The sequence below is a fragment of the Lissotriton vulgaris genome, chromosome 9 (genome assembly GCF_964263255.1).
Source record: "Lissotriton vulgaris chromosome 9, aLisVul1.2, whole genome shotgun sequence".
NCBI classification, from domain to species: Eukaryota; Metazoa; Chordata; class Amphibia; order Caudata; family Salamandridae; genus Lissotriton; species Lissotriton vulgaris.
The window spans coordinates 297,924,711-297,996,799 of record NC_141697.1 but is presented as its reverse complement, the minus strand read 5'-3'; positions in this window follow the sequence as shown (position 1 = coordinate 297,996,799).

The window sequence follows — 72,089 nt, the reverse complement described above, 5'->3', positions numbered from 1 at the left end:
AAAATGGCTGGTTGACCCCATCCACATGGCCAGGACCTGCAGGACCATGCCTCAAAATGGCCCCCCACCAACATAGCCAGCCCCCAACACCACCCCAAAAAGTCGAAAAACACACACAAAAATCACCACAAACAAACAACATCAACTTATCAACTTACTTGTGAAATCAAATTTTGAATCCAAAAGTAATCCAAAAGGCCTCAAATCCAAACATCCAGCAGCATCCACAAAAAGTAATCCTTCCCAGTCAAGATCGAATTCAAAGTGGCCAGGAAATGGACTAAGCAATGGGAGGAGCTTGCTGGACAGGAACAGGAAGTTGGAGACTGGGGCACTTCCTTCACCCCACCCCAATGGGAGGAGCTTGCTGGACAGGAACAGGAAGATGGAGACTGGGCCACTTCCTTCACCCCTCCCCAATTGTAATTTTTGTAATTTCGCGAGTGCGAGATTGTTGCTGCCCGCGCCGCGGGCCGCGAGCAGTGCGAACACAAGCAAAAAATCCGCAGCGCGCGGATTTTCGGTAAATCCGCGAGAGTTTGCGGATTGCGGATTTACCGAAAATCCGCAAAATCCGCGAGCGTAACGGATTTTCCACCCATGCTTATGTAACAATCATTATGCGTTTACCCTGCGCGAGAGCTGTCTCTTTTGCTCTCTTTTGCTACTGTAGTTTGAACCGCTGTCAGAATATTTTCTGTTGAAGTGAATTTCATTTCAGCTTGTGTGTACAAGTGTGATTTGTAAGCTATTGGTACCTTTTCATCTTCATTAAAGGTTAGGTATGTGAATCCGCATCTCCCTGGGATGATTCGAATCACAAGATTTCGCAAGTTGTCCCGTGTCTGTAATTGTGTTTTTGCTAACATGTCTGTTTGCACTGAATGCTAAATTTCTGTGTGTTCTTGAGTCCAATTAGTTGGTTTGAAATCAGGTTTGATTAGTTCGAAGAGAGGTTTAACCCTTTCTGCGTAATTTAGAACATAAGTCCTACCACAATTCAGGAAACCTAGAATTGACTATAGGTTTTTCAGCATTTTTGGAGGTTGGAGCAGCGCACATTTCTCTAGAAAGTTGGCTGCCAGGCTTTTGCCTTCACTTGATAACTCGTAGCCTAAGAATAGGACGTTGAGGTGGGCAATTCGTGATTTCTTAAAATTGAATTTGTACACTTCAGAAGCGAACCCAAGTATTATGGTGTTCACTCTTTTCAAGTGCACGTCCAAATCATCATCTGTAAGATAGATGTCATCGATATAAGATAATGCCTCATCATCATACGTTTGTAGTAACTCTGTTACTCTTGCTGAAAATAACCCTGTACTATTCTTGAATCCCTTGGGGAGACGGCAAAATTGTCGCTGTGTCCCCATAATTGAGAAAGCGGTCAAGTACCTGCTTTCTGGTGCAATGTTTGACAGAAAAAATTAGAAATATCTAATGTGCTTTTATAATTTTTGCGCGCAATGTTATTCATCAGTGCTGCACTGTGTGCATTTTGTACTGCAAAAGTTTTGCAACAAGAGTTTAAGTGTCTGTAGTCCAAAACTAGACAATATGTATTGTCTAGTTTGGAGACAGGAAACAAAGGATTGTTCATAGATGAGGTGCATGTTTCAATCACCCCTTGGTATTCAAGTTGATTTAAAATCTCCCTGACCTGTTTTTTAGCTTCCTGTTTTACAGGATATTGCCTTTGCATTGTTGGTTGAGTTTTTAACTGGATTTTATTGTGAGGAGAATCCTCATCCCATCCTACATGATTTTTGTATAATGCCGGAGCCTGGGCTACAGCCCATTTTCTGGAATGTGATTAGAGAAGGCTGGCATAATTATCTCTTTGCCATGTGGGCACTCACTGACAAATTCTGGTGGCCAGTCTTGTTCAGCTAGAAGAATGTCATAACCCTTAGATAGCTTCTCCCAAAAGAGTGCTTTTATTTGTCTAGTTATGTTCCCCTCCATCCGGAGTGTTACTTCATATAACTTATGGGGTACACTAACCCTGGTGTCGTCAGTTTCAACTTGAATGCATTCATTCAAGTCCACTGTCTCCCGATGATCCTTCAGGATCTTGCGAGCTATGGTGACCTCTGCTGCACTGTCTAGCATTGTCTGGGCCCACTCCCCGTTCTTGAGTTGTGTCCTCAAGATACTCGGCATGTCTAATCTTTAGACTTGCTACCTTCTTCTTGGTGAATTGAGTTTTCTTATTTTTAGGAACGTGCTGTTCGTCTTTGGACTTCACGTGTTCTTCTTTTTGTTCTGATCGTCCTCTTCTTTCGGATTTCTGCGAGGAAGTCTGAAAGGTATGAGAGGACCATGTATCAGTATCTTGATATCTATCAGGTTTTCTCAAATTATCCCTATTTCTGAGGTTGTACCTCTTTTCAGAGGGCTCCTGTTGGGGGGACCTACCTCTGGACTGAGAACGCTTCTCTTTAGGAAGTGTCTGTTTAGTGTTTTCCCACTTCTTTTTAGGAGTAGTGAGATTATTTTTAATACAAAGTTTTTCAGGATTTTCAGTTAGTTGGGGTTTTACTGGTTTCCCACCCAAACTATCTCTACCTAGCTCTTCATGGGATTTTTCAAAAAATTCTTGCAAGTTCATATGGTTGCTATGTTATATCAGTTTCTTTTAATTTTTGGCGGATTGCCATGGACGCTGCTTCACCTTTTATGTTAACTAATAGTATAGCCGAGACCTGTTTGAAATCTTTTAGTAATTTCATACCAAGATTTAAAGCAGGTTCAGGTCCATATTCATTTTGAATCTGTCTTACGACGTCTGGTATAACCGCCATAGACGGAACACCATGTGTTTTTGTGTAGATTGAAGCAAAGACTGTGCCGCAATGGTCGCAGTCCTCCACGTGTGGTGCAATCCCCATTGGTAAACAGATTGTCAGAATCCTGTGTTTCTCATGAGGTGTACTATCAGGAAATACTGCCTCTATTTGAGTGCTTTTTTGAGCTAACCAGAACTGAATTTGTTCCCTTTTTGCAGGCAATTTACCAATGACTGATTGTATAGTCTGTGGTGTGATTTTGTTTGTGTTCCCCTGGTGAGGGGTGTGCTGTGGAATCCTTACAGTAGGTTGGACTGTTAAGGTCCGCATGAGATATTGAACCAAATTGTCTATATATTTTAATTAACTGTTTTAGCTGGCTAACAGTTCTGGACCTGTCATGTTTTCAATGTCAGGATGTGGTGTATAGCTGGCTGGTACCGGCCATGTTGCTCCTGGTCTACCTAGTGGACCGAGCCTGGTAATGTGATTTTGATGTTGTAGGGCGCCTTTAAACCAGAGCTGATGCTCTTGGTAAGTTAGTGGAATTTCAATGTCCTTGTAAGGAATGTATTCCACTTTAGGTTCTTCTACATTGTAGTAGTGGAACTCATGTGTTACTGCATTTGCTGCAGGACACTGTATCCATGAATAGAATACTTCTGTCTGCCAATATTCATGTGTCTCTATGACAAAGATTACTTTACCACCTCTCGATGATACTCCATTATTTATTAGTTTGTAAGTTATTCTTTTTCTTACATTTGCCGGGATGATTATAGCATCATCCTCGTTTTGTTGGAGACTTGTGTCATCTAAAACTGCTTGAGCAGCTCTAGCTAATTCTTCGTCACTATTCATTATTTTGTTGACTGAAAGTTTGCAGAACCAGTTTCAAGGGAACAAAGAATAGGTGCACAATATTTTGGAACACTGTATCCTTCAACGTTGCACAAACCAAAAACTAATACATAGGATTTTTCGTCCTACTCAGTTATGGCGGATATTATATCCTTTTACTCAATCCAGACGTCTACTGGAGTATTTTACGGGAAAAAGGGGTCTGTGTGAAAAGCACGACTGAGTTACTCTAGTATTTCTTATTTTATTAGTAAACTGTGCGATTACTTAAAATCTTTACAGTGTAAGATACAATGAACTACAATAAAATGCAATAAAATACCCCCCCCCCTTCTCGGCAAACACCAGGTAAAACCATTAGTGCAACTATATAGTTACGAGACTGACTGTGTGAACTACTATTGTCCAATCAGGGTTCTATTAAAAGAATAAGAGTTTTAATTTCTCCATGAGACCACGCCTATTGGAGTCTGAGAGACGTATGGAAGTTCGACATCCTCACTCACGCTGTGGAGCCAGATGACAGATGATGGATTCTACATCAGACCCTTTGCCGACCCAGGTTAAGTACCTCAGTCCGATGGTTCCAATTACTTTTCGGCGTCTCCCTGGGTTAACTACAGGCTGACAACTTTGGGGCGACGGGGAAAGCGCTAAGCCCACTGTTGGGGCCCATCGGATCTGTAGCCTTTAGTTGAGTTACTCTAGTAGCTAGCGTTAAATTATTGCCTTACCAAACGTTGGGTGCCATGTAGTGTAGTGCCTATATTCCCAATAGGCTGTGCGCATTGGAATAGTATATCCTACAGATTTGACGTAGGACTGAGGTCTACTAGGTCTCTATCAAATATACTAGACTTAATTGTGAGTGTCAGCTAGCTCAGAGATCACTAGAAACTTTCTTGAATACACAAGAAGGGATTAGTTTCTGATAACCGCATAAACATGACAACTTTGTTACCCAAGAATAAGAAATCTATCTCCAGAGGCACGGAAACAATAGATAGTTATTTCACTCAGTCAATCGTGCATGCTTCATTTCACCAGAGGTGCAGAGAAATAGAGAGACAGGCGTTTTCAATAAAAGGGTATTTACTGAACAGTCTTTTTATTCATGCAAAAGAAGTGAACTGCTACAATCGCAATACTTAGCATGAAGTAAAGTGCGTACAGTAAAACGAATATTACAAAATAATATTGTAATAGCATGGTATGGTTTCTAAGCCATAACATATAACATAAAATACATACATTAATAAATAATGACTAAAAGTACTCAACTGGTGCTTCTAAAATACGCCTACCGCGGTGTACCTAACTTAAGTCTAGTACGAGGGAAGAAGTAAGTGAGGTAACTGAGGTTTAGCTTAAGTTTAGTATTCTTTGCCAAGAATCTCTCCAAGAATTATCTACGGGTCTAATCAGCTCCGTACCTTTGTTTGGAATGAGGGAGGAGCAAGATGGCGCCAGGCTAACGGCTGAGGAGAGCGTTCCCGATGCCGGGGGATAACAAGGACAAGAATCGTGCTATTGGAAGATATTAAGGAATTGTAATACCTTATGGCAATAGTGGTATCCCAGAGCAGTCTTGCGGAGCTCCTGGCTGCTGTAACGGCGGCATTCACGGAGGCAGCAGTACGGAGGGAGCGGCAAGCTAGCGGAACACCAGCGAGGGGTGGGAGCAGCCGAGCTGGAGGAGAGGTTGTCAGCGTGTTCGGCGTGCTCGGCAGGGAACACAGAGAGCACAGAAGCGGAAGCAGGCTGATTAACGGAGCTTGGGGAACTCGATGCAAGGAAACGGATGGTGCTGGAAGGTGGAAAGAAAGCTGGAGCCAGAGTCAGAGCTGTAATTGCTTTACTGGCACAGGCACAGACAAGCGCGGTAAGCACGTGAAGAGCTGGGTCAGACGCCATATAAAGATAAATCACTTTGGTAGACGGGCCGAATCACGAGCAAAGCAGAATCTCATGTGGGTTCGGAAAGACATTGGGGCTGGTGGAGCTCGTGGGATTCGAGAGGCCCTTGGAAATTGCGATGTAAGCTTAATTGACTGTGCCCTGAGAACTGGATGTAGAGGAGGGAGTAGTAGTGGACTAATCAGAGATCTATCTGAGAATAAGTACAGTGGAAAGCTTGGTGTCTGCATACAAGTATCTATTCAAGTACTCATAATGGCTCCAAAAGTCACTCACGGAGGAAAGGGGAGGCTGGTAGACACTGTGCAAAATGGACAAGCTGAGCAAGGTGCGGGTATACACAGCACAGTCAAGAATCCGGCACCCCCGAAGGAGTCCGTGAAGGGCAAGGACATGAGCAGTGCCCCCGTTGAGAGCAGGGGGGTAGGCACTAAGACAATAACAGCGGAAGTGGCTGGAGCATGGAACAATACCAGAGGGAAGAAACAAAGGGCAGTAAATGCTGACAGGGTGACAGGGTCTAAAAGCATTTCAGGCTACTTCTCCCCTATTCAACAGCCTAATATGGTCAAAAAGAACGCAGAGCAAAAAGCAGGCATGCCGAACAGCAAAGATAACATGCAAGAAGCTGAACGAACTCCCCAGTGGGGGGAGATTATGGATGCACAGGATCAGCTGGGTAACTTCTCTGAGCCAGGAAGAATTGCCGCCGAAGAGGGGGTGGAGTTGGAGGCTGAGATGCTGGTGACTGAGTTATTGGTGCAGGAAATCACCGAGAGTAGCAGCCCTAGCGGCCCAGAAGACAATCTAGATGCAGCTGATAATTTCTTCTCAGTTACAGATGGGTCGGAAGGTTCAATGGAGGCCCTATCGGACATTGAAGTGAGTGGAGGGGAGAACCCCACAGACACTAGCCTAGCTCTGATCTCAGAAGGGAACAGTAGAGCTTCCTCAAAAGAAAAGGACCCCGCAACTAGGAGAAAGAGGCTGTCAAGGAGGTAGAGAGACTCTCAATCTCAGGAGAAGATCGCCAGCGGACAAAGGCGGCCGAGCGGAACTAGCACGGAAGTAGCCCTGAGATGGGACTACTCAGCCACAAGGATGACTTATCCTGAGAGCACAGGACAGGGGGCTGCAGGGGCAGAAACCCCAACACTTCAGCTGATCTTAGACTCTATAAAACAACTACAGGATGAGACAAAAATCAAAGGGAAAAAGAATTGATTAGCAACAAAGAACTTGCAATGTGCAATAAAAAAAGTCGCAAAGATCTGTACGGACACATATACAAGAGTATCCCTTCTGGAGGACCGCACAAGTACCTTGGAAGACCAGCAAGCGAAGGACTCAGTTAAGCTAAATAGCTATGAAAAACAGATGGTAGATGTCCAATGGAAATTGGAAGAGTTAGAGAATCGCCAGAGGCGAAACAACCTTCAAATTCTGGGTATTGAGGAAGGGGCCGACGTAAGGGCCTACATCCTAAAATTGATGAAAGGTGCATTTCCAGAATTGAGCCATTGGGACCGGAAAAAAGCCGTCCAGAGAGTACACAGATTCCCGTTAATTTCGAAGAAGAGAGCCCAGGACGGGACACAGAGGCCAAGAGCTATACTGATGTACCTGGGCAATTATTTATTGAGAGGGGAAATATACGCCAAAGCCCGACCTAATGCCAAATGATCATATGTCAATCAAGTCTTTTTCACAACTCCGGACTATTGTCATACCACAGTCGAAAGGAGATGGAGGCTGAGAGAATTATTGGACCCATGCCATCAGATGGGATTACAGGCATACCTAATGAACCCAGCTAGGCTGAAGATAATTCATAAAAATACCACCAGAGTCTTCACGTTTGAAGTTCAGGCAAAGGCATATATGAACACGATAAGCCCAAGAGAACCAGCTAGAGAAGACCCATGAAGACCCATGAAGATGTATGAAGACCCTATGATATGGCTATATAGAGACGGAGGGACAGAAATATGAAAAATAATGGACTAATGGACAGAGGACATGGGGGTTAATGGTGATATAGGTGGCAAGGGGGTTAATCGTGGTTTTTTCCGGGGCAATTTGATGGAAATGGCACGACAGTAAATTAAACCAAGATTAAAGCGGTAGGCAAAAAAAAAAAGATTTTTTAAAAAGCACGAGATAAGGCAGAAAAAAATCTGGCTGAGGGAGGCCGTTGGCCGGACTCCATCACAGAGACCCTAGGTCTGCTTGCTCCTACAGGCGGGGGTGGAGGGGGGGCAAGAGGGGGGAGGGTATCACTAGGAGGAGAGCACAGAGGGGTCAAGGGGGGCACAGGGGGAGAAAAGGGGACAAAAACATCATCATCATTGAGACAAAGAAAGATCAGAGGGATAAACGCAGGAAGAGGAGAAGCAAAGGGAAAAGGGGAAAAAAAACTATGCGGATAGTAACTTTAAACATTTGTGGGCTGAACGATGCGAAAAAGTGAATGATTTGAAAGAATACTTAAGGACGATGCATGCCGATCTTGTATGCTTACAAGAAACTCATATAGAGGTTACTCAAAAGGATTTATTGGGATAATTAGGTTATCAATTAGTAGCATAAACAACACAAGGGACAAGGACACGGGGGTGGCAGTATTGGCTCGGGGTAGGGTTATCGAAGTGAGAAGGCAGAAGGTAGATGTATATGGCCGATGGATTATGATGGAATGTCAGGGGCAGGGATTTTAAGTTCACTCTTTGCTCGGTTTATGCCCCAACGGTAGATGACCCTGAGGTTTTCGACCATATTCATGTACAAATGGCAAACTGGCCAATGCCAATAATAATGTGTGGCAATTTGAACATAAATGGCCTGAATGGCCTCTGGAAAAAGGCACAGCTGATGCAAGACAATGGGTTAATAGACATATGGGAGCATCAAAATGGTAGTGGAGGGGGCAGCACCTATTATTTCACCCGCATAAAGCTTTAGAAAGGCTATATTACTTTCTAATATCACCTTCGATAGCATCTATTGCTAAAGTCAAAAAATTGCCGCGGGTGATGTCGGATCATAATCCTCTGCTTTTAGATCTAATGGTCCCAAAATTTTCAAAGACAGGGCTCGAACTGGACATTTGAGAGAGCTCTGCTACAAGATATCAAATATGTTACTCAGATGGAAGGTTGGCTTAAAGACTTTTTTATGTTAAATAGAGGGACCGCCTCTCCGGCGGTAGTCTGGGATACTATGAAGGCTGATGTGAGGGGCGAGACTTTGAGTTATTCTATCAAATGGAATAAGAGGGAAAAGAAGGAGATAGAAGGGAAGATGAAGACAGTGGCTCGCATCAAAAGAGAACTGAGCGAGGCGATTAGAACTAGTCAGGACATTATGGGAATAACATATAATTTAGCTATCGCAAAAGCAGCTGCAGGAGAGGTATTTGCCTCTAAAGCAGCAGGAAAGTTTCTGACTTGGAAGCAAGACCAATATGAGTATAGCGAACAAACTGGTTGGATATTAGCTACTCGAACACTGCAGGCAGCTACTAAAGGGGAGATATCAGAAATTAAGGCAAGAACAGGGGCGGTAGTAAAAACACCAGGGGAGATATGTTCCGTATTTCAGGAGTTTTATCAGAATCTGTATGACCCAGATAATAGCTGGGATGACAGTGAGATAGAGAGATATTTAGAAAGCGCGGCATTAGAACAGTTAACAACAGAGGATAGTAAAGCTCTGGAATCTAGTTTCACATTAGAGGAAATACAGAGAGCAATAAAAGAACTACTGCCAGGGAAGGCAGTAGGTTCAGATTTAATACCATTGGAATTCTATAAGAATTTGTTTTACTGCTTAGAAGAAGATATTTATAACCTTATGATTAATATACAAAAGGGGGTAGCTAGCACCTCCGGAGTCATGGGGAGAGGCCATAATGGTTGTATTCCTTAAAAAATATAAACCCCCAACCGACCCAGGGTCCTATAGACCTATAAGCTTAATGAATAGTGATGCAAAGATATACTCAAAGGTCCTGGCTAGCAGATTAAGCATGGCGATCGGCAAAATCGTCTCGCCTCGACAACATGGGTTTATCCCCGGTAGGGGGACAGCAGAACATATAAGAAGGGTATGTACATTATTTGACGGAGTGGAAGCCTCACAAGACCCTATGGCGTTAATACTGTTGGATGCTGAAAAAGCGTTCAATAGGGTCTCGTGGGGTTTTCTTTGGGCGGTGCTAAAAAAAGTAAAGCTGGGGGATGGCTGTGTAGGGGCCTTGAAGGCTTTATATAAAAATCCAAGGATCAGTCTAAGAATTATGGGAGAGGTAAGCAGGGTAATAAAAATCGGATGTGGAACAAAGCAAGGGTGCCCCTGCTCTCCGTTACTTTTCGCTCTATACATAGACGCATTTATAAGAAGGATCGAGCTCAATGGAAGTATCATGCCAGTTATATTGAATGGGTATGGAACTAAAATTCTGGGGTATGCAGACGATTTGGCCATAACATCTATCGATCCAGTTCTGGCAATAGTGGAAATAGAGAGGGAAGCAGTTGTGTTTGGTAGTCTGTCAGGCTATAAATTAAATCAGAGTAAAACACAAATTGTAATAAATAAGAAAGTTGAGATGGTGGACCAGAGAATAACAGAGTCAGCAGTATATCTAGGTATAACACTAACATCTGATTTGTCAAAGATAGTGGAAAAGAACATGGGCCCGATGCTTATAAAAACTAAAAAAGAATTAGATAGGCTAAACAAGTTGCATTTACCCACAATATGGAGGTGTAATATAATTAAGATGCTGTTCTTGCCAAAAGTGCTATATTTATTTAGGACCATCCCCTTAAAATGTAATAACAATTGGTTTAGGGAACTAGAGGGAGTCATGAATCGATTCTTATGGGCAAAAGGCAAAACACGACGGGACTGAAATATCTGTATTTATCTAGAGACCATGGCGGACTGGCGGCGCCTGACCTCAAAATGTAATATTGCGCCACTGTGCTACAATACATCAGGGGGCTACTGGGTGGTAATGTGAAGGATAGGTGGAGGGGAGATGAGTGTGCCCCGTATGTATATGAGTAGTTAAAAATTCTTATGAGTGGCTGCTAGCATTTAAAGTAGTTATTATAAAAAAGTAAGGTTCAAGACTCTTGGTGCTGCAATATCAGTATGGTCCACAATTCGAAAGAAAATAAAATTAGGGAGGAAGAACTACTATACCCCTTTATTTAAAAATCCATCATTACCTGGGATCTTCCATGATCATGTAATGAAGAGATGGGATATGGCAGGGGTCAAAACTATAGGGGACCTGGTAGGCTCAACAGGTTTAATAACATTTGAACAGGCGCAGCAGTTATATAATTTAGAGCTAAGAGATTTGTTTAAATATTTGCAGGTCAGGTCGGTTTTGTTGAAAAATTGGGGAGGGGGAGCGAGAGGAAGTAATGGAATATCTTAGAAGCAAGGAAGGTTGTTCTATATCTCAACTATATGGGGAGATTGACAAGTATAAAGAGGATGATCGTGTTAAGATGTGTGAAAAATGGAAAACTAAGCTAAATTTGTTAGGGACAGAGGCTGAAAAATCTCTTAAATTATCGCTCTCTGTGCTAAGTACTGCTGAGTAACGAATCTTCAAACGCAACAATATAAAATGATACATGAGCTCTATTATACACTGCACAGAATTGCGCGCTGGGGTGGAACGACCGGGATAGTTTTCCCAAGGTGCCAATCGGCGCAAGCTGACACTACATATATGTTCGCCTCATGCCCCGCCTTAGATAGTTTTAAAAGATCAATAGAACAGTTTTTAGAGAAGTCGTTAGGGATCGATATGAAGCTAACAGATGAGGTTATGGTCCTCGGGGTAGCAAGGGATGATGTCGAAGTCCCCCATGATGAGTTTGTATATTTAGCAATGACACTCAGTCTGCTATGTATAGCAACTTTGTGGAAGGATGTAAATCCACCAACGTTTCAACAGTGGATGGCACGACTGCTGGCTATATTCACATTAGAGAAAGTGCTTTATGAAAGAAGGGGGTGGAAGACTAATCAAGTAGGGAAAAGGATTTGGACCCCAATCATAAAATGGAAACAGAGCCTGGAAGAAGAAGGGTAACAATGAGGAAGTGTTGTGGATAGAAATTATCTTTAAGCTAGTATATGTTAATGGTAATGACTTTTGGTACAAACGGGTATCTTTTTTTTTTTTTGATAGAATCTTTCTTTCCGTTCTTTTCCTGCTTCAAATGCTAAGATACCTCTCTACTGTGTATGTTTTGGGGAAACAATATAATTTTGAAGTTGATAATGAATTGTTATCTTGATGATGATGAATAAAAAAATAAAAAAATAAAAAAATAGAATGAAGGAGGTCTTGATTCTCTCTCTCAGGACTCGATTTCCCAGCAACCCGCAAGGGTAGCCTGGAAGCACTGGAGCTGGATTTCTTGGCAAGAGAAAAGACAGCGTCTCTCTCAGTGTGTCTGCTGGAGGGTTGGCTTCCTTCGGCACTTGCTTCGGCGAGCTGTGTCGGGCAAGTGGATAGTCGAACTGCTCCAAACCACCGTGTGTTTGCCTGGGCAAATGTGGGCATATTTATACCTTAAAGGTGCCGAGATTGACGTAAGGTTGGACATAATAACGTCATCAAAGACTCAGTTCTTTGAAAACTCCTTGATTTCTTGGATAAATCAATATTCAAGCAAGGGATAGTCCCCGACTGCTGAAGGCGGGTTTTCCCAAGAAATCGTTGTGGATTCATGGAACTAGTGGAAGTAGCCATGCCGTATTTGGACTGCATAGGATAAGTCTAAATATGGTTAGGATTTCTATGCCTATATAAGGATAGGGTGATTTATACCTATATATGGGCATGAATCGGGAAAATTACACTAGGGTCCTAGATTCATATACAACAAGCCATTCCAACGCTATTCATTGCTAATCAGTCGGGGGTGGTGACAAATCCACAAGTTGAGCAGAGCATTAGTAGAAGGGAGGAGCCCTGTGAATTCTGTGGAGCTGGTTTACACCAGCGAAGGGGAACGCCGAGGTGCAGTCAGGCGTCGGGTAGGAGTGACCCAACCTAGAGCTAACCCAGATCAAAAACAGCACACATCTATCTTAGGTCATACAATCTTAAACTAAAAGCACAAAGAGATGCGTTCGGGGAGAACTAGAAGAGCGCAGGAGGTATTCGGCGGGGACTGAAACAGCAAGCCAGGGCTGCTTCTAACATAGGGGACAATGAAGATAAGACAGTCAACGTGGCAAAGGGGCCTTGTATGGAGGAATCAGGTATGGAGGACCCTCCCCTGGTGGTACAAGGGGATGGGTCAACAATCGGCCCTGTTAGATCCCCAAATGATAACCTGAACAAAAGGGTGAGGAAAACAAACTTTTTGAAGAACCCAATGGATGTACTGCTTACCAGCGACGGCTCGTGGAGGGAGTTACGGTGGGGCAGGAGGGTGGGGAGGGGGAGGGGCAGGGTGGAGGTTGCTAAAAACCGGCATATGGATAATTGCAGGTAAGTAAACAATTTAATTAATAAAACGAATTTCGTAGTGCGCCTTGCATCGCTAAATGCAATGCAGTGCGAGCTACGAAATTCGTTTTATTAATTAAATTGTTTACTTACCTGCAATTATCCATATGCCGGTTTTTAGCAACCTCCACCCTGCCCCTCCCCCTCCCCACCCTCCTGCCCCACCGTAACTCGCTCCACGAGCCGTCGCTGCTGCTTACGTATCATAAGGATATGCACATGAAGGATCTGCAAAGCCCGACACATCCGCAATCAACATATAAGCCATCTGAGACTGCTGAGTATTCCAATTTGACTTCCAGTGCGGCCAGGAGTAACAAGGAGAAGTTGAAATGTGCTTCCCCCTCGGGAGGTCTGAATACAAAGAAAACCATCTTTAACTGGGAAACCTGGGCCTTAAACAGCGAACGGCAAAGAGGGAAAGAAAGTATTGTGTCAGTGACCGTGCAAAAGGAGGAGCCAGTCACAAAGGAACCAGGCGATAACAGTTCCCCACAATGGAAACCAGAATCTCCATCTAGGATTAGGACGCTTACGGGGTTAACGGATTCACAGACGACAATGAGGCCAACTATCTTGTGGAAAGAAATCCAGACTCAAGCTCAGGTGCAACAACAAATAGAGGACAACTTGGTAAACCCGGTCAAGTAGGATGATCAAGATAATCTCTAGAAGGAATAGACCCTTAAAGGAAACTAAATCTAACTCAGGGATTGGACCTTGCGGGCGTCCTTGGGGATAAAACTTCCCCTGTCCCTTGGGGATAAAACTTCCCCTGTAGAGAGAGAATCCCACGTAGGAAATGCATTTGACCAATTTCATGAAACACAGCAGATAGAGCACAAAGCAGAGGGTGTAAAGCTGTGGGGGGGCTCATCCAACTGGTTCCCATATAAAGGCCTTCCCTGGTATTTCCATTCAAGTCGACTCCCCAAACAATCAACTAATGGAAGATCAAGGCCGGAATAGTAATACTTGGGACATCCTATTCAATTCATTTCAAGTGGTCATCAATGCCTTGACATGTCAATCAAAAAAGCTGGACATCCAGGTGGATCTATTAAATACAGTGGCATTATACATCATGGCTATTGATACAACAATAAGAGTATTGAACCAGTGGGTACAAAGGGTGCAGGCAGAAGCGCAGGTCGAGATAGTGCCCACTAGCACTTGTGCCTGTAGCACTGTTTTGTGTCCACTCTTCATACAATGCTGGATCAGGTTCTTGTAGAGATAAAGGGTCAAATGCAATCTGCTAAAGAAGCATGAAGCCTGATAGATCATTTATACACCAACAGGTGGGAGACAGACGAAACAAAATTGGCACAAATAAGCAAACAGGAAGAGAGGTGCCTTTGGTGAGAAAATACCAGTGCAGAGAAGTTACAGCAGAGGAACAAAGTTGATCCTACTCGGCAAAGTAACCGGAAAAAAAAACGTAGCCAAAAGGAAAAAGCTCACAAATGACCAGTCATCCAGTACACCAGGAAGGAATGGGGCAGAGAAGGATGGAGCATTAGGTCCAGACTCACAAGAGGAAGCGGTCAAGATAAATAAGCTTTCTAAGAGACAACGCAACAGACTCAGGAAAAGCCATAACAAAAAGAGGTGGAGAGCACTTCAGCACATCAAGGGAAGGTGTACTGAATTTTCTGTTTAAACATAGGTAATCAAGTGGCATCTCAAGAAAAAAAGAATGAAGCCTGGGTAGGGGATAATAAAGTACAAAAGGAGATCGAGAGGAAATCTGCTCGAGTGGAAGTAAAATCGATGACAGAGGAAATAGAAGGACAATCTGTCGAGGCTCAGCAGGGTTAGACCAGATCAGAACAGGAAAATATGAGCTAGCAAGTCAAAGTAAAATAGTAAAATCAGTGGGGGACTGGGAAAAAACCCAATAAGCTCTGGAAGCAGAGAAAGGCATGGAAGACAAAGACAAAAAGGAGATTAGAATGCCAATAAGAGATGAAACATTAAGGATTGATAAGGCCCTACAAGGTGAACAGATGCAACGTCAGTCAGGAGGCTCTCAACTTGGATATAAGGACCCATAAGAAGAATTGCAGGTTAAGATCATACAGCAGGACTTAGTCTGTACTATAAAGCAGGGTCATAGAGAGTGGTCGATTTGCCCCAGTCTGCCTAGTAGTCATTGCAAATTGATTTTTTTCCCAAAGTACAAATCCAGGGGGCATTTTGATAGAATAAATAGAGGTTCTATGATTCGAATGACAAAATAAATACCAGAGTTATATCATATAGCGTCGACGGACATATACTCAGTCACATTCGTAAATATTACAACTTGGGTAGGGGAGGAACGGACTATGATTGCATGGGCTACTCCTGAGGTAGCGGACCGTGGGGCCTATTATCAAGAACCAGCGTTAAAATTATCGCCGCTTTAGCAGCAGACAACTGCAGCTAAAGCAGTGATAATGGGCTTGATAATATGCCCTTGTGAATTCCCATAGAACCCAATGTTCTGGTGTGAATATGGGCTTCTATAGGAATTCTCAACGGCATATTATCAAGACCATTATCGCCGTTTTAGCTGCAGTTTCCTGCTGCTAAAGCGGCGATAATTTTAACGCTCTTCTTTATAATATGCCCCCAAGTTTGGGCGGACAAGGAGAAATTTGAAAAATGGGGAATTGAGATAACTAGGGAAAGGGAGGAACACTACCCACAGTTTGTAGATCCTGATGGTTGTGGCACTCGTAGAAAAAGGGTAGGAGAGGAGTGGGATAGGGGACGTCAAAGTCAAAGAAAAATTCCATTATTGTGTAAGGTGCAATTAGGCCTAACAACGATCCTAAAGGGGGCAAGGAGTAGTTCAATTACACCTTTAAAGGACAACACAGTTATTCAGACAGGTAACTATATAGACATCATGACGAGCAAAGCCATCAGCCTGAATCTGATTAGTTTTGGCTTCCGAGTGTGCTAAATGCCAGTTCAGACAAGCATCTAAGACCCTGACAGAACAAAGTTGGCAACGACGGCCGTATTATGAACAAAGTGCTCATGGAATATTGAGGAACTGGTAGCAAAGGCAGACGATGAGGATTTTTTATCCTATATTATTAGGTTCCGGATAGTCCTCTTTTAAGAAACATGGGCTCAAGAGGAAATTAAGCTTCCGGGATATCTATGTTACAGTAATCCAGCGATCAAAATGAAACTGAAGGGGTGAGCAGAAGGAGGTCTGGCTTTATATGTTACAGTGGACCTAAGAATAAAAATTGAAGTAGTAATTGACCATACGAACATATAAGCTATTACGGTGTGGCCTCATAGTACTGCTAATAGGATCCCCTTGATGATAATAAATATGTATGTATACACATTCCCTTGGAAGCAGAAAAAAGAAACTATTGACAAGATTCTGAGTTTATTGACATCACAAAGCATAATTAAACCAGTTCCGATGATCCTCTTGATGGGTGATTCTAATATGAATCTCTTCCAGGTGACTACTAGGGATCAAATACTGGACGTTATGGGCCAAATCTGGCATATTCTGGTGAGGGAAGAACCCAGACAACGATCTTATAGATTGGGCAAGGAAGCAATAAGAAATTTGGAGCACAATGGTCTCCGAGTATTGAATGGCCGGACATATCCGGACATACCAGCTCAAGCGACTCATTACTCAGTAAAATCGAAAGCCGTTATAGATTACTCACTAGTATTACTCCCACTATATTAGATGGTAACAAGTTATATGTTGGGCAATAAGCTGGAAAGTGGCCATCAACCACAAATGATTAGACTTAACTATTCCTCTACATGACCAAACTGCCCCAGAGTTAGGTCAGACCATTAGCCTTAATTATATGAGATTGCACTGGTCAGTAAATTGAATACAAACTATCGAACAGCAAGCAAGAGCCCAGTGGGAAGCTTTCGTACTAGGGAGAGAGAGGTACTATTTTCCTCTACACAATTTTCGGGCTGCAACACTTGTTCAAGTTGTCAGATTGCCAAGATATATGTTCTGGTTTTTGCAGTATCAGATGTTCACCTTTTCTTAACAGTTCTCGCTATTTATGTTACATTGATCCCTGTTCAATGACTTGGCCTTGGAAGGATGATTGTTTCTTCTGGTCTGGACTGTTGAAAATATCCTGTGGTTTGCCTGTTTTCTTTCCCTAGGCGAGCATTTTCTCTATTTTGGCCGCAATAAACTTTAGCATTAAGGTGCGGAGCCTTCTTTCAGATATTCTGTTGTTCGGAAGCAAAGGCATCTCTTGCACAACCATCATCCTTCCTTTCCTTTCTCAATTGTGAGCTAGTCACGAGGGAACAGGTTTGATTCATTCTCTCTGATGTTCCCCCCAAAGTGCTAGTGGTGAACCACTTCTGTGGCGTTGCTCATATTTCCACTTGGTCTTTATATCTTCTTCTTGTTCTGTTTTGTCAGGCTTCTATGAGTTGATTGAAAGTAGAGCTTTCTGGTAGCATGGTTTATCGAGAGACTCAATGCTCATTTTCAGTTTACTCTCTAAATTTAATCTCCTCAGTTGCATGTCTCTCCATTCGTTCTGAGTGCATTAGAGAAGGTTAATTTGGAGGAATATGCGATTCCCCCGTAGGGGCTTGTTTGGCTGTTCTCTCATTTCTTTGTTCTGCTCCATTTCTAGCAGCCTCAATTGGAGCCTTTTTCTTCGAATTCTGCCATCATCAACGTTTCTTCATTATTTGGGCCTACCTTCAGCTCACATTTGGAGGGAGCTGGATTTTCACAGTCTTCATGTTCTGCCTGTATGGCTTCTTGGGGTTCTTAAAGTCGAAAGGGGTTTGCTAGTCTCTTTACAGGTTTTTAGCCTTGCTTTTGGCCAGCTGATACTGATTTATTATGTCCTCAAATAATATGTGCCCTGTCAAGGAATAAGGGGGATATAAAAATGGTTTACATTTTTAATGATTTTCTGTCTCTATATCTCTGTAACTTTGATTTTGACTTCCGTGCAGAGGTATTATATTAGAATATTCTTTATTTTGTCACGATGGTGCGACTTTGATGTAAGTAAGACAAACCCATGAGCATCTTGCATGGGTAACAGGGGTAACAGCTGCTATCTGTAGCTTAATATTTAGTACCTCTTCCACTGTGTGGGCCTCTGAAGTTGTAAGGCGCAGCGCTGACCACGCTGCACAGGACAAAAGGAACCCGGGACACTCGTTAGTCATTCCGCGTGGTCCGGACCAACTCCATGACCACGCCTCCTTTATTTATACCACGCGCGGATGTGACGTATCACGTCCGTGCTAGCGCACGTCTGCGTGCGCAACAACTAGACTGCAAGTATGCAGTCCCTAAACATTACACTCCTTTCAACCTTTATTAAAACAAAAGAAAACACACCAGATTGTCTATTAGAGATTACTAATGCTTCATCTGGATAGGTAAAGAAAACCAAAAATGGCCGGCAGGCCTGTTACCAGTCTGATGATCAGGCATCACAGTCTCAGCCTACAGCAAAGTCCGCCAGCTGCGAAGAGGGGGCTGGGTTTCTCCTCAGCCCGTAGCCTGCAGCCTCTCCTCGAAACAGTATTCTCCGTGGAATGTCTTGTCTGGCTGGGGTGGGTGACAGCTTACCCCCCGGAGGGGTGGGGACTCTCAGTGATGGGCCTCTCAGAATCCGGCGGGCCCACCATGGATCGTTCCTCGGTGTTTCCGTGCACACTCGTCGGGGAACTGGTGTTGGGTGTTGTAGGACTTGGCGTCGCTCTGTCCGGTTCCTGACTGGACTGATCTTCGGATGGGACGGAGGCCCGCTTGAAAAAGGACACATTGCGTGTGACGGTTTCTCCGTCACGTTGCGCTGTTAACATTGTACCTGACCGGCGTGTGACTGTCCAGGGTCTGGGTTCGAAAGGGGAGCCTGAACTTGCTCCCTGGGTATCGGTCTCTCACATAGACTCGATCTCTTTCCCAGATGGATGATTCCTTGGCTCGGCGTCTGAAACTGGCGTATTCATTTGAGCGTTTTCTGTTGAGCATGGTTTGCCGGGAGTTTGCTTCGGTTGGGGTCCAGGTGTGATGATGGGGAATGGTGTCTCGGACTCTTCTACCCATTGCTGATGGCCCCGGGGCGGCTGTGGTTGTGCAATGGGGCGTGAGCCGGTATTCCCTCAGGAACGTATATATGGCCCTCTCCAGTGGTGCTTCTTCAGCGTGGGCAATCCGGATGACTTTGTTGAGGGTCCGCATAAACCTCTCTACCTCTCCCTTGGCTTGAGGCCATCTGGGGGTGATTTTCCTGTGCTGGATCCCCCACTCCTGGAGATAGTCGGCAAACTCTTGACTTTGGAATGGTGGTCCGTTGTCGGTCTTGACCTGTTCGAAAATGCTGTGGGTGGCAATGATTTTCTCGAATTTTGCAGTTACTTCTTTGGCAGCAAGTGATGTTATTATTTCCACTTCTGGATACTTGGTCAGGTCGTTGATGACAACGAGCATGTAGCAGCCATCCGGGAGGTGTCCGAAATCGGCACTCACTCGCTCCCAGGGCTTTTTCGGGTTATCTTCGGTGATCACCGGGGGTGGTGGTTCAGGTGGACCTGCCGCTTGGCACCAGCGGCACCCCTTGACCAACTGCTCGACTCTAGTGTCCATTTCCGGAATCCACACTTTTGCTCTGAGTCTGCTTTTCGTTTTCACCATTCCCTGGTGGCCACGGTGAGCTAGTTCAATTGTCTGTTTTGTTAGACTTGTTGGCATTACGATTCTTGGTTCTCTGAGGAGGCATCCTTGACTGTCCACTGACAGTTCATCCTTTACCTTGAGGATGGTTTCCAGAGCATGCTTTGCTTTAGGAGTCCTCTGGCTTAGTGATGCTTGGAGTGTTCTCCAGTCGTTTTGTCGCATGGCAGTTATCACTAGCTGGAGAACTTCATCACTGCAGGTCGCCTCTACGATCATGTTGATGCCCATGGGTAGTGGTCGTGACCGTTCGAGGATAATTCTCACATATTCCTCCGTTTCTTCGGCATCTTCTTTTTCCTGGGTGGTTGCCGCTCTCGGATGCCTAGAGAGGTAGTCGGCCGGATTGGTTGCACTGGGCTTGAACTCCAGTTTGTAATCATACTCTTGAAGTTGCAGGATCCACTTCTCGATTCTGGGTGGAGGTTAGGATACTGATCCTCTGAATAGGGGAAGTAGAGGCTTATGGTCGGTGGAGACAGTGAATTGATGTCCATAGACGTACACATGGAAATGCCTGCCGGCCCAGTGGATTGCGATGGCCTCTCTCTCAATCTGGGAATAGCGTTGTTCGGTCTCGGTTAGCGATTGGCTTGCATAGGCTATGGGCGCCCAGTCTTCACCACCTTGGCTCTGTGTTAGCACCGCTCCTAGTCCATACGGGCTGGCGTCTACGGCTATATTGGTTGCTTTGGTAGGGTCGAAGTAGAAGAGGGTCGTGTTAGCTGACAGAGCCGCCTTGGTGTTCTGAAATGCTAGCTCCTGCTCTTCTCCCCACTGCCAGGGGGTGGTGGACTTGGTGAGCTCCCGTAGTGGTCTGGTGAGATAGGACAGGTCTGGGATGAACCGCTCGCAGAAATTCACCATCCCCAGGAAGCTCCGAACCTCCGATGTGTTGGTCGGCGCTGGGGCTGCTTGCACGTCTCTCACTTTTTCAGGGTCTGGGGCCACTCCCTTGTCGGAAAAGGTGTATCAGAAGAAGCTGATTTTGTTCTGTAGGAATTGACATTTTTCCCGATGCAGCGTAAGGCCTGACTCCTTAATCCTTTGTAATACACTTCTGAGCCTCTGGTGATGTTCCTCCACGGTGTTAGCATATATCAGCAGGTCCCCGCTGACGTTTAGGACTCCTGTGAGCCCGCTCAGGACCTCTCGAATTGTATTTTGGAAGACTTCGGCAGCACTTGATATTCCGAAATTGAGTCCTCAATAGCGCTGGAGTCCTACATGAGTGGAGAAAGTGGTGATGTATCGGGAGTCCGGGTGTAGGGGTAGTTGATGATACCCTGACCGTAGGTCCATTTTGGAGAACCACTTTGCTCCATTGAGCTCTCCGAGGATGTCGTCTATGGCAGGTGTTAAATGTCTTTCCCTTTTCACCGCTGCGTTGGGCAGGCGCATGTTGACGCAGATGCGGACCTGTCCTGGCTGTTTGGGTTTACGCGCTACCACGATCGGCGACACCCATGGGGTGGGCCCGCTGACCTACTCAATTATGCCTTGTTTTTCGAGGGTCTCCAGTTCTTGTTCCACCTTGTTCCTTAGGTGGAATGCTATTCGTCTATGCCGAACAGCCACGGGCTGAATGGACCGGTCGATGTGTAAAGATACTTATTTTCCAATGAGACATCCAATGCCCTTGAAGGCGTCTTCAAATTCTTCGAGGATCGTGTCGAGTTCTTCTTCCAATACCGCCATGGCAAAGGATATCAGGTGGAATTCCTCGGCTGTTTGGCCGCTGAGTAGCATCCCACTGCCTTCTTTGGTGACGTAGATGGTTGATGGTATCTTCTTTTCTTGGTGTTGTATCTCCGTTTGGAAGCACCCAATTAGCGGTATAGGTGTCTTTTGTCCATAGGCAAAGACTCTGATCTTGGCTGCTTTCAGCGTCGGCTTGTCTCGCAGTTGGTTGTAGACGTTTGCCGCCATGAGTTCGATCGAGGCCCCTGTGTCAATCGTTGCTCTCACCTCTTGGTGTTGTATCATTATTCTGCACTTTGGAAGCCGCCGTTTTTTCCTCTGCGGCTGGTCTATGGCAAACACATAGTGCACCGGATAGCTGTTAGCGTCGTCGTCCATGTCTTCACTCTCTGGGTCCTCCATTACGGCATGGGCGGCTTCAGTCTTTTGCTTGGAAGATCTGCATACAGATGCGAAATGGTTCATGCACCCGCATGACCCGCATTTTCTCCCGCGCGCTGGGCAATCCTGTGCCCTGTGTGGCGCGCCTCCACAGTACCCACATTCTTTTCGGCGTTCCGGCGGTCTTCCGCTCCCAACGGGGCGTTGCTTGGGCCACACCACATTGATTTGCTCGGCCACATGAACTTGCTCTGTCTTGACCGGTCTGTGGAGTGCTGCTTCCATATGCGAGGCTCTCGCCTGGGATAACTCTTTAGACTGGCCCAGTTTTAGAATGTCCGCCAGTGGCTTCCCATCCTCCTGGAGGATTTTCACCCTGAGGTTGGAGGAGTAACAGCCTTGAATGATCTGGCCGCGAATTTCTTCTTGCTCGTCGCGGAAACCGCACGTGCTCGCTAATTCCTTCAAACGTCCATGGAATGCGTCAAGGGATTCCTCCGCTTCCTGATGGGCCTGCCTGAAGATGAAACGCTCGTAGTCCTTACTGGCCATTGGCTCAAAATGCGCGTTGAGAAGCGTGACATAGGTATGAGGGGTGGCCTCCACCAGGGTCTTATAGATCCGATGAATGTCCTTTCCACCGAGGTGCAGAAGGAGTGCCCTGCGCCTTTCTCGCGCTGTACCTGCCCCCTCAATGTAAAATTGTAGCCTCTCCGTCCAGTCCGTCCATCGTGGGGCTAAGGATGCTGGGGCCCCGTCGACCACAAACGGTTCAATGGGCGGGATGGTCGCCATGGTGGTGTGTAGTAGCTAGCCGCCGCACTGTAGGTGCGCAGGGGTGGGAGTCGCAAGTCTTGGGCTCTCCTCTGCCTGAATCTCTACGCAGGCTGCTGAGGTACGGTGGAGCGAGCTCCTGTTAGGAGTAGCTGGTCTGTGGGCTCCTGGGGCAGCCCTTCTGAATTGCGAGGGAATCGCAGGGTCGGCCTGTGCCTCACAGGAATGGCACTGCGCAGGTACCTGGATCGTGGTGAGAGTGCACTGCCGTCTGCACTAGGGCCATGTGCTCGCTGCCGTCGTTCCTTTCAGCGCCGTCGCTGCAGTGAGGGCAGCCTGCGTGGTGTCCAGGTGTACGCCGTCACTCTACTTCGGGGCCGACCGCCTCGTCACCGGCAGCCACGTGTGGGGCCTGCGGAGGTCGGGGTGCGTGATTCCGCGGCAGCGGCGCTTGGCAGGTCGCCGCTCATTGCACAGCATGGGCTCGTTCGGCCCTCGTCGCCATTGACGGGCCTCTGATGTTGTAAGGCGGAGCGCTGACCACGCTGCGCAGGACAAAAGGGACCTGGGACACTCGTTAGTAATTTCATTGTCGGGCCTCTGATGTTGTAAGTCGCAGCGCTGACCACTCTGCGCAGGACAAAAGGGACCCGGGACACTCGTTAGTCATTCTGCGTGGTCCGGACCAACTCCGTGACCACGCCTCCTTTATTTATACCTCGCGCGGACGTGACGTATAACGTCCGCGCTAGGGCACGTCTGCGTGCGCAACAACTAGGCTGCAAGTATGCAGTCCCTAAACATTACACACTGATGCCCTGTGTTTCAAGTTAGGGTCGACTTTAGCGTTGGTGGCTCCTGGATGACAGTCTTTGTTGGCACCTCCCCAATTACCTCCATCTCCGCAAATGTACTCACTACCACCCCGATTGTGCACCTCATCTCTCGATAGCCCCTGCACATCTTTTTTTATAGCTACTTTATGATGTATCAAAACGGCCACAAGACAATGCTCCAGTCTCTCAACAGCAGGAACATTAATCATCAGAGATACCTTTACATTTGTTTGTTGCCTGTAAACTGCTGGATACAGAAGAAACTCTCTGCACCAGTGTTTTTAACCCATATGCTATTTTTAAACATAGCGCCGAGGAAATTGCAAGGTGTGGCTCCACGTATCGGACCACCCTAAAGCCGCCCTTGTCCCTATTGCAGAGGTGGGTAGAACAAATAAACCGAGCTCTAAAAGATGTGTTTACTGCCTGTAGATTCCACTTCTTGCCCTTCCCATTGCTCCTGAGCTGCAAATAGGAGGCAATTGAGGGACTGATGTTGGAATGAATGTTCTTGCTTGTCATGTAATCAGGGTGAAATTGTGTGTGATGTCACATTTGCTTTTCCCTGCCATGTTAGTGAGTTGATGCTCATAAAAATACCTCACAGAGTAAGCACTGTAACAAGAAGCATTGTGATCATCATACTGACCCAGTTGCAATACGGCGACCATCCACCTCTTCTGATGAAGCTCTCGATATCTTTCAAGGTTAGCAAGGACTGATGTATAAATGAAGTAAATGAAGACAGAAGCCAAAATATGCTACATGGAAGTAACTAAGTGCAGATGTCATGCAATTTATAGTCCGTCCCAGAATATCGTCCCCCATAACACTAAACTATTAAATCTCTTTTGTAATATTTGACATTAATTTGTTAAATTGTTTTTTGCATTAAAAAGATGTTAAATTTGTCAGACAAATGCCCTGGTCAAAAATTTGTTGATTATTTGATGAAGCTGTGTTTTGAATTAAGTTTGTTTACCTGTGTCAGAAAAATGCACTGGTCACATTTTCTGACGCAGATTTTATTTCTTTTCTCGCCCTACCGCCTCCCGGAGTTACAGGGCACTGCCATACCCCTAATGGAGATGTATTATATTAGCCTTTCCTCCTTCCAATTAAAAAAGGCAAGTCTACGTCGTCAGATAAAGACCACAGAGGCATATGAGGATTCTTGCACCAGCATGCTTTCTGTCGGGCCTCTACTGCAGAACAGAAATAACTTGCAGAATCATAGATTGTTCTACATACCAAGCAAAACTCCATAGGGGGGTAATTATTCATCGCTGGGTCCCGCGACTCCCCCTCAAGTGAAATAAAGTCTGCTGAACATTCGCATTTATTATGAAGTGAAAAAAATACCTGAAGTGAAACCCTTCGCGGTGGCGCCGCCGTTGGGACGGCTTTACATATTTCCCAACCTCGCCTTAACTGCAAAGGGCCCCGGGAGCTGAAGTTAAAAACCAGGGGAAAGAGAGAGGTGTCCTAGGAAATTAATGGCAGCGTTTCCTTTCTCACCTGCGAGAATACGAAAACTGCGCGTTTTTATTTTCTGAGTTAGAAAAATGAGTGTGCAAGTGCACAATGAGGTCTGAAGGGGATGGATTTCTTCCCGACAGAAAACTCGCTTGTCCTTGTCTTCCAGAGTATTAACTTGTTATTCATTTGTACCCGCAGGAGTGTGGAAACCATACGGCTAACTTGCGATGAATAATGTGCCTGTATTCAGCGCCCAAGCACACCTTGTTGTCGGGGCAGCTTATGTCAAATAACGGCCTAGGTTCACTGAGGGGTGTAAGGGCATTCGTGCCGCACGGTGCATTTTTTGTGCTGCACCGGCAGACTTCTGAAATGCTAAATAAGTCAACAAAAGTATATCTTTGTGCCCTGTCAGCACAAAATTACCACTGCCCTGTAGTTTTAAAATCATTCCGCTTACAGACAGGGCCCAATTCACAAACGGCATTTTGTAGTACAGAAACATTACTACAATAGCACTACAACATGCTATTCACAAACCTGTGGCTTAAGAATTCCACCTTAACCTCCCCTATCTTTTTTGTGAGGTGATATCAGCATCTCATAAATCTGGGGCAGTGTCAAAAAGCCATGAATGATGCTGGGGGAACGCCCCCAGCAACACCCATTGCTCACCCTTTTAACTCAGAAAACTGTGTAAAAGGGAACATTAGTTATGGGGCCAAACAAAGTGGCTTAGTGCTGCCTCTTACATATGGAGCAGACTTCTGTGCCACTGAACGTCACCAAAAGTGATATTTTGACAGTGCAGGGGGCCTCATAAATAAGGCCCTAGCCGCCTGATTCATCATGCTCCCGTTTTGTGAGGCCCTAATAGCGATTCATAGCGAATCGCTATTAAGGACTCGCAAAACGGGATTCATGTAGGAATATGCAAAAAAAATGTGATTCCTTACAAATCCTTATTTGCGATTAGCTAATTGCTAATCGCAAATATGGAATAACTCCCCATTCATTCCTATGGGCCAAAAGGCCCATAGGAATGAATGGGGAGTATTCCTTATTAGCGATTAGCAATTTGCTAATCGCAAATAAGATAGCGATTTGAAGGGTGCCAGGGGTGTCCACAGGACACCCTGTAGCACCCCTCAAATGAAATTTTACACATGTGTTGCACACACACATGTCCAAAGGACATGTGTGTGTGTAACATGCAACTCAGAAAAATGCATTAAAATGCATTTTTCTGAGTTTTCGCAATTTACCACGAGGTCTGACCTCGCGGTAAATTGCGCCTAGAAATTGCGAATTCGCAAAAAAAAATAGGATGATGAATTGCATTTAAGGAATCTCAAATAGAGATTCCTTAAATGTAATTCCTCGCAAAATTGCGAGATCGCAATTAGCGATTTTTACATTTGGGATGCTGAATCCCAAATGCAAAAATCGCTCTCGCAAAGGGCCAGATTCTCAGAATCTGGCCCTTTGCGAGCGCTAAAAAGCTTGATGAATCAGGCTGTTTGTTTCGGCCCTGTGTTTCTACCCGGCAGGAGCAGAGAAAAATGCTGCTCCCACACTCGCAATAGCAAAGTTGATGGCCTGGTTCCTACCAGCAGCCAGTATGGTACTGCCCGTGGAGCCAGCATGCGTCATGGGGTCATGAGGCTCCCTTCTGACAGCAGACATGTTGTGGTTGCTCTGGATTGACACCCCAGCAACTACTGCTAAATTCAAAATCCTGGCTCCCATCAGCAGCCACGATGGGCGCCTTTTGGGGAGCTCGCTAGGAAAAAGGTGTGAGTGCCCTGGGTGTATGTAAAAATTAAATAAAATGAATAATACATGAGAGACAGGAGACGCTTATTTGATATTCATTGCTACAGAGAAGGAGGGCCCCATAATGCTCCATGAGGGCTTTTTACTTATCATTTCTGGAGCCGGTGGTGCCCCTGGAAGGGACAGGGGCACCGCCATCCAGTTGTTTTAAATATTGTAAATGTAGGAATGCAAGGAATGGAGCAGCCCCCCTCCTGAAGCATAAAAGAAAAGCAGTAACTGTCCTGGGCCATTGAATCCATGACACCCACAAGCTTACCATGGTTTTTGGAGCACTCTGAGTTAGAGCTCTATGCTCTACAGCAATTAGTGTGGGGACCCTTTTAGAGTATTCTACGGCTCAAAGAAGTTGATTTTCCCTAATAAAACGTTATGTAAAAAATAATGACAGTAACTTTTAATAAAACTTGCAATATGTGAATTTGTAAAATATAAATTTGATTACAAGTAATGGTGACTTTTTGACAAAAAAGGCCTGCTTTTGATATGTTGACGGCCCGACCATTTGATAAAACCCATAAACACACTATTTTTATTTTGGTGTTCTGCCCCTTTGATAAAGTCATTAGACCTGCCTTATTTAAAATGACTCCCTTTACATCACATAGTCAGCCTTGCAGACCCATGGGGGTTAGGAGAGGGGGCTGGCCATAACCCCATGCCTTGCATGGCAAAAGGTCATTTGCAGGGGGAAGAAAAAAACAGCTTTTGAACGGCAATTCCCAACATTAGCAACTTTGCTGTTGTCAGTTTGGTGCCTTTTAATTAATCATGTTAACTTCCATGCAGGGAGTATAGAGGTGGCAACAGAGGAATACATGTTGCTCCATTGGCATAGGCCTATAGCCTCTTTACAAGTTCTTACCATGTAAGCTCTGAATCAAGGATCAAGAAGTTGTAGCCTAGCTCTCACTTCGATACAACACAACGTGAAGTGAGTTAAGGTTTTTTTCTTCCGAATGTACACTTACAGAAGTCAGAGTTAGACTCCAAGAGAGGGACCACTTTATAGTAAGGGGAAAAATGGAAGCATTCCTAACAAAAAATGTTCACTTTAGATACTTTTTAAAATTCAGGACCATGAGCTTGGTTTCAACATTGGTGGTTATTTTTATGTTTGAGCAGTAATATTCAAAATCCCACAGTAGACAATTACTGGCTATTTGCATTTGAGCCAGGTCTCTGCCAGCACATCTTACCAAGAAAGCAACATTTTTGGACATCTTTCATTTTCAAGGCTGCTTTCACCAGGATCCCATGCACTATGCCATTGCTTGTTTGTATAATCAATCAGCAACTTATAGCGTTTTCTTCGGTTCCATAATTGTTCTTCACTTGGTGTGTCTTGGTACCTTTCTCACAGTCTTTCTTCCAGCACTTCTTTTTGTTTTAGGCACTCTTCATCAAACCATATTAAGTTCCTCTTTTTGAAGCGGTTATCTCTCATGATTGGGAAGCCAGGTCAGTTAGAGACCTGCAGCAATGGAGAACTTTGGCTGCCTCCCCTCCATTTCCATCTAACAAAAAAAATTAATATATTTTTGTTGGATGGTGTCAATGCCGTTTTTAGTCCTAATGAATGACAGAGATTAGTGCTGGTAGATTATTCCTGTTTACAGTTTTACAGACAGGTTATGAGTTGATCAGTGGGATTCAACTTTGGGACATTTGTAGTTTTGCAAGATGATGATTGTAATATGTGGTTCATGATCTTCATAACCTACTGTTCTTTGCCCTGAATGCTTCTTTTGCTGGAGTATTGGAGGCTGTTCTTCTAATTAGAACATAGACTGCAGGAAACCATGGTTGTGGTGAAAAGGAAACGTTCTTTGAAATCTCTGAAGTTCTCTGATGTGAAGTGAGGAATTGCCCAATAATGTTCTTCATATTTGATGTCCGCCTTCCCAAATGTCTTGCGAGTTTGATATTGAAATACCCACAATTCAATGTTAGTTAGTTGGGGTGTTTTGCTCAGATTTGTATCTTTAGTCTAAGGGGCATCTTCATCCAAGAGTTGTGTCGCCCTTGCATCACCCAAGAGGGTGCAAGGGCAATGTATTTACTATGTTAGATTTTTCAATCAACACAAGGCCACCTTGCATGACCCCGAGTGGCTTGATAAATCTAGAATAACGCAACACAGTGCAAATCACAGCGTTGCATCACTCTGCACCAGGGAGGCATTCCATAGGTGGTGCGTGGGTGGTCCCAAGTCTTTACCCCTGGATTTTGGTGCATTCCCAGATTTACCATTACTCGTAGACCTGGGAATGCGTCCGAATGCTACGCCTTCCCAGGTGAGGTGTAAGAAGGAGACATATCTTTATTTCTCCTCGTTTTTCCCTCTTTCTATGTGTGCTGCATGTGTAGCACTCATAGAAAGAGGAACATGCCTCAGAGGACTGATTTTTTGCAGGGAGGTTGTCCCTTGCTGCAAAAAACAATGCTGCTTACAACACAGGCACCTTGGACCATGGTGCAAGGGTGCCTGCATTGGTCCTAGGCAGTACATTGTGCGCCAAGACAAGGAAAAGGCAGGAATGCACCATATACTGTTAAAAAGAACACTTGTGCTTTTCATTTCATGCAGCAAGGTAGCTTACTTTGCTTTGATGCACTGCTTGATTTCTTGAGAAATGTGCCCCTGAATGTACATCATGGTGAATAGAGTTTATAAAAAGCTAGCGTCGATTGATAAGCTTTTGAAAATACACTTCGAATACATTAAAATTAAACTCTTGAGAGATAGGTACAGTGCATACAAAAATGGCTCTTTACAATCTTCAGTCTAGCCACAAGAATAGAGAGGTGTGTTCCATTAAGGAGGAGGATGTTATGCCAATCAGTTTGTAGATGTAGGAAAATGATCGTCTGTAATAAAACTTCCTTCCAAAAGCGCTGGAAGTCATTAATAAAACATTTGCATGAACATAAATATAATTTATATATACAAATGTAATATTTCTTTGAATGAGACATGTCTGCTACAGCAAAGACGTTGCATGAACTAAGAGCTATTATAAAACCAGATGGTTCACTAAACTGCATTAAATCACAAAGTGCTCTAAAAATGCAAGGGGAAATGCCATTTTGAAAGCTTCAGTGAAATGTGTGAACTTTTATTTAACGCTGTGAGCATTTAAAATCTAATTTCACAAATGGCAGGACAGAATCTTTGGCACTGTAGTACTGTGTGGGTCAACCTTGGAGGTGGGCCAACCTGTGAGGTCGAATGAACTTTTCCAACTCCTCCGATGTGTTCTTCTTTTGCTCAGGAATCTTTAATGTGTTACATTTCGATAAGCAACATTTCTGTTATGCTGGCTGTAACTTTATGTAATTTTGCACGTTTTTGGTTACTTCTGTTTTGTAAAATTCCATAAGCTACGCTTTGCACCACGTCGAATTATTTTTTACAAAATATAAATAATGATGAAAAACTAAATACACAAATTTCGAACACCCCTTTATAAGATAACATGTTGTGTGTGTTTTTTAAAATCCATTATCGCAAATTCTTCCGCCACAACACATTGAGCATTATGAATTTGTGCATGATTGTCTTGAGCAAGCTTTTCAGATATGATATGTTCTTCATTGGGAAGCCTGACCACTAACGGTAGACAGCCTCCCCAGATAGCATTTGTTAGACTAATCAACTAACAGAAGCGTCATGTACAAAGGCTTTTGGGATTTCACATATGAGTTAACTATTGTTTCAATCTGTATGGCTTCCCTTGTAAGTCGTTTGAGTGAATAACACATTCTAAATATGGTTACGAATTGCTTCGAGATCCCATCAGTGAATATCTTTTTTGTGGGATTATTTTACAGAGCATTCACTCCACCTCATTTATTCTCAAGAGACCCAAGAAAAGGAAGGAAATGGGGTTGATGATATGGCTTCTGATGAGTATACTCCTGCCTTTCTCAGATGTCCACAGCCCCTAGGCAGGAGGAAGAACATTGATGGCAATTGTTGCCTCATCATCTATTGTCTTCTCTGCACAGACCATGGCTGACAGGGAAATGCATTTTGATCTGACAGACGATATGTGCAAAGGGTGGTGAAGTGGGTGGCAGAATGCAAAATATCTTTTTCGGTGGCAATAGGATTCTATAGGACGGATTGGTAGGAAACTGTATGTCAGGAATAAACAACAAGCATTTGCAATGCAATTGGTCTCGCATTCACACGAGTTTGAGATATTGGCATTGTAAATGACAATGCTTTTTATTTTTGTTTTGGGTTTTAAAACATAAATAAAAGGCATTGTCATTTACAATACTAATATCTTAAACTCTCACAAATGCAAGACCTATTGCATTGCAATAAAGGTCTTTTCGACCGCTTGTTAGAGTGTAAATATCAGAGAAAGATACCGGCCTGCAACATCTTTAAAGTGGTGATAAATATTGTGTGAAGATGTGTGTGATATCTTCAAAGATATCGCTCTCTCCTCCCCTTTCCCTTGCACCGACGCTGATTTCAGCTGATGTGCACCTTGCACACAACTTAGCCCTGTAGTGCTAGGGTGTGTGCATGAGTGTAGCATAGGTTTTGTACAATAAGGGTATCTGAAAACCACAAGTAAATTGAAAATTAATACAAGGCAAAGCCTACATTCAACCATTAAATTGTGCATTAAGCATAAATATGCTATTTAGACACAAACACACATACACATATATGGCTAGGACATGTGCTCTTTTGTTATAGCACAAATAGGATTCTTACTCCAAGAGGACAGACATTGCAGCTCAACATGCATGATGTAGCCTGAAGCCACTGGTTGAAGGTAATGTGGTGGTAAGTCGACAGCATTGCATTCCTGAAGGGTGAAGAATTTGCAAGATGTACCAAGCAATTGTACCCACTATTTCTATCCATTGTACAACACACCAAGGGCCAGATGTAGGAAGCTTTTTTGTGGTTGCAAAGCTCCCGATTCACAGAATTGGGCCATCTGGAGCTGCAGAAAAGGCCTTTTCTCATCTACACAACTAAATTGTGATTCTGTAACACGTTACTGAATCGAAATTTAGGTTTGCAATCAAATACCAGTTTGCTATTTGGAAAGGGCATGGTTAGGGCATCTCTTCCAAATACCAAATCAGATTGGTATGTATTAATGTTTTGAAACTAAATTATGGTCACAAAACATTAATCTTTACCACCTCCTTAAAGGAGGGGGGTAAGCCATTCGCAAATGGTAAGGGTCTCAAAGGAATGTGAATGTTCACAAAAACATTTTATTTAAGGGTAGGGAGTGATCCATGGGAGCACTCCCTACTGTAAAAACATTAAACTAACACTTTTCATCCCATTTCCCTTCTAGGAAAAATAGGTCGCATTTAAAAATAAAAGCTTTATTTAAAAGCAATTACAGACAAAGTGATGTGCTGACCTCAGGAAACCACCATCGCTGTGATGGCTGTGATTCCTATTGGGTCGCAATGTGCGACTTTCCTCCTTAATATTTATGGGGTGGATCGAATATGCAAACAATTGCGACCTACTACGAATCAGTAATTTGCGAACCGACCCACATAGCTCAGTTTGCAAATTACCACACTGGTTGCAAAAATAGTGGTCAATTATTGTGACCAGTATTGTGTAACCAGTTCTTAGTATATCTGGCCCCAAACTCTTTAAAGTCTAATGTCCAAGCATGTAGAGTAGTTTGGCATGAGAATAATTTAGAATTACACTGTGGGTAGATAATGAGGATGAAAGCCAAAAGTTAGGCAATATATCCTGGTAAAAGAGATAAGTCATTTGTTTTGGCTATCTAACATGCTACTTTCAGTGCATCTTGCCATCTAGTTCTATGCCTACATAAGCATGGCAATACAACCTTTACATTACAGGCTTCATGCTGTCCGCTCCTAGCAAGGAATAGCAATGCACAAACTTCAAGTCATTCTACGGCACTGAGCAGCATACAAATAGATTTGAAATATGAAGAGCTCTGCTTCAAGTCGTACTGACCTGTAGTTTTAAGAAAATATTATGGAGTACTGAGCTGTTAGATGAAATGTAAACAGGGAATACATTTCTGAGATGGATTAAGGGTGTTTGGAGTTATTGTTGAGAAATCGGTCAGTGTTTTTGCTTGTAAAGTAAGGATATGAATATAGGGTTTGATAGGGACCTGTTTCAAAATCAGTTTTTAATTGATCCCAAGTCTGAGACCTGATAGGACCTGGCTTACGTAAAGTCATGGCCATCAGTATTGACAACAAGGAGGTCTAACCTCTAGTTAGATCTAGCCCTTTTGACAGGTTTACCCCCAAACCTTTTTCCTTTTGACTCCTATTTTTCTGACCCTGTTTACGTTGGTTATAGGATTCCGGAAACTTTACCCCTGCTGCCCAGTGCTAAAGTGCACATGCTCTCTGTATAAATTATGACAATGATTTGCTATCCATGATTGGCATATTTAGCTTACTGGTAAGTCCCTAGTAAAGTGCACGCTGTCTGCCAGAGCCCTTCAACACCTTGGCTACTAGGGAGATTTTTCTCCTGTGCTGGAAAATCCCTGCTGCCATTGTTTCATGACGAGCTCAGCTCGTCATAAGCACACAACCAGTGTACTGAATGACGAGCTGAGCTCGTCATGAGCAGGGAAGGGGTTAAATCAAATGTTAGTATTGGGCTTGTAGCACTAGTTGTGCTAACCACATGAGTAGCCCCGTAAATGTAGCTCAGACCTAGCACTGTATTGTCTGCACGCGCAGTTGTAAGCTGCCGTGTTGGCCTGGCAAGTGCACCCACTTGCCAGGCCCAAACCTTCTCTTTCCCTACATGTAAGGCAGTCCTAAGGTAGGCCCAAGGTACCCCCATGGGCAGGGCGCAGTGTATGTGAAAGGTAGGACATGTGCTAGTGTGTGTGATATGTCCTGATAGTGAAATATTGTGTAATTCGTTTTGCACAGTTGAAAGGCTATCTGTCCCATGGGCTTATCATTGGAGTTGCACTATAACATTTTTACATGTGTAACATTCCATAGGGACAAGATAGACTCTCCAAAACTCAGACTTTATTAACACACCTTTTGGTAACAGTGGTTTTTAAATCCTGTGTTTGAAAATGCCACTTTCAGAAAGTGATTTACAATAAGGGGGTGGTGATGAACAGAGTGTCTGAGTTAAACAGACCACTCTTACCCAGTCCATAGATCAGGGCTTGATCCATCACCGTTATTTATCTCACTGCCCCATCCCAGCTCAGAACCTGGCTATATGCAAATCAGTCTGTCCCTGGCCCAGTGCATCATGGGAACAGGGCAGACTAAACTACCAAGCCAATTCTTCACCAGAAAGGAGACAAGCTACCGGGGACCGGTTTCTGGCATTTCAGCCTTCTTCGGCCCGGCTTGCTTGAATCCTGATGGAGCAGTGAGAGCTTTCTGCTTAATTCAGAGACTCTGTCCCTCACCACCCCTTTTTGTAAATATGCGTGGAAGGGTATTCTCAGATGTGAGACCCTTGCTCATTGCACCATCAGGATTCAAGCAAACCGGGCCGAAGACGGCTGTAATGCCAGAAACCGGTCCCCGGGAGCTTGTTTCCTTCCCAGTGTAAGAATTGGCTTCTGTAGTTTGGTTTGTCCTGTTCCCATCATGCACTGGGACAGGAACAGACTAATTTGCATACAGCCAGGTTCTGAAACTGGGATGGTGCAGTGAGCTAAAAAACGGTGTTGGATCTAGCCCTGATCTTTTGACTGGGTGAGAGCTTTCTGCTTAATTCAGAGACTCTGTCCCTCACCACCCCTTTTTGTAAATATTTTTGTCCACCCTAAGCGTGGAAGGGTATTCTCAGATGTGAGACCCTTGCTCATTGCACCATCAGGATTCAAGCAAACCGGGCCGAAGACGGCTGTAATGCCAGAAACCGGTCTCCGGGAGCTTGTTTCCTTCCCAGTGTAAGAATTGGCTTCTGTAGTTTGGTTTGTCCTGTTCCCATCATGCACTGGGACAGGAACAGACTAATTTGCATACAGCCAGGTTCTGAAACTGGGATGGTGCAGTGAGCTAAAAAACGGTGTTGGATCTAGCCCTGATCTTTTGACTGGGTGAGAGCTTTCTGCTTAATTCAGAGACTCTGTCCCTCACCACCCCTTTTTGTAAAACTTTCAGAAAGTGGGCATTTTCTTACTTCACCATTCTGTATGCCTCTGCCTGTTTGTGGAGTCAGCGTCTGGTGTGTGAGTGACAGGAGCTGAGATGTGCATTCACTTTAGACAGTCACTGAGGGGGGTGTTGAGGTGAGCCCTGCTTTCCTGGGTGACTCATCGCAGGGCTGAATAGTTCTGGTATGCATTTAGATTGGTGGGAGTTTTGCGTACACCTGAATAAGCTGTGCCTCCTTTTGCACAATGGTGTTTCCACCCCCTGTGGTCATGCTGCACCAGGGAGAACAGGACTGGTTTGGACTGGGTTCAGTGACCCTTGCCACAAAGAGAACAAAGTAATTTTGGGGTATTAGTGTTACACCTTAAATCTCAGGACTTTAGATTACTTCAAGGAACAAGAGGACCCTGCCAAGAAGAAGAGCTGCATATAGGAGTACTGCCCCTTTGCTGTGTGCTGTGTGGGGTGGCCTGCAGTTGCTGCTTCTGTCTGTGTTGGAGGAAACCCTCTGTGGCATCCTACTTGTGAAGGAATCACCAATGGCCTGTGTGTGCTGGCCTCCTGTTGTGGAAGACTCGGGGACATCAAAGTCTTCCAGGTAATGTACTTTGTAGAAACATTTTGGTCTTTCACTTATTGGGAGTTCCTTTGTGCGGTACCTGCTTTGAAAATTCCTTGCTAGAATTTCCTGGTGCGTGTTGAACTTTATTTGAACCCTGTGTGCTGGCCTGTCTGCTTACAGTGCATGGTGAGCGCTGTAAATTCCGTTGCCCAAGGAGTGGGTTAACCCAGTGCTAAGCCGGCGTCTTACCTGCAGTGTGGGCAGCGCCACACACTCCTCTGTGGCCTGAGAATTGGGAGAGCTAAGGTGAAGGTAGCAGTCTCCCTCTCCATGACGTGTTCCATGTGTCGCTTCCGTTCATTGGCCGCCGGGGCTCTGCTACATGGCCCCTGGCTGCGAGGCGACATCTCACCGTAAGGAATCCTGCGCCCGGGAAGTCTTGTTGTCGTCAGAAGTGGGCCTGGCCCAGCTACATTCGGGAGGGACCAGAGCCTCACGGGCTCCATGCATCTGTTTCCGACCCAAGAATCCCGCTGGAGGGCTGTGCTGGAAAAGGAGCCAATCCCAGCGTGGCCTGCATTAATGTCAAAGGTGAAGGTCAGGGCTGCTGCACGAAGGAAGGGAGCCGCAGGGTAAGGATAGCTTCACTGCAGTTGCCGGTTGCAACTGCAGGTGGAGAGGTCCTCACCAGGTTCCCTTGCCATAAATGACTAAGAGGTGTCACGGGAGGAGTGCCAGTGTTCCGCCCAGTCATTCTCCAGGTAGCGTGTAATTGGCCTGCACGTCGGCTGGCTCAAGGGGCTTGGTGGGCTTCGTTGCCCTCGACCGGAACCCCAAGGTCTTTCATTTCAATCAGGGGCTGACAGAGGCCGCCATTGTTGTGCAGCATTGATTGACTGCATTTCCTGTTTTTTTTCCCCTGTAGTTGTGAGCACACCATGGGAGACCCTCAAGAGATTGGTGGCAGCGGTTGGAAGCTGGGAGGGAAACCCTCGACCGAGGTCCCGGTCCTTCTGAGGAACGGCACCGTAGGTACAGTGAGGGGGCCCCATGAGGGAAGTTTACTTCATGAGGGTGATCTGCCTAAAGTGGCTGTATTTATTTCAAACCCTGATATCAGGAGTAGTTCCGGTGTTATGGGCCTTTTCTAACTGCTTCACATGTTGGAGTCCTGAGGTCATAAAGTATTTTGGGGTGGCATGAGCAGCACAAGGAGGGTGTTGGTATATATAATGTTGCACTAATGTTTTCAGGACTTGTCCAATCCTATGTATATGACTTACTGCACTACTGTGATGCAAAGCGATCCTTGAGTTTTATGCATATTTTGATGACAAGTGCCTAGTGGCACAAGTGATTTGTGCAATTGTGATATAATGTGTTTTAACCCATTACCAAGAGATTTATGACCTTATGTGCATCTTTATAACAAGCGCCTAGTCGTGAAGTGATTTATGACGTGGTCTAATTTGATTTACATGTTATGAAGTGATTTATGGTCTAATGTGTTTTATGTATGAATACAAAGGATATTTGTATATAACCTTGTGAGGAGTCTTTTTGTGGTGGGCCTAGTGTGTCACTGGTGTTTGTGTGTTGCACAAATGCTTTACACTCTAGGATAGGCCTGACTGCTCTGCCAAGCTACCAAGGGGGTGAGCATGGGTTATCTTCAGTATGTAACTCCCTTGCCCTGACTAGAGTGGTGTGTTCTGCCTGGCTCAGGTGCATACCTGAGCCAATCAGAAACCCCATTTCTAACATTTCTGCCTATTCTATAGCCAATGTTGGATCACCAATCAAGGTACACCTGTGAAGGTTTAAAATATTACAATGAATGATGCACTTTGAAAGAAATATCTGAGAAACATGATATTCTAATTAGATGTGGATGAGAAATTCTACTACACTCCAGTGTTAGCAGAGTTTTGCCCACTCCACACTACATGAGTATTGCAGAGTTCCAGCAAAACTTTGCCAAGCAACACCTCTCAGAGATTTTGTCTTGTGTGCAGTTCACCAGTTTTAAGTTGGCAAGCAAGAAAAAGCATCCTCAGTACGATTTTTGGCTGCTAGAATGCCTCTTTGTGAGATTTTCTCAATGTAGGCAGTCACGGCAGGCCGCGACTATTCGCCTTGATATAGCTGCCTTCTGAGTAGAAAATCTACTCGAGTAACAGAAAGAAGCAACAGCAGAAAGAAGCAGTGCACTCTGGCATGCCTTCTTGATGCTGTTCACACTGATTTTACTCAGCGGAACTAGATCCCGGTGATAAATATCTGCGCAAGCAAGGCAACGTGTCAAATCAGATTGTAAAATTTTTATTTAAATCTGTAGAATTCGTGGGAGAAAACTCTTTGAGCTCCGCCCACCCCTTGTTTTAATACTGAATTAAAATCAATCTAACACTGTATACCATGATATGTATTAAAGCCCTAGTCTGGTTTCCTTCCTTTCTGTCTAACAGATCACAATTTGTACATTCTGCTTCTATTCAGTCATCTAAATTCTTTCCTGTGGTGGTTCAGAGGGATCGTATATAAGTTATAACATTCTTAATATCCAGATTACTTCTATTAGCTCATGCCCTTCGTTGATTTAGCATTCGGCCGAGGTGCGATACCAGTCACACACTCAAATTGTCATTTCTTTCAAAGTTGATATAGGAATGGTCTGATTCAACGCTTCACCCTGTCTCAGTGTCACTGCCTCCTGGATGAAAGTCAACTCTCTCAAACTTAAAGGTAAAAAAGAAAAAGGTGATAGTGCCAGCACCTTGAGACACTCACGGGTGATTTGCAGCACTTCATAAATCCCGGATTGACTGATTGATTGATTGATGCAAATAGACAACATTTCTAGAGTCCGGTCCTCCTTGAGGCCTGCGGACCTTTGCCCTTAACATAACTTGTATAAACTGCTAAAAATATCGGGGCAGATTTATGAAGGGCTTGCGCCACATTTACGCCGCCGTTGCGTGACGCAACGGCGCGGAAACGTGGCGCATCCCTGCGCCCTATTTACAACGTGACGCATCTAGGAGATGCGTCACGTTGTACAGCACTGCGCCATGAGGAGGCGTTCCTGCGCAGGGGGGGCGTTCCTGCGCAGGAACGCCTCCTGAAAGTGGCTGAGTGAAATCTATGAGATTTCACTCAGTCACTTTCAGGGCAATGCTGCGTCAAAACCCTGCGCCTGCTTGAAGCAGGCGTAAGGCTTGAGGCAGCATTGAAAGAATAGGCCCCCCCAGAGCATTGCTGGAGCTGCGTCGCGCTTGCGACGCAACTCCAGCAATGCGCCACATTTCCGGCACAGATGCGTCACGCATCTGTGCCGTTTTTGCCCCATGGTGCGCCGCATCATAAATGCGGCGCACCATGGGTGGCGTAGCTGTGGCGCACTGTGGCGCATGTTAACTGGCGCATCCCTCGGGATGCGCCAGTTAACATAAATCTGCCCCATCGTATTTGTTCTTTGAACATTCTCATTCTTGCTTTGATAAAAACAGCAAGGTTTTGTTTATATGTTTCTTTTACATAAGGATGATATGCAAAGCTATTTTCATTCTTCCTATCTTTTGCCGTAAAAATGATTCAAGGATATCCTGTTCTATCTCAATTACAGAAAGTCTCTGTTATCAAAATTGGCTGCTATCGGGTCAACAGGTTTCAGTTGATACAGAAACACTTAGGGGCAGATTTACAATTACTGGAGCATTCCTGAATATTGGCAGGAATGCGCCAGTAATTGTGCGCCGCAGCTCCGCCACCCTTGATGCGCCGCATTTACAATGCGGTGTACCATGGGGCAAAAACGGCACAGATGCGTACCGCATCTGTGCCGTAAAAGCAGTGCATTGCTGGAGTTGCGTCGCAAGCGCGACGCAGCTCCAGCAATGATCAGGGGGGCCCTATGTGCACAATGCTGCGTCAATCCTTACGCCTGCTTCAAGCAGGCACAGGGTTTTGACGCAGCATGGGTCCAAAAGTGACTGAGTGAAATCTAGTAGATTTCACTTAGCCACTTTTGGGAGGCATTCCTGTGCCGGAACGCCACCCCGTGCGATGGTACGCCTCTTTTAGAGCAGGGCTTTACAACGTGACGCAATAGGGAGATGCGTCCCGTTGTAAATACCCTGCACCATGGCGCATCTTTTGCACCACCGCTGCGTCACAAAAGTGACGCAACGGCAGCATAAAAGCGGCGCAAGGTGATTGTAAATCCGCCCCTTAATTCTTTGCCTTCTTGCACTTTCCTCCATTTCTGTTCATCTGCTGACTCTTCACTGTCTTCCAATGGCCAAACATTTTATTTCCAACATTCTATGCATCTTCCACTGTGCTCTTCAGCACCAGTGATCTGGCGTTTTCTAGCAAAAATCTGGAGCATCTCAAGTTCCAGAGTGGGAATGGGAAGGTAACATTCCAAAACCTTTATACAGGTTATAAGAGTACGGATATCTCAATGGGAGAAACCTGTTCTCTTTTACCTTGTACCGAGGGAAATACAAGGAGAAAGTAAAAGATTTCACCTGTTTAATGTTGCCTGGAGGAGGTTTTTTTTGTTTAGATTGCTGTCTATCATTGTTAGCACTCATCCATCACACATGGTACGTCCCACGATACAAAGTAGTGTAAAGTGCTCTTTACATTACTTTAAGGTTACTTCCCTAAGCAAATATAGGCTTGTGGTGCAAAGATACTACTATATCAACACTACCTGTTTATGTCACTTTTTGTGACTTTGCGCTTGTGCAAAGTGTTGATTATTCTTCCAAGGATGTCACATAGTCAGTACTGCAATTGAGTGAATTATCCACACGATGATAAGACCTGCATGCTACTTGTTTTGTTTTACATGCTTACGGAACCTTTTTCATTCCCTTCAACCCTAAAATTACTATGTCGGTACACTGATGGGAGCCTCGATCGAATTCACCTGCCTGTGCCCTTAGGCCTGTACTTGACATTGGCACGAAATCTATAGAAAAATGGACAGTAAACCTACCAAAATGATATATAGAGACCACAAACCACAACAATCCTCGATTCATTTCTGTTCGCTGGAGGATCTGCCTCGAACGTTTATACTAAGACATAATATCCGCTGACAATAAATTACACAGACGTTCATCCAAGCACGAGATTTATTGCACTTGTTTTTTCTGACAGACCTATCCAAGACGTGTCGTGTCAGCATTTAGTTTTCTTGTGAGAAATCTATGCACCTCAGTCTTGTGCACAGCGTGCTCTTTCAGTGTATAGCATTGATTTCATTTTCAAATGAGTGCTTTGACAGAGAGCGTGACTTCACTGTAGCATTTGCACTGCAATCAGAGTTATGTTATTTTTTGGTACATTTTGGTGGACTCTTCTATTATGCACAGTTTACCTCATGAATCTCTTCACTATGAACGAATTAGAATGCAAATAACAAAAATAGAACCAAGAGCAATAAAAGGACGCATTGGCAAAGACAAAGGGGCAGATTTACAAACCCCTTGAGCTTCCTTGCGTCGCCATTGCGTCACATTTTTCGATGCAACGGCGGCACAAACAATGCGGCCAATTTACAACTTGATACATTTAGGGAAATGCATCACATTGTAAAGCCCTGTGTCACATTATACCTGAGCCAGGTATAATGTATGCAGGGTGGGCGTTCCCTTGCAAAAAGCCATGTAGAACTGACGCATTGGAATTTACATTTCACTGCATCATTCTATGACTTCACTGCATCAAAATACCTACGCCAGCTCCGACCAGCAGTAAGGAATGACGCAGGGCTTTTTGTATAGGACTATCCTATCTGTTGTGCCACATTGGTGGAGTTGCGTCACTTTCATGAGCAACTCCAGCAATGTGTCACTTTTGTGTCAACGGATGAGTTAGTATTTATGACGCATCTGTTAATCCTTGCACCATGGAGCACTGTATTGTAAATACGGCACATCCACGGTGGCGCAAGGATTTTTGGCACTGGTGCAAAGAATCTGACGCATCTATGCAGATGTTTCAGTTCCTTGTAAATCTACCCCAAATAGTTTAGCTAGTATATGCGTGAAAATAGTTTTTCATTCTTTACGAAGTTCAAATATCAATTACACTTGAATATGAGAATACTTTTATGGTTGAATGGCTGTATGCATGAATGTGTAAATGGATTAACGGTTAAACAAAGTGAGTGGGTTAGTGGGTAAATTGTAAATGTGTATATGCACTAATATGGGGCATAATTAGTGACAATGTTAGAAAAAAAATATGGCACTATTGTGCGAGTGCAAGCATTACCTAGTTTGTTGCAGATATATAAATAATTTAGCCATTATTTCAGTGCAAGCAGTACAAAAACAAGCACTGGCAAAACCAATATTTCACACTTGTCATTTGGTACCTAAACCTTTGACCTTGACAATGCTTTTTCGCTGGCGCTGTTCTATATGAGTAAAAAGAAACGTAATGCATGTTTTCCAATGCAGACCAAGAGATGGGATGAGGGAAAACAATGGTGGAGTGAGTGGAGGAAAGTAAAGTAAACAGGGAGGATCCGACTGATAGGTGTTTAATTGAAAGAAGCAACAATTTTCAGAAAATCTGAGCAGGGTGGTGAGGGATGGTTGAAACAAGGTGCAAGCCTCAGGGGAGCAATTTGGAGACAGTGGAGGTGGGTCCTGGAGGGGAAGTAAGAAAGCACATGGACTGTCATGGATTGTTGGAAGTAAAAGAAGTAAAAGAAAATAGAGTTCCCTGATGTTGAGTTGTGAAAGGTTTAAGTCATCTCTTCAGAAGGATGATCAAGAAGCTATTCTGCAAGACAGGGAGATATACAAGAAGAAGAAAAACAATCAAATCAGTTTCATGCAAACGAAATTGATAAGGAAACAAATTAATTGCAGGCATGAGCTGACCCAAAGCTCACTGTAAGTATTGGCATTGTGCACAAGGCCTTCAACACCAGTAGGTGAGACCTATAAAGGTCCGAGGATAATGAGAGATAAAGGGTATTAAACAAGTATTGTCAACGCCAGTAGGGCAGCCTTGCTTACACATTAAAGTGCATTATCATTGATTGCGAAGTTTCAATCTATTTGTGACTAAGAGAAAATAAGCCAATGATTGAATGAGTGAGGTAGCGCTTGGATGTATGCATGAAGCAGTTGGAAGATGGCTGAATGGGTAAATATTTGAGCCTATTATTTGGGTGAAAGAGTGTAAGGCCGGATGGAGACACGATACTGCAATCTTTCTGAGGCAGCAGTAATGATACTAATATTCAATTATGCCATTTTTATGTGAGTGAAGGAATTACACTATTGCCTGGATATTTTGTGCCAACGATACCTGTGATTTAGACAAAATGTAATCATGAATTAGTTCAAGAAGCACACAATAGGTGAAAGACATGGTGATAAGAGTAGCAGCAATATATAAAAAATTAGGACAATTATGTCAGAACAAATATATTTTGGAGCAGCACGAGGTCACAATATACTGGTGCCACAAGCATGCTCACTTACTGTGAGGTTATGGCTTAGAACAATATTTTTCCTGTGACTCTTTATGTATTGTCTAGTGCAATTGGCTTGTAAAGGACTAAATTAAAGGAAATTGGTGACTGTATAACCAAGCATTGTTCCCTCCGACATAAATCATGAAAGTTGGCTGAAGATCAGAACCCTACAGCCTCCAGTCAAGGGAGGGCAGCCAAGCACAACCTAGCCATGAATTTTCAATTTTCTCATTCTTGAACTCATAAATTAGATCCTAAGAGTGTGTGTGAGAGAGAGAGAGAGAGAGAGAGAGAGAGAGAGAGGAAGCGAGAAAGAGAGAGAGTGTAGGTGTGCATGTGTGTGCTCGTGAATATGTGTGTGAAAGTATGCTTGAGTTGCAGAGACAATGCAACAATGCACAAGGCAATGAACCTTTTTTTTCAGGACACACATATTCTACAGGACTGTCTCTAAATACGTTAAAATGCATGTGCCATGTAGCAGTAGTTGTGGGTAACGCATGATCTCTGCAGGTGTTGCAAAAATAAAGGAAGTGAGAGATAATTTCTGAGCCGGACAAGAAATCAGATGATCCTATTGAAATATGTCTGCCTCAGGTGAGGAGTTGGAAAGTTGGAAAGACTCATCAGTGGTGTTCGTCTGCTAAAGACCCTAACTACATGCAGCACACTACAGCTGGGCTGTGAGAAGAGTGGTGAAAGAGCGCGGGCTCACCTGCTCGGGATTTTACCATACTCACCTGCGCCCAAAAAATCAGACACACTTTGAACAGGTAAACCTATGCTTAATCAGATTGTTTAACCATTTAGGACCTATACCATTTGACTTACCAATCCTAGTCACTGGTACCTAGAGTCCTAGGGGATCAAGGGTGTTAGCATAATAGGCAGTAAATAAACATATGCACTCATAAAATAACCACAAACTCGGAAAAGGTTTAAACACTTTATCTAAGTAAATTCTTAAATGTCAGAGTCCATACCAATTTAATTAAAGCTTGTTCAATTTGAAAGAGTATGATTTAAGCGAAATGATGTGAAAATATTACGAGACTTTCTTTAAGCATTGAAACATAGGAAGGGTAAGAAATGGAAACAGTACAATGACATACCCACATGAATTTATAGTTACCTAGAATGGTGTGAAGCCCAACCCTGGCCACGGGCTGGGATAAAGGACAGAACTTATGGATGCGTGTTTCTTGGAAACAAGATTCACAACACATTCGAACTCCCTTGGCACTGTTTCCTCAAGGTTATCAATACAGTTCATTCAAATATTGTTCATGAATAAAGTTGCATTTATTTCTTTTTCTTGCTTGTTATTTCAATCATAATATTCCTTTATGGGTTTAAATCTCAGATTTTTATGCCCGAAGCATTTCGGGCTGATCTCTTCCTCAGGGGACTTCTAACCTGAAAACAATATAGTACATATTCTTAGTCGTCAAAGCTGAAGTGTAATCATCGTGCATCCTGTCACCCTGTCTCCCCATAGTGTTGAGTATTTAGTCTAATCACCACACTTGTGTACACCTTATTGCCCTGCATGTTGCATTATAGTTATTATGTACATAAACATAGTAAAACCTTTTTATATCCAGCACTACACTAACCTTAGTACTACTCCAGAGTAAGCGTACTTCCTATGTGCATGTCCAATTGTCACACGTGTATCTGCAATCCATAAAATTATTCGTGAATGTCTAATTCGTAAATGCACGCTAGTGCCAATCTTTTACACTCAGATACCAATATCTAAACTGAACTGACAAGTGGCTTACCCGCTCTGTGCGGACCCCTCTCTTCCTCGAACTCCTTTTCGTATTCTGGCGTATGGCGTTCTTTCTCAACTGACTCTATGGTCTTTCTCTATGCTCTATAACGCTTCTGTGTGTGTGGCGATCACGTGGTGTAAAGCGTAAACATTAAAAGCGGACTATCGTATAATTTCGACTCTATCTACACAATACATCCTATTCTTGTTTATGTTTACACGGGTTGTTAAACCTTAATGTTAACTGTCGTCCTGCCAATAAAATTAATAAATTCGCATTCCTATAATGTACTCGTTGTGTGTGCCCAATGTCTAAACACAATTTTTGTGTAGTATGATGGGGAGACAACCTCAATTTAAAACAAGCATAGCACAGAGACTATATGTCAAAACATAAAAGGCAAAAACTCCTAAAAATGCTAATAATATCACTGAGCACATATACTCAAATATAGCAAGTAACATCCATATACATATTTGTGTAAGCAAATGTGACATCATTACAGTTCATCAAAGGTACACTATATCATTAATCAATCTAATGTCCATGTTGCATTACAAATAACAACTAAAATCTAATCATTCGTTGAGCCCCTTCGGCTGTAAGGTACATAAGAAGTTCATCCAGCGTATTTCTCGTTTTAGTAAATTTGTGTAGTTATCTCTTCCTGGTAATATGTTGACTACTTCAAGAATGCAATATTTTAGCTGAGATACATTGTGATTGGCGTCTGCAAAATGCGTTGCTATGGTGGATTTCAGGTTTTTTAACCTAATGTTGATCTTGTGTTCTATGAGTCTGGTTTTAATCTTTCTCTGTGTCTTGCCCACATAGGAGAGTCCACAGGGGCATCTCAGCATATATATTACGTTGCTTGTATCACTAGTGCAAGATTCTTTCAAATTTACAGGTGTTCCCTTGGTGGGATGGTTGATGGTGTTCCCTTTGATTATGGCTGAACAATTTCCGCAGTTATGGCAAGGAAGAGTTCCAGTGTACCTTATTGTGGCTACTTTCTTGGGGGTCTTTATCAATTCTTTCAAATTTTTTGTCCTTTCATACGCAAATATTGGCATTTTGGTGAACAATCCTTTAAAATCCTCCTCAAGTGCCAATAATGGCCAATTTCTCATGATCGCCTTCTTGATTAGATGACTTCTTGTCGAAAATTTTGATACAAATACTTGTCTTTGTTCATCCAATTTGGATTGTGAAGTTAACAAATGTTGTCTCTGTAGTTTATCTGCACGATCTGCTGCGGATTCTAGGATGGATTGTGGATATCCCCTCTTCTTGAATTTCATTAAAGTGTTGTTCTTATGTTTGATGTATAGTTCATGTGTAGAAGCAATTCTTTTGATCCTAAGTAACTGTGAAAACGGTAAGTGATTTTTCAATGATGATTGGTGGAAGCTGTTACAATGTAACAGATTGTTTCTGTCCGTGCTTTTTGTGAATACCTTGTCACTAAGTTATTGTTCACATTAGTGATTAACACATCCAAAAATGATATTTTATCCTTACTGATGTTAAACGTGAATTGGATTCTGGTGTTGATGGTATTTAACTCTTGTAGGGCCTTAATCAAAGAATTTTCAGATCCTTTCCATAGTAGAAATAAGTCGTCAATGTACCGTTTATAGAGGATTACATTTTGTTGCCATGTCTCCTGACTCAAAATATGATCCAGTTCAAATCTGTGCATAAATGTATTTGCATAAGTTGGGGCCGCACAATTACCCATAGAAGTACCTGAGCACTGGGCGTAAAACGTGTCTCTCCAAACAAAATAACTGTGAAACAGTGTAAAATGAACCAGTTCCATCAGAAAAATCTTGAGATCCTCATTTTTCTCTTCATTCACCAGGAAACTCTCCACTGCTGTCATCCCTAAATCATGAGGGATCTATGTATATAAGGACTTTACGTCCACTGTAGCCATGATCATCTCTGGTGTAAATGATGTTTTATGATCCTCTAATATATTAAAAAAATGAGTAGTATCATTGATGTACGTGGATGATTTTTGAACGATATTTTGTAGGTGTTTATCAATGTATTTCCCCACTGGCTCATGAATTTATCCAACTGTCAACATTATTGGACGTAGCGGTGGCTTTGTAGCGTGTTTGTGTATTTTGGGTGCCATGTAAATGTATGGGATTGTAGGATCCTTTTTCAACAAAAACTCTTTTTCTTTCAATCCAATTGTACCCTTGTCTATGGCATTTTCAATGATCGTGGTTAGTATTTTCAGAAATTCTTTGGTTGGATCCAAGGCTAGGGTCATGTACGTGTTTTTATCTTGAACATGTAAATCGATTTGTTCTTCATAGTAACTAGTGTCCATTATGATTAGTGCTCCACCTTTATCTGCCTGTCTTATGGTAATTTGATTGTTATTGGCTAGATTTTGTACAATGCTCCTCTCTTTTTGGGTCAAGTTAGTCTTTTTTGGTTTGGGTTTTTTGAAAATCTCTTCTATGTCTTTAGTTACAACTCTTTCAAAAGCGTCGAACACTTTGTGACTCACTGGTGACAGAAACTTACTTTTGGGTCTCAATCCCATTAATGTATTTTCCTTTTGGTCCAGTGTGATCGATGGTTCTATAATATTGGTAAAGAAATGACGTAATCTAAGCGATCTTAGAAATTTGTATAAACAAACTCTGGTTTTTAGTAAGTTTGAATGGTATGTTGGTACATACGACGATCCCTTTTGTAAGGTGGTTATCTCTTCATTGGTTACTTGATATTGTGAAATATTGATTACAAGATTTTCTGACTTCGTGTATTTTGAGCCACTGTTTCTGTTGTTACCTGGTTTTTCCCCCTCTTGGGTCTAATGTAGGTGCAGGGCCTGTCTCTAAAAAAGAAGTTGATGCGGACAATTGCTCCCCTACTTCAGATGTTGTGAGAATGCTCTTTGATGTAGTAGTCAGCTTTTTCCCTCCTGGGACTGTCCTAGGTCTCCTATTGTCAAAAGGTGCCCTTCTTTGTTGAGAATCGTCTGATGATGTATCATCTGAAGTTTTATCTCCATATGGTTTTAGTTGCCTCCTACGAGCATAAATATCCGCCCACGTATACACTTCTCCTAGACGGTAGTCAGTTGTATCTCTTTTGAATTTCCTAAGTTTTCGGTCATTTATTTCCTTAGTGTATTCATTGAGTTTTTTATTGGTGTCATAACAGCTTCCATCAATCTTCCATCAATCATCATTGAAAAATCACTTACCGTTTTCACAGTTACTTAGGATCAAAAGAATTGCTTCTACACATGAACTATACATCAAACATAAGAATGACACTTTAATGAAATTCAAGAAGAGGGGATATCCACAATCCATCCTAGAATCCGCAGCAGATCGTGCAGATAAACTACAGAGACAACATTTGTTAACTTCACAATCTAAATTGGATGAACAAAGACAAGTATTTGTATCAACATTTTCGACAAGAAGTCATCTAATCAAATTGGCCATTATTGGCACTTGAAGAGGATTTTAAAGGATTGTTCACCAAAATGCCAATATGTGCGTATGAAAGGACAAAAAAATTGAAAGAATTGATAAAGACTCCCAAGAAAGTAGCCACAATAAGGTACACTGGAACTTTTCCTTGCCATAACTGCGGAAATTGTTGAAAGTATCTGGCACTTGTGATACAAGCAACGTAATATATATGCTGAGATGCCCCTGTGGACTCTCATAAACAAGAATAGGATGTATTGTGTAGATAGAGTCGAAATTATGCGATAGTCCGCTTTTAATGTTTACGCTTTACACCACGTGATCGGCACACACACGGAAGCGTTATAGAGCATAGAGAAAGACCATAGAGTCAGTTGAGAAAGAACGCCACACGCCAGAATACGAAAAGGAGTTTGAGGAAGAGAGGGGTCCGCACAGAGCGGGTAAGCCACTTGTCAGTTCAGTTTAGATATTGGTATCTGAGTGTAAAAAATTGGCACTAGCGTGCATTTACGAATTAGACATTCACGAATAATTTTATGGATTGCAGATACACGTGTGACAATTGGACATGCACATAGGAAGTACGCTTACTCTGGAGGAGTACTAAGGTTAGTGTAGTGCTGGATATAAAAAGGTTTGACTATGCTTATGTACATAATACCTATAATGCCACATGCAGGGCAATAAGGTGTACACGAGTGTGGTGACTAGACTAAATACTCAACACTATGGGGAGACAGGGTGACAGGATGCATGATGATTACACTTCTGCATTGACGACTAAGAATATGTACTATATTGTTTTCAGATTAGAAGTCCTCTGAGGAAGAGCTCAGCTCGAAATGCATCGGGCATAAAAATATGAGATTTAAACCCATAAAGGAATGTCATGATTGAAATAACAAGCAAGAAGAAGAAATAAATGCAACTTTATTCATGAACAATATTTGAATGAACTTTATTGATAACATTGAGGAAACAGTGCCAACGGAGTGCGAATGTGTTGTGAATCTTGTGTCCAAGAAACACGCATCCATAATTGTCAAGCAACTCTATGCTCAGAGAGAGTGTACACATTCAGCACCACTGAACTTGTTACAATTTGAGTACCATTTTGAACATTAATACACCTAAGGAGTGCGGGACCACAACACATATGGTTTCATTATAAAGGACAGAACTCCATAGGTTCAGGTGCCAAAAGGATAGAACAGGTGCAGACCAGAATCAGGATAAGTACGGACCAAATTGGATCAGGACAGGACCACCGCAGGTCAGGACCGGCACCCACAGCTAAACTGCAACGCCAGCGTCACATCCCTCTCTGCAGCTAACAGTCAGACCCCAATTGTAATATCAAACTCCTTCCCAGACCCCGATTGGGTTATCGAAACTTCTGACAGATTGCTCCGCCAGCCCCTCTGCTGTTGATCGCCTAATGAGTGCGTTGGGTAAGTGACAGGTCAGCTATTCAGACAAGTCAGACATTCTAACTAGCTAAGCCTACCTTAGATATACAATATATCCAGGGCAGTGTACCACCCCCCCAATGTTGCAAATTGTATATTCCCTAAATTTGATTGGTCAAAATGCGAGGAGAGGTCATCACACCATACCAGTAGTTATGAGGTTCCTTGATTCAATATTGCAAATTAATTTTCCCTCCCATCATTTTATTTTCCCATGCACTTTTATTCCACCTGACGATGGATGTTCTAATAGTAAATACATTGAATACGTTTTGTTCAAATTAGCTTCCTCTCGAAGGGTCAGAAGGTAAGATTGTCATGAGCATCTTCTAGCAAGTCAGGAGTTGGCCAGTGTTCGAGTAGCTGGCCAGTGTCCAATGCCACGACTCGAGGATTCTTGGACTTGTGCAGACTCAAACCTTTCAAAATGGAGTGCAGTGAGATTGCATCGGGCCCACAAATACGAACTAATAGCAAAGTAGAAGAAAAACAATTTAGAATAAATAATAAATCAATGCACTCTATACCACTTATCTCTACTCTATTCCCATTACTTTATTTTAACTATAGCATTAGGAATTAGGCAGAACGAACAATTTAGTAAAAGCAGCAATGCAAGTGTTAGCACATGAAAACATAAAGCAGCCATGTTTAGTTCTAGCGAACAGAAGCAAAGTTTTCCCACCAAGCTAAGTATACGTCACGTCACGTGAGTGTGACAGACATGCGCGGTAAAGTTCCCGCGTTAAGACGGCAATTTTAAGACACTTGAGTTATGATTAATAGAAAGCACATTTAAAAGCTTCCCCTAGGTACTAAAAATGTCATGTGGTTCATTATTAGTCAGACAAACATGTTAATTAGTACATTAAACGGTATTTTGAGTGTATTGAGTCCGAGCAAGTCTCTTTATGGGTGAAACCTTGCTCCATCAGTGGGGTGAGCCCACATATGCAGAACACAACAGTTATATTTTTTAGCACTAAAAAAAAGCTGGCAGAAGCAACAAATGTATATTGTGAGTAGAAACATTAAACTGCATTGAGAGAAACTTGCCCAGTGCATATGGCATGTTGTCCTGATGTGCTTTTAGAGTTAATGGGAGTATGCGGGGTAACATCCCATGTCTTGTGTGGCTGTGTCTGCTGGATATGAACTGGCGCCCTATAATTCCGGCAGCTTATGACAGGAAGTTCACTGTGCTGGTGAAATGTGCATTTTTGCACTGGTGCTCACACACTTCAGTTGGCGCACCATGAGCTGGTTTACTAAAATCAAGCAAGCACTGCTACTAGAAATTACAAGCATGCACAAACAAGCATTACTACTAACATTTTCAAGATGCAGTATGCAAATCTCTATTGGTTCATTTTAAGCTGTTTGCAGTACATATTTATGTAATTCTCAGCGAAAGTATTGCTAGTGTTCTCTGGTTCCTTATAGGGGCATATTGTATTACTAAGATTGGTGCCAAACTTCTTTTAGAGATAGTTTCGACAGTCAACAAACAGATGCAGCCAACTGTTGCTGCTCCTAAAAAAGATAGCAACTCTTGGATTACAACTGAAGCCCTTTCAATGAGAAAAATTAATGCACATTATGGCCAATTGAAGGATTGTGGGAGATAAATAATTTATGTTGGCATATCCAAGTCCTGTGTATCTATAGTCTTAAAAAAAACATGACGAAACCTCTGTCAGACAGCTTATGATATCTGTGATAGCATGAGAGCTAAGGGTGGTGTTTGCACTGCCACAAAATTGGTGCACATAAAAATTGCTATGTTCACTTGCCTGGACCTTTCTCTCGAACTGAGGTCAAAATCATCAGTTCAGCAAATTATCAATGGAAGTGAAGCAGAATTTGCTCTACCGCAATGATAGACAGCAGTAGATTTTCAAACCATGAAGTTTCAACCAAAATCAAATTAGATTCATCAACATTCTGTAATCATCTTAATACAGCATATGTCAATATATTCCAGGCAAGGCAAGTAGCAAATGTAGGAACAAGTTATTAAAAGATAGAATATGAAAAAATAAATAAAATTCAATTCCCCTGAAGGAAATCCCTCCAATGCTAAACTATGGTTGTGGATGAATCGGAGAATTTTAGAGTAGCAGGTTTCAGTATATACAAAATTGAAGATATAGCCAAATGAAGATTCTGATTAGAATAAGAAAAATTGTGCTCTAGAAATTAACTCCATGAACAGAAATATAAAGGAGCATTCGGTCCAAGAGAGAGAAATAGGGAAACCCGCCTGTCTTTGAAGCGGAACAGGTGAAGTCTAACAAAATGAAAACATAAGCAGCCACGGCCCGTGGAGGGAGTTTCGGTGGGGTGGAGAGGCGGGCCGGGGAAGGGACAGGGTGGGGGTGCTAAAAACTGGAGTATGGATAATTGAAGGTAAGTAAACAATTTAATAAATAAAATGAATTTCGTAGCGCACCCTGCATCGCATGAAGACAATGGCAAATAAGGTGTTGAAGATGTCTAAGGATGGGATACATAAATTGGCAGCTTGGAAAATGGGAATGAGGTAGACTCTGGAGATAAATTCTTCTCCCTATCTGAACCATCCAATTCTTCCAGTGAGGAGGAGTCTCATGAGCGCAAGGAGAGCTTGTAGAAGACATACTGGGGAGTGTATGGAGTGAGTCAAGTAGCTTTTGTATGGAGGATGAAAAGACATTAGCTGAAGGCAATGACCTTGGTACAGTTTGGAAGAAGGGCCCATTGGGTAGGGGGTAGTTAAATGGAGGTACAGGCGGTCTCTCATTTGACTATTTGCTTTCTGTAGTACTTGGCATTCCCGGGGAGAATCCCACAGAGTTTATCCGGGCGAGCCGTGTAGTTCAAGATATGGCAGAAGAAGTATCACTCACTTCATTTATCAAAGTATAATGGCACACAGGGAAGAGATGAGGGCAAAGAGCCAAATAACTCAAACTGCCTGTTGTAAAATGCAGAATGCAGTTCACCAGCTGGCCAAATCATGCTCAGAATTTGCTGAATGGATAGAGAGGCAGGGAAGCAAATTTCGAAACTGGAAGATGAGTTGGTAGCACAAAAAATAGCAACAGATTTGCTGAGATCTCTGAAAGATGATACTCAATGGAAACTGGCTGATTTAGAGAATACTATAGGATAAAATAATCTTAGGATACTTGGAATTCCAGAAAGAGTCGAAGGCCTATATCTTCGTAAATATGTCATTGACCTTTTCACAGAAGCCTTCCCTGAGCTAACACAATGGAGCTGGGAACGTGAAGTGCAGAGGGCTCACTGCTCTCCATTTAAACTCTATGATTTGACACATCCAGACAGGAAAAGGTCCAGGAAGGAATAAGAGCCAGATTTCTGCCAAATTATGGTACAAAAGAAATAGCAACTTAGACAGCTAATCCCAATTTTTCAGAAAAAGGGGGCTCAGTATTTTTTTACTCAATCCCCCAAAGCTTAAAGTTATGCATAAGTATAAAGCCCATTTTTTTTTAACTTCTGAGACAAAAGTAAAATACATTTTGATGATTCTAGATGTGTAGACATCTAGATGTTTTGGGGCCAGATTTATCGAAGAGTTTTACCCTTTCAGTGTCTATGGGAAAATGTGTTCATACATATGACCCCAGATCGCTTGGGTAAGGGCACTGATATGTCTGTAAATGTGGGATGGGTGTATTTAGGTGTCATCACAAAAAAAAGGAATATATATTTTTTCTTTTTAGGTAAATATTGTGGTTCACAGGTAATTGGGGTCTGATGGAGAAGGAGCACAGTCAATAATAATGGACCTCCTTGGTCCAAAAGCCTCGAAGGATGGGGTGCAGGGTGGGGGCTCCATAGAAGGGGAGAGGAAGGGATGGAGTCAGGGGTTGGGTCTGAGTGTGTGGAAGAGTCATGGAGTGTTGGGAGGGAGGAATACAGAGGTAAAAATAAGCCCTTTTGCTCAAAGGAGTAAGCAAGACAATACTACATTGAGGTTTAAGATAAAAAGTATGGATAAGCTGATGTATTTCAGCTGGATAAGTTGATGTATTTAAGCTGGGTCAACTATCCTCCATTTCTTATTTTAAATGCAGAAGCAAAGGGTGGTCTTTACTGTAATAAGGCAGATATGTGATGACTCCACAAAGACTTTGTATGTGCTCTGCTAATATATGTGGTCTTAATGATAGGGATAAAAAGCATAGAATAGCTTTGGAGTTAATGACAATTCAGCCTGACATTTTTTGTATCAAAAAACTCATTTCCCATGGGGGAGTATTATCTGAATTAGGCTATACTCTGTTAGCTTGTACACAACAAAGCACATCAAATCGAGGAAATTCAATGCTCCCAAAATATGCTCGCTGTACTGCGGTTAGGATACTAATAGATAACTATGGTCATTGGGTGGTTGTTGAATGCTGTATAGGTTCAACTAAATTGAAAGTATGCTCAGTATATGGCTCATCTAGGATCTTGAATTTGCTTAACGTCGAACTCGTATCTTGGCCGACGCCCGTTGTCACATACACAGATGAAGGGGGGCAAGTACAGAGAAAGGAAACGCAAGGTATTCTGAGTTTTGTGTCAGTTTATTTTAGATCACAGCTTAATAGCTGTATGGGCAATTTATTTATTTATTTTGGAGTTTTATATAGCGCTAACCAGACCCAGAGGTATCGGAGCACTTTACAACATTTGTCAATAACAGTCTAGTATACAAAGAGTGTCCGAGAAAACACAGTGCTTCCAAGGTAGTTCATTAATCAGTATAAGTCCAGTAGCATTCAATGCAGAGTTGTAAAGTTCTTGGTAAAAGTAGGGGGGAGTACTGTGCAGGACAGGAGGAAGGTGTAGTAAGGAGTGATCTTTTCATAGTCACTGGGTCCTCTGTCTTGAGGCAGAATATTCATGTAGGCCCGTTGTAACTTCGTGAGGTCTCGATTCAGGAAGAACGCTTTGAGCTGTCTCTTGAATGCTTTGAAGGCAATATGTATGCATCCAGAAGCTGGCTTTACCTTTTATTCTTTCCCATATAATAAGCTGGTTAGATTAGACCGTTTTTTTATAACTATGACACATGCAGCTGAGGCCAGGATTGAGACTTTCCCTAGAGTAGCCTCTGACCGTAACACATTGATGTTAGAGTTTCTCCTTGTGGGATTTATTAGCTCTCCTGGCTCTGTTACTTTTTTTTGTTGTTGAAATATTTTATTATGCATATGCGTTAATTGCCAAACAAGTTGCTCACTGGGTTACATTGAAAGTACACCTGCTTCTCAACACAGACTAATTCCTCTCAGAGATAAATAAAATGCAATACATTAGATTTACATCGAAGCATGTAACATCTTGTCGCATTTCAATCACTAATGTCCGTTGCTGACTCTTCTGGAGGTGGTTCACAGATATTCCCCCTGAAATCCCACCCGCTTCCATTTCTTCAGCCACCAGATGTGTATATATATTGCCTTCTCTGCCACCATTGCTCTGTCCATATCATTTCACCATTCGCAATATGTGGGAGTCACCTGTATTCCCAAGTGTTTTGCGATATTAAGTATTGCAAACATCATACTTAATGTTGCCCAGTCTTGAGCCCTGTGGTTAAGATCTGTAGGCTCCCTGATATTAAGGAGACACCTCTTGGGCTCCGGCAATACTGTGATCCTGCTAACTTGGGAGATGGTATGCATAAGTGACCCCCAGTATGTCAAGATCTTTGTGCATTCCCACAATGTATGCTGGATAGTGCCGCCCCCCGCACCGTCTTAGACAAAGTGGATCAGTATCGTTTCCCATATTGTGCATTGTTAGTCTTGTGTAGTAGATTTGATGAAATATTTTTAGCTGCACTAGCTTTAATTTGGAGGGTATTGCCAACTCCAGCGGGGACTTGAGTGCCTCCTGCCAATCCATCTCATTTAGTTCACCTACATTAGCCTGCCATTTTTCTCTAAGAGTTTGTGGGTCTGGTTGGTTATTAATAATTTTATGATAGGTCAGGGAAATGTCTTTCTTGTCCATGTAGTCTGTACGGAGCCTGTCTTCCAACGGGAAGGCCTCTGGGAGCACGGGGCCAGAGGGGACGGCAGCTTTCAGAGCATGTTTGATCTGAGTGTAACAGAAAATTTCAGTAGGTGCCATCTCAAACTTACCTGCTGGGTAAATGTGATGACCTCTCCCTTACACCAGAGGTCTCCACACTTGAGATTCCTATTTTGTACCATTGTTTGAAATCCCTACTACTGCTAAGCATACCCAGGCTTTGGGTTTCCCAGAGCGGAGGCAAGTGTGCTATGTTTCCATCCCAGCCTCGTTTTTTGTATGTTGCATACCATATTTGTACTGTGTGTGCAGTTGGCCCCATCAGGGTGTTTTTCCGGGACTTATTGTACAGCGCCCTCATGACTCCTCCCTCTCCCAGAACATGTCTATCCATACAGAACGCATGCTCCGTTTGAGCCTTGTGCAGCCATTGGTTAATCACGGTCAATTGGGAGGCCCAATAGTATGCTTATATTTTTGGGAGGGCCATTCAACCATCATACCACCCCCTTGTTGTAAATTAGCATAAATGGGTTAGCGTTTGCAGAAGCCATTTCGCATTTAGAAGTTATCTTACCCGTTTTTTAGAAGCCATTTTAGTTTCTGGAGGCCATCTTGACTACCATGTGCTGCCATGTGCTCACTTTGTGCATTGTCCTACCTTCCTTTTAACTGCACTTGAAGTCTGCCTAGTAACAGGATATATTTAGCCTCCTCCACTTCCACGCATGCTCAGAAATGCCTGGTAGAGTCTGCATCTGTTACTGATTAAGTTTTACATAGGAATGTGTTCACTACGTTCTGAAACTGTTAGCTCCTCCCACTTGGTTCCATATGTCCTTAAATGGTATTCTTTGTGTGCTTGCAGGAGCTAAGACTGCCCCCTTTTATGTATGCTTACTGTGTAAGTCTGAAATGTATATAAGGCATCAGCCTTCTGACTTCCTCAGACTGCCTCATTCAATTGCCCTGGCTTTTGGGGGACGCAGCCTCACTTCATGTAATAAACTGTCCTTTGATATTTCAGAATTCTGTGCCAGCCTTTTATTACTTTTAAAGGACTCCAAGGTTCTTGAATTCCACAATTGGCACCTCAGATGGGACTCATCAGAGAGGTGACAATCTGGAGGAGTGATCAACTTGCCAGGAGGCAGAAAACTGCTGAGCAGCATGGGACTGGGTTCTGCAAGAAGGTAGCTGTGCACGGCGCGCCTCTGGTGATTCCTTGTGTCTGCAGCTCGTGTGTGTTTTCTGCCTCTCCTGATCTTTGGTCCTCCCAAGGATGTCACCCTCCTGACTGAGAACACTTTTGGCGTGAGTATTAAAATGTAACATCAAAAGATAGACTGTTAGATGAGACTTGGCAGTTAGAATTTGGACAGCTTATGTTTGGTAAAAGTAATTTTGCGGCGCCTGTTCTAAGTTTTGAATGCCTTTGTAACGCTTACTGTGGCATATTTGAATTTGAGATAGACTTGTCTACTTGGGATTTTGTTTGATCTTCGAAGAATATGATATGAATATGATTTGATGTGATTTGATTTGATATGTATGTGTTGCAACTCATATAGGCAGGTAATGCGAGGATATTTCCTCCACCTTTGATAGTAGTGTATACGCTGCACTATTTTTTTGGCATGCCTGTTGTCCTTGGTTAAGCTCACATGTTAAAATGTGTTGCTTTTGTGAACGGTACCATAATGTGATTTGAAGTAAATGAGCCGGCTTCCCTTAGAAGGGATACCTAAATAGGTTTAGGTGTGAAAACATATTTCTTCCTTGGTGATATTGTATCCTCCGGGAATTAAATATGGCCATAATACATGTAAGGATCCTTTTGTTCTGTGCACTTTTATGAATGGGGAATGCAGAGCGATTCTTTGGTGCTCTGCCAGTTAAAACTTGTGAATTGAAACATCATTGCCAAACATTCCTTGTAAATATGACGTACAACTAGCATTTACAAATTGGTTTGGTTTACGATTTGTTTGTGGCTTGTTTTTTGTTTCAGTCCTATGTATTGGTCTGTGGGTTCAATGTGTGTTTAAATGTGGGGTTTCTGTTCTTGTTAGTGTAATTTCTGCTTGTGAATAGCGTTGGCGCGAATTTATGAAACACACGCCTTAAGCGCCGTATTGTGTGTCCTGTATGTTTGAAATATTTCTGTTTCTGTGTGAAATGAGCTCAATGCGTGAATGTGGATTTCTTGATGTTTTCAGTATGTTAAGGAAAATGTTGCATTAATTGATATTAGGTGAAAATTAAATAAGAATGCAGTAATTTGCCATGTTACCTGCAAAAATCGCTATATGTTGCTTTTTAAATTATAGACTAAACAAAGGCACATATGTGCAAAATGTTAAATGCTTAAATTAGATAGAGTTGAAAATTTACATTTACTGGGAATATGAAAGGCCTGAAAATTAAGTTGTGGGTTCTGTGGGGAAAAACGAATTTGAAGCCTTCCTTTACTTACATGCATTTTCATACATGTAAAATGTTAAAGTTTCAGCTACAAGTGAATTTTTGCTAAGTTTAAATGTATTTTGTGGCACACAGGTTTCTAAAAATGTCTGTTTCCTGAAAGCTCTAGGGTCAGCTTTGTGCAGGTCATTTCCTGCCTTCCTGCCTTGAGACCGGCAGATGGTGTTTTTTTTACAGGCCATAAAACATTGGAATGTTGATTCAGCCAGAGATTAGAAGGTAGTTTAACACGGCCTGAATTTAGCAACTCAGAATAAGTGTTTTAAAGGGTTACAAAAGTAAGTTGCATTATTTTGTATTACAGGATGGCATTTCAATTGGGATTTTTGATCATTTCCTAAAACGAGTAAAACAAGTAAAAAGAAATAGGGGTATATTTCTGGGTTTGTGGCTCAAATGTTCTCTTTTAAATTCTGGCGCGAAAATATGTCTTGTTCTAACTTAGGCTTTTTGCGCATAGGCTCATGCATGATTACATCTACACTGTTAGGCAAAAGATGCAGTTTGGTTTTTAAATGCGGTTTTAGTAATTCAGAATGGGTTTGAAAAAAATAAACAATAAATAAATTATTAAACATGAAAAAATTATTTGAAAAAAAATATGTGTTTTTCAAAATCGTTTTTAGATATTTAGAAAGCTTAATACTCATACTATGACCTCCTAAAATTAAAACTTGATTAAATTAATGTGTGACTGACTAATTAGGATATTTGCATGTTAGGGTTTTACTTGACGCAGGCGTAAAGGCTCATTTTTCTAAGGCATTACATGCCCATGCCTCATGTTTGCTCCTTGCAACATGTAAAGCACATTCTAAGGATGATTAATATGTAATGCAAGTGTAGGATTTTCAATTTTAAGTGCCCCAAACTCAAAAGTCGAAAATAGGTTAAACTGGACCTTTTAAAAAGCATTCTAGTCATTTACCATAGCCTTGCAGTGTTTCTGGCTTTCAGAGAATGCATGTTTGTATTTATTACAAAACGTGTGGGTTGTTATTATTTGAGGTTGTTCTTCATAGCTCAGTGAGCTACTGTGCCCGGTGTAGAGGTTTATGTTTAATATCAGGATTGATAATTCAAATTTCGGCAGGGCCTACTCTGTCTTTTATCTTTGTGGAGCTGATAACTGAGTGCAATTGTATAGGCTGGTAGCAAACATTTAAGATAATGCTGGTATGCTATGTTGTTATGTTCTGCAAATTGTTCACTGTAAATGTTTTACTAAATGCATTTTATTCCTGAAAGAAGTCATTTATATAACATGTGTTTTTCAACAGGGTTGATCTTGTAGCTTAGAATGAGTGGGGAATGGTTTCTGGTCTTGTAAGTTTAAGGGAGGAAATAGGATATAGGGCCCACACGGTAGGCCTGGCAGAATTTGACCTTAAGGTCAGTGAGAAGGGGGTTTAGGAGTAAGTAAGTGAACAGATGGAGCAAGGACTGCTTGGTGAAAAAGCTTCTCTGATTAGCAGAATTTCAAGCTTGCACATTAGATGGGTTACATGAAGGTTTTTGTTTTTGAGTAGTGCATTCTTGACCAGCCCTAAAGAAAGAGAAAAAAGCAGGCCCTCAGGGGCTTTGGAGAGGGGGGGACCATGTGGGGCTCGCAGGCTCCCAGGGCTGTGAAGGGGCGCAGGCTCCCAGGGCCATGAGGGGCCGCAGGCTCTCATGGCCTTGAGGGCAGGGGGTCTGAAGGGGCCACATGGAAAGGCTGGTGCAAGGAATGCAGTGTGTCTGTGAGAAAGTTTTACAGTCACTATGAAAGCGGGTTAGCATGTTTTACAATGAGGATGGTTGGTTAACAGTTGAGATTTACTCTGTTATGCGCTATGTTAAGTAGTATGTTGCAAAGAGATGGGTTTTATTATGACTTCTTTGAAATGAAATGTTTGTGTGTTTTTTTCATGATTTTGCATTTTTCCCTTATGAATGGTTCTTGCTCATCCTATGGGTCACAAACGGCACTGTAAGTTGTATTTGCCAGTTTTGATAACCAGTAACTGGTGATAACCTGGCAAAAAGCGGGGTGTGAGTAAAATGAAAGCGTAATTTTTATGTAATTTTTGATTTTGACAAATTAAGCTGGCCTGGATTCTGGGTTTTGGGTTGCATGCATGCACGCGTTTCTGCTTGATTACAAGTACCATTGTGCTTTGTTTATGCTTTTTGTGCCTACTATATATGCATGTATATTTGATGATAGCGTAATGACATGTTGTTTTGTTTTATTAGCTGCTTTTTGATATTATTACAAATTTGCCTGTGTTGTGAAGAGACATATATGACGGTATGTGTCGCTCTACACCACGTGGTTAATATCTGCGTTTATACTAAATTTCACAGATATGATATTTGCATACTGTGATCACAAAAATACATTCGCCTCACCAGTGGATGTTAAAATTTGACCATAATAGTATTTAAGTAAAATAAAAGAGATATACAGGAAGCCACAATACAGATACTGCCCTTCTCCCTTAAGGAACAGGCAGGCCTAGATTTATATACATATCCTTGATTGGACCTAAGGATGCAGTTATAGATTCGTGGCTCTTGTTAAAAGGTGACCTAACTTTTTCATTTTTTCTACATTTTTCATTTTTTCCCTTGAAGGAGGCGCTTCTCCCCAGATGTTGCATTGTGTCCAGACTGCAGAGATGTAATAGGAACAACAACATTATGCATAATTCCCCTTAGTATGACCTGACCAGACTGTTTCTTTCTCTTTAGACTTTTTCTTTAGGCCTATATTTTTGATGCTTTCCAGTCTGACTGTCAGCTTAGTGATAGACTGGTTAACTGATTTTTTTAAATATAATAAGGAAAGTTTCTCATCTCAACAGGAGACACTGTATGTTCATTCTTGAATGTGAAAAAAATGTAATGCCCATTATAATTAGGTTCTCAGTTCTTTTAGCTGCTGTTTTAATGTTTGATGGACCACATGTGTTCTAATAATGGAAACATTAGGAGTTTGTACTCTTGTTTTTTCTCTGTTTTCGCATTTTTGATAAATTAGCCATTGTATGAATGCCCCTGATCATCTGTTATGTAAATTCGTTTTTGAAATGTTTTAGGTGAGGGATTTAGGAACACTCAGATTTTCTCATTTAGGAAAATGTTTACCCATTAGATGATGCCCCTATATGTAAGGACTTCCACTCAGATAAAATGTTTATGTAATTGCCTACCCCTAGATGATAGAAGACATGCTATCATATGGAAACACAATTGAAGAGGCTAGAGTCATTGTTTTGCCTTCTATGAGAATGATAGTGTATTTTAGATTATGATAGTCTCATGGTGTATGACCCCTCTCTTGAACATTGTAGGGTAACTGATTGCAATCCCCTTGTTAAATATTGAATTGTTTTTGTACAACAATTGAAGGAAACTAACAATTGTGTCATATCTTCTACATTGATAGGTTCTGCAGGATTCTCCAGAGTCAAAGGGAGAGTGACACCTGCAGAACGAATGACAAAGATGAATTCGAATTCCTATCCTTGACAGCCATAGATAAAAGCAGGAAGTTTTGGTTTATAGTCCCAGCACCCAGTAAGGAATTTGCACACCATCAATGGTATACCCTAGTTCTTTGTTCACTCTACTGCCCAGCATTCCACGACAGAAGAAAAGGAGTCCTTTTGGTTTTGCAACAGAATTTGAATTGGAAACTAAAAGCGAAAAAAAGGTACCTGTTATGTACTGGCAACCTCTGACAGTGTACAGCCCCTTGAGCCCTTGGCCTAAGTTTTGGCCTGAAGCCCTTGAGTCCTTTGGTCTGTGTCTTGGCCTGAGCCTTGGTCTAAGTTGGCCACACCGTTCCCTTTTTCACCTTTGCTCCAACGAAAAAGAAATGAAATGGAGAATTCGAGATTGGCGAGAGGCACTATCTTATGGTGCCCATGAACGAGCAGCTTGAGCGTCCTCTGACACCGAACAAGGAGTGTTGGAGTTTGAAAGTGCTGCTGATTTGCTAAAGGAGTTTCCTTGACAGTGCTTGGATCTGCACGAGATGCTTTGTGCCCTTGATCACGAAGAGCACGTCATTTGTAGTGTCTGCCGTAGTGTCTGCCGCAGATGAGAGACACTGGTGCACTGCCCTTATGACATGGAGACTTTTGACTGAACTATGAGTGTTTGCCAAAAGGGGCACTCCAACGGATGCTGAGATACATTTCTATGGAAGGCCTGAAATGATGAGGCCCTTGCAGCGATGGATGAAGAGATTCGATGAGCAATAATAGTCCGCCAGAGGGACTTGGAATTGGACTCTGGGCATAAGTTGTGGTTATAAAAGTGATTCCTTAAAGGTTAAAAATACTGGGTGTTGTGGAATTAATTTTTATTGTCTTGCCTGCAATATTCTAGAGTAGTGTTCTGTTTAGTTTAGGTAGAATAAAAGTTCATTCTCTGTGGAATAGTATCTATACCCAACTTGAGAGCATTGAAGGATTGCATTGATACTGTTTTATATGAGTATATAGTGTTTTCTGAAAGATTTTAGGATTTGCTATTGCTTAGGGTTGTGAAAATGCGAATTTCTCTGTAATAGTGGTCATTATTTCTTCCTACTGTTTGTATGTATGCTTATGACCTAATGTCCCGTTCTTTAGTATTCCTGGTCATACCCTTGCTGAAATGTTTAGAATGGAAATGGTTATCTAGCAATGAATTAGAAAATTGACGAAATTATGTTCAAATTAATGAGCACCTGTTTTCCATGTTCCTACTGAGTAATACGAATGTCTTCAGCAAACGCTAAAAGGGCCATCTGTTGTAAATTAGCATAAATGGGTTAGCGTTAGCAGAAGCCATTTTGCATTTAGAAGTTATCTTACCCGTTTTTTAGAAGCCATTTTAGTTTCTGGAGGCCATCTTGGCTACCATGTGCTGCCATGTGCTCACTTTGTGCATTGTCCTACCTTCCTTTTAACTGCACTTGAAGTCTGCCTAGTAACAGGATATATTTAGCCTCCTCCACTTCCACGCATGCTCAGAAATGCCTGGTAGAGTCTGCATCTGTTACTGATTAAGTTTTACATAGGAATGTGTTCACTACGTTCTGAAACTGTTAGCTCCTCCCACTTGGTTCCATATGTCCTTAAATGGTATTCTTTGTGTGCTTGCAGGAGCTAAGACTGCCCCCTTTTATGTATGCTTACTGTGTAAGTCTGAAATGTATATAAGGCATCAGCCTTCTGACTTCCTCAGACTGCCTCATTCAATTGCCATGGCTTTTGGGGGACGCAGCCTCACTTCATGTAATAAACTGTCCTTTGATATTTCAGAATTCTGTGCCAGCCTTTTATTACTTTTAAAGGACTCCAAGGTTCTTGAATTCCACACCCTGACCAATTTATGCATGGCTATATGGGCTGGCTTTCCATCCCATATGAGGTTATTTACTTCTGCTTCAATTGCCTTAAAATAGGTGAGGGGAACAGGGAACAGGGTGTTCTGCAGGGCGTAGAGGAATCTAGGGAGTGCCATGATCTTGAAGAGTGTCGCTCTTCCTAGTAGTGTCAGAGATAGGGATTGCCACTGCTTCCCTAAGGGTTCCATAAGGTTTTGTTCCATAAATTCCATGGGTCGCAATGTGATATGGAGTCCCAGGTATTTAAAACTCCCCTCTACGACCTGTATCGTACAGCCCCCCAGGAGCCGCCGTGGGGCGCCGCTCAGCACATATAGAAGAGACTTGGCCCAATTGATAGTGTAACCGGAGAATCTACCATACACCTCACATATATCTAGAAGTCTAGTGAGCGAGCGCCTGGTAGATGCAATGTAGAGTAGGATATCATCTGCATAGAGGGATATGCGACCCTCCCAGCCCATCGTCCAACGAAGCCCACGTATGAAACGGTCTCTTCTGATCCAGGCCGCCAGCGGTTCCAGCACCAGGGTGAATAGAAGCAGTGACAAAGGGCAGTCTTTGTCTTGTGCCACTTTCAAGATCGAAGTCTGCAGAGATTCGGTCATTGGCCGCTACGTGTGCCAGAGGCTTAATGTACAATAGCTGGACTCAGGCACAAAACTTGGGGCCAAAGCCCACATGTCTAAAAATGACAAAAAGGAAAGGCCACTCGACCATATCGAAGGCCATACGAGCCTCCAGGGATAGGTGGTGGGTATCCTCTTGGATGGTAGGTATACGGGCCATTACACCATATAGGCATCTCAAATTGAGAGCTGTGTTTCGGCCGGGCATGAAACCGGACTGGTCCGGATGTGCTAATTTTGTGAGGTGGGGTTTCAATCTAGCGGCCAATGTTTTAGCATGTATTTTGGCCTCTCCGTTAAGCAGTGATATTGTCCGTTAAGATGTACATTCATGCGCTGGCTTACCAGGCTGTATATAGCAACTACTGTTGCCAATCGCTGGTCTCTGGGGATTTCTCCTGCATATAAGCTAGCCTCATACATGTTAAGCAGGTGTGGTGGGAGTTTGTCTGCTGCTTTTTTGTACAATTCAATAGGTATGCTGTTGGGCCCCAGAGCTTTCCCCTATTAAATGTTGCTATGGCTAACGCCAATTCTTCAGCTGTTAAATTTGCCTCCAGTGCCTGAGTGTCATCCAGAGTAAGCATGGGCATTTGAATATATCTTTGTGGAATCCTAGAGCTTCCTCGGGTGTGGCTGTAGGTATTGGAGTGTATACCTTTTTGTAATGGAGGGACAGTATATTAGCTATCCGCTGGGGGTCTGTTATGGTGTTGCCGGATGTTTTGCCACCCAGCGGATAGCTCTAACTAGCGTATCCAGCCAAACTAAGAGCTTGACTGCTTTTCCCCCAACTTCATACACCTTATGCTGTGTGGCTACAAGTTTGCCTTTTGCGTCTTCCCACATGTAGTCTCTATATTCCTGTCTTTTCAAATGCAAGATGTGTGTGTTGGTGCAGTTGGGGTCCTGGGAATGCAGGGCCTCAGCCTGCTGTACTTCCTGTTCGAGGGCCTATACTTATTTTGTTTTTGTTTTTTATATCCTACAATGAATGAAATTGTTAGGCCCAGCAGGACCGTCTTATATGCTTCCCATAGTGTTATCAGAGAGGCTACCGAGAATTTGTTTTCCTTGAAATACTGTTGAGTGGTTTTTGTTAGGCCCTTCCAGATCCTGGGGTTCTTAAGAAAACCAGGGTATATTGGGAATATTTGGTGTTTTCACATGTGAAACGGATTGGACAAAAACAGGGGAGTGATCGGAAATACCTCTAGGTAAGTGCATTACCCCCTCCAGCTTCCCGCACCCATCTGCTGATGTCAGTATGTAGTCTATTCTTGAGCGGCTATTATGCACTCTGGAAAAAAAGTGTATTGCTGTTCTTGTGGAAATCGTGTGCGCCATACATCTATGAGGCCATGTGCGTCCAGGAATTCCGCAAACCAGGGTTGTGTACTGCATTGGATTCTAGGGGTTTACGGTCAAGAGCGTCATCTAACGTTGTGTTGAAGTCACCCCTAATTAGCAGTAACCCCTGTGGAGGTGCAAGAAGGAAGGGGCTGAGGGCCAAAGTGCCACTGAGTGCAGAGCCGGCGGAATATATACTGAGACTATATTGTACACACATCCTTCCCAATGACAGGAGATAGCCGCAAATCGTCCCTGGTTGTTTGCCCACGTTCTGTTGATGATGATCAGGAATTGTTTTCAAACCAGGATGCCCACCCCTCGTGACCCCAAAGTGAACTCGGAATGTGCCACCATCCGGTAACCCCACCCATCCAGAGCCTTTCATGCCAAACCTACTAAGTTTGTTTCTTGTATCAGGGCCTCTGCTGGTGCCCGACATTTAAGATATTGCAGTACTAACCCTCTCTTTATTTTGTCACAGAGGCCGTTAACATTCCGCGAGAGAAATGTGAGAGGCAGGCCATCAGTAGTGTGAGTCAGTGGCGTTGTGATTTCGGTAGCAGTTGATATACGTCATGCGCCATACAGTAGGATTATCGGTAAAGACCAAGCAGGAGATCGTGTCTGAGGTGTTGCGTGGAAGCAGTAAATTTGCGTCATGAGCCTGTTTCAAACATGTAAAACAAATAAATTGCAAAACATATAACTTTACCCATCTACCCATCATCCTCCCTGCCCCCCTGCATGGCGGACTATGACCTTCCTGTCACCCCAACTGCGCAGAGTACCTGTGTCTCATACCCTCGAACCTGTGTGGGGGATAGAGTAGTCCAGTGACATCCCTGGTGCATCCCTATTACCTACCACATAGTGTACCGACTATAAGTTGCTAGTGTGCATTATAAACCTGTAGTGCAAGCAGTACAAGGTAAGTCTCTGTGTACATTGGGTTACCACTAATTTCTGTTCTTTGCAGCCGGTTCGACAGATGCATGCATTTTCGGTTCCTAAGCTGCAGTCCCAAATTGAATGTGGGCTACCATAGCAGTTCCATGCACTTTAGTCATGCCTAGTTGCGCGACGTGATGGTGCATTATTACTCCCAGTCTGAGGCTTAGCGGCCAACAGGGTCTCTTCACTTATCTCCTCTCGCCGCGGTTAATCCTTCCATTGATCTCGTCTCTTTCAGCTGCATTGATGTCGTCCCTGGTCAGCACTATAGATATCGTCCCTGGCATGTGCTGATTAAATTTCCTGCCGGGTCTTTCAGAGCTTGTGGCTTGGGGCCATTCTTGAGCCTACTCTGGTGTGGTAAAGAACCAGGGGCAGATTTACAATCCCCTTGTGCCAATTTTGTGTCACTTTTTACATAGGAAAAGTGATGCAAAAGGGGCGCAACAGGCTTGTAAATCTACCTCCAGGTCTTTCCCTCTGCCTCTACTCTCAGTTTCACCAGGATTAGCATGGAGTACTTGAGTTCATGATTCCCCAGCTTGCTTTTTACTTCAAGGAAGCTGCAGCATTGTTTTGTTACAGCTGCCTTGTAGTCCTTAAAGAAAGTCACAGTGCTGTGTTCGAGACACAATGGGGGGTGGGGGCGATTCTTGCTGTTTGGAGGATCGCATCACGATCACGGAAATTGAAAATTCAGGCACGTATCGGCCTAGGAGGGGCCTCAACTCAGTCTGTGTGTAGCTTGCTGAATACCTTATAGTTTGAAAAGCCTACAACAAACTCTCACAACTGTTGTAATATTTCATCAGTGATGCCATCAATTATACCTTTTGAGATGTAATCAGTGACATCGTTTACCATGTCATCTGTGATTACTATGTAAGATTATAGGTGGTGCATGGTGAGGGCTTAAGAATAAGTTAGTACACTGAATTTAAACTAGTGAATTTCAGTGTTTTTTTGTTTTTCTAACTTAATGTTTTGTGCGACATTGTCAACTATTTTGTCACTGTGTTCTTAACATACCTAACTATAGTGTCACATTATCCTTTGTTTTTTTCCCTGTGAATTTCAGTGTTTTTTTATCACATAAGTTAAATGCTTTCTTTCACACCTAACTATAATGTCACTTTAACCTTTGGGCTCATTTGTGGCATTTTATCTTAAGGCAGAGCAGCAAGACACTTTGCTACACTGTCCTACACAAAAGTGAAAGGTTAAGAATGCACAATAATTAAACAATACAGTGTATTCTAGTCCTTTCTGCCTGCACTGGTGCCGTATTGGCAGCCTAGGCACCATTGTAAGCACCCTTGCACCATGGGACAAGTGTGCCTCCCTTGGAGGCAGGATTGTTTTTGTGCAGGAAGGTGCATCATCTTCCTCAAAAACAATCATACGAAGGTTTTTCCTCTTTCTATGTGTGCTGCAGAATGCAGAACACATGGAAAGAGGAAAACACGAGAAGTCAATTATGCCTCACCTTGGGAGGCATACGGATTTGACACTTCTCCAGGTTCCATCTTTACATGACTTTGTAAATGTAGGGACGTGTCAAATTCCATGCGGGTGCATGGGAAAACCCATCACAGCACCAATGGAATGCCTCCCGGGCGCAGAGTAAGGCAACACAGTGATTTGTGCTGCTCCGCCTTACTCATGATTTATAAGGCCACTCAAAGCCACACAGGGGTGCTTTGCGTAGATTCATATACCTTTATGTGAGCCCTGCTTCATGCATGTACTACTTTACATGGTGCAAAATTGAAGCAGGACTCTCATAAATAAGCCTCTTTGTATTTTTTCTGTGAATTACTGTGATATTTTTAATGTAGGTTAAGAGGCCCGATTATGATGGCGGGAAGACCACCACCGACAGGTTGTCGGTGGCGGTCTCCCCACCATTGTAACCAACCTTACCGTCTGCCATATTATAATGGCAGGCAGATGAGTGGTCATCATAAAGACTGACCACAATGCATCTGACGGCCTCTTTGAGCCCGCCGGTGCGGCAAAGGGGCTCGTAGTCCCTACAATGGTGGTGGTGCCTACCAGGCACTACTGAAGGGAGTACAAAGTCCCTTTCTGCCTGCCTGTTCATGGTGGCTGCCTCCAAAGACAGGCAGGCAGAAAGGGACTTTGGGGGCCTGTAGCAGGCCCCCCTTGCCTCCTGGCACCCAGACACGGGACCTAAGAGTGCCCCCTACATATCCCTGCAGCATGTTGCAGGCACCACATGGTGCCTGCCACATAGAGCAGGGATATGTAAATTGTCTCTTATTTGCATTGCAGCCGGTGCTGCAACCAACAGCACCCACCACAATTCAAAACATAGGCAATGCGACCGCCTCTGTGGCAGTCGCATCATAATTCATACTGTGGGACTGCCGCCTTGTTCTAATATAAAACAATGGCAGATGAACTGAAGTCCTTCCACCATCGTAATCAGCCAGCCCCAAGGTCTTTTTTTTATACCAGTTTCGTACCACTATAGCATCATTTTAAACTTAGCTTTATTCAGTGAATTGTTTTATTTCATTCAGCCAATTGAAAACTGTGTACAGCATTCATCTGTGTACAGCAGGGAGGTTGGAAGCCCGGCTTGGTGTTTAACTATACTTTGTGCCCACCCACCTCCATGGGCAGACAACCAACTCATCGAAATTGCCTTTTAGTGCAACCTGTTCTTGTTTACACACCGAGCTGTGAATAGAAGAGAGTGGATACTATTTTATGTATTGTTTTTCACTTTTTTTGTTTTTAAACTGTTTTACTTATTTTATGGCTTCTTTTATTTTTCACGTCTTTGTTTTCTGTTTGGAGATGCTGTTCCATGGTCCTTGTATATTCTGTTATTAACTTCATCTTAGGCCACAACTTTATGACAGTGTCTGCAATTTATGCCAAATGCTTCATGTTGTCATTTTCTTCATCCTCTTGTTCAAGGAATGTCCTCTGGAGCGGATGGTTCTCTTTCTACTGCTGGCCCCTTCTGCATGTTTGAATGTCCTGTGCTGTTTGGGTGCATAATCATTAGGTGTTTTCACATTACAGTGATTCCCATTGACTACAGTCCACTCTTCCCTCTGATCAGCACCGTTTTGCACAAGGTGGTAGGAACACCTTGCATGCTTATTTTTTGCCACAACAGTGATAACTTTACTAGCCTTGCTTGTTGTAGTGCTGCTGAAGTGCTTGGAAGAACACTGAAGTCATCATCCACAGATGGTGATGGTGTACCTTGCGTAGGCTTGTTGGATAATGCACTTGGCATTTGCTGGTATCCATTTTGTTCCAAAACCATGAAGGCCATGGATTGCAGTTGCAGCAAACTGTTCGTGTTAAACACCAAACAGTATTGGTGGTTAGCAAAATCATTGTAGGTTGTTTCTAAAGGGTGTGGGCCTTTTTATAAGTAGATTTTCCTGAATGGCAAATCAAATGCCTGCTATCATTCTTTTTTTTCCAATAAGCTACTCATGCTGGGCCTATCAAATCAATGAGAGGGTCCCACAAGAATCCTGTATGGGTTTACTTCCTGGTTCAGGTCCATTAGGAGTACCACTGGTCCCAGGAAATCTACAACACATGGTTGTGTTCACTATGAAACGGTAAGTTTATTTAAAGTTGGAGTCTAGCTGTTTCCTCCAAGGCCCAAATAAGAAAGTTATTTTGAAGGTTGTAATGACATTTCTGATTTTTTTAGGTGTCACGGTACCATGCTAACTAAAACAGTACTGCAGTACCTGTGACAGATACAGAAACACTTTGGTATTTTCTGATGTCATCACTTTGATGTATATAAATAAAATTTGCACCCTCTTACTATAATTAGGGAGTAGCAGTCCACCTCGCTCATACTCCGGCCAGCGTGTGCTGCGCTTTGTTGCTTTTGAACACACAAAAGGTGATGGAAGTAATTCTTGCAATAGGTCTAACCACTTGCAATTACTCAAGGTAGCATTCCAAACCATCATTCGTTTGTTCTCCACGCCACCTCAGTTTGGACCCAGCTGTATAAAAATCAGTCTTGAACTGACTCCATTGGGACAGTCCACCCGAAACTCCCAGGCTAGATCCTCCCTGAACTAGAACGCAAGCAACCCAAAACTGATATGGCACTGATTTGGGCCATCAGGCTGGTGTAGTTTGGTTCCAGTGAGCACAGAACCCATGTCTGGCCATGTCCTTACCAGCTAGGCCGGTACATTAAATACATAAAAGGTGACAGGAGGAATACTTGCAATAAGCCTAACCACTACCAATTGCTCAGTTTTTACATGCTATATTTTTGCTTTTAACAGAAACTAGCATTTGGAGGACACAGGGCAGACCACCACTCAATCGATGAAGAAGAGCACACACCTTATCCCAATGTGTTGTAAAGTAAATGAAGATAGGATGAGAGATCACCAACATCTATTGCTCCACTTCAGAGTGTGCAACCTGGAGACAGTAATCTTCTTTGTTTGTATGTATATATGTGTGTGTGTGTGTGTGTGTGTGTGTGTGTGTGTGTGTGTAATGTGTGGGTGTGTGTGTTTGTTTATTTGTCTTTTAATGGAAGAGACAGTGCATAAGGCATGCTCAGCATAGGGCTGGCCACTGTCAGTAGATGGGGTTGCTAAACTACACGCTCAACTCAATGTCATGTTTTTTTCTATCGAAACAAACACCAATTAATGAGATAAAGTGAAAGCTTTCAGATTTGATAATAGAGATTAACCTTTATTGTGCTAAAGACCACCAAGACAGCAGAAGAAAAATATACTTATAATATAACTTTTTGATTATCATTTTATTTTTCCTTTCCTTCCAGCCCGCAGAGTCTAGGGTGGGGCGGTCCCAGTGTCAGCAGCAGGGTGAGGAGGAGTGGTAGGCACTGGAAGTGCACAGATTGATTTGGCCGGCCGTCTTATGGCGCCAACTGACATACGCACTTGTATATCTCCAGGTTGCTCCTTGGAGATATCAGCAGGGCTCAAGAGCACAGGCTCCTTGTCCTTGCTGGAACATGAAACCAACCCGCTCTGCCCAATCCCAGTGCTTCTCTCAAGGTGGGAAATAGCATGAGAGTAGCACTGGGATTGTGTGGGAAGTCTGGAAGCCTGTGCGCATGGGGTTTACAGAGGAACAGTGAGGTGTGGCGCAGGAGCAGAAGATCATGCAGACGGTAGCCGGCAGTAAAATGTAAGTGTACATTTCTTAAAATTATTTTCCCTGAACTGCCCGAAACGTATCGTATTGGCAGCAGCCGCCACTGGTTTGCATGCTTCACCCACCTGGCAACACCATGCACCTGTGTGCCTTTAGAACCAAGATTCAGGACTCTAATGCTTAGACCTAATACTGAGAATTACGATATTGAATATTTGTGCATTTAGGACAACCACAGTCCAACTTGTAAGCAAGTCTCCTAGATCTTTTGGAACACCATATGGGCATTACTGGTCTAGTCCTTAAATGGTTTTCTTC